The 67,216-nt window shown below is 41.5% G+C and overlaps 7 protein-coding genes and 1 non-coding gene across 11 annotated transcripts; 4 read left to right on the top strand and 4 right to left on the bottom strand.

The window, feature by feature from the left end:
- Positions 1 to 3,318: 3,318 nt before the first annotated feature.
- Positions 3,319 to 13,383, top strand: LOC103711976 (uncharacterized WD repeat-containing protein C2A9.03-like). Of its 2 annotated transcripts, XM_008798326.4 has the most exons (10): positions 3,319 to 3,534; positions 4,883 to 5,045; positions 5,257 to 5,424; positions 5,504 to 5,590; positions 8,848 to 8,982; positions 9,118 to 9,228; positions 11,611 to 11,702; positions 11,782 to 11,887; positions 12,322 to 12,408; positions 12,532 to 13,383. In XM_008798326.4, exons 2-10 carry the CDS (start codon positions 4,905 to 4,907, stop codon positions 12,943 to 12,945), a joined length of 1,341 nt encoding a protein of 446 aa, XP_008796548.1. In that variant the 5' UTR covers positions 3,319 to 3,534; positions 4,883 to 4,904; the 3' UTR covers positions 12,946 to 13,383. The 2 variants fall into 2 exon arrangements, with proteins under 2 accessions (XP_008796548.1, XP_038972798.1); XM_039116870.1 differs by lacking the exon at positions 3,319 to 3,534 and having other exon boundaries at positions 4,883 to 5,143.
- Positions 13,384 to 15,978: 2,595 nt separating this feature from the next.
- TRNAW-CCA lies at positions 15,979 to 16,050 on the bottom strand. The gene has a single exon. It is a non-coding gene; the product is annotated as a tRNA-Trp (tRNA).
- Positions 16,051 to 16,252: 202 nt separating this feature from the next.
- LOC103711977 (photosystem I reaction center subunit V, chloroplastic-like) lies at positions 16,253 to 17,025 on the top strand. The gene has a single exon (XM_008798327.4). It carries the CDS (start codon positions 16,386 to 16,388, stop codon positions 16,836 to 16,838), a length of 453 nt encoding a protein of 150 aa, XP_008796549.2. The 5' UTR covers positions 16,253 to 16,385; the 3' UTR covers positions 16,839 to 17,025.
- A 2,509-nt stretch (positions 17,026 to 19,534) lies between these two features.
- LOC120103872 (ubiquitin-conjugating enzyme E2-17 kDa-like) lies at positions 19,535 to 27,838 on the top strand. 2 transcript variants are annotated; one of them, XM_039116868.1, is made up of 3 exons: positions 19,535 to 19,723; positions 25,745 to 25,968; positions 27,245 to 27,838. In XM_039116868.1, exons 1-3 carry the CDS (start codon positions 19,573 to 19,575, stop codon positions 27,473 to 27,475), a joined length of 606 nt encoding a protein of 201 aa, XP_038972796.1. In that variant the 5' UTR covers positions 19,535 to 19,572; the 3' UTR covers positions 27,476 to 27,838. The 2 variants fall into 2 exon arrangements, with proteins under 2 accessions (XP_038972796.1, XP_038972797.1); XM_039116869.1 differs by having other exon boundaries at positions 19,593 to 19,740.
- Positions 27,839 to 36,780: 8,942 nt separating this feature from the next.
- On the bottom strand, positions 36,781 to 38,204 carry LOC113462080 (AUGMIN subunit 6-like). The gene is made up of 3 exons (XM_039116867.1): positions 37,823 to 38,204; positions 37,190 to 37,645; positions 36,781 to 37,062 (listed from the first exon to the last, which is right to left on the bottom strand). The coding sequence occupies exons 1-3, from the start codon at positions 38,040 to 38,042 to the stop codon at positions 37,058 to 37,060; spliced, it is 681 nt and encodes a 226-aa protein (XP_038972795.1). The 5' UTR covers positions 38,043 to 38,204; the 3' UTR covers positions 36,781 to 37,057.
- A 61-nt stretch (positions 38,205 to 38,265) lies between these two features.
- On the bottom strand, positions 38,266 to 38,950 carry LOC120104923 (4-hydroxy-2-oxovalerate aldolase-like). The gene is made up of 2 exons (XM_039116832.1): positions 38,775 to 38,950; positions 38,266 to 38,662 (listed from the first exon to the last, which is right to left on the bottom strand). The coding sequence occupies exons 1-2, from the start codon at positions 38,948 to 38,950 to the stop codon at positions 38,266 to 38,268; spliced, it is 573 nt and encodes a 190-aa protein (XP_038972760.1).
- Positions 38,951 to 43,896: 4,946 nt separating this feature from the next.
- Positions 43,897 to 46,358, top strand: LOC103712007 (zinc finger protein ZAT9-like). 2 transcript variants are annotated; one of them, XM_026806548.2, is made up of 3 exons: positions 43,897 to 44,360; positions 44,679 to 44,738; positions 44,851 to 46,358. In XM_026806548.2, exon 3 carries the CDS (start codon positions 44,853 to 44,855, stop codon positions 46,155 to 46,157), a length of 1,305 nt encoding a protein of 434 aa, XP_026662349.1. In that variant the 5' UTR covers positions 43,897 to 44,360; positions 44,679 to 44,738; positions 44,851 to 44,852; the 3' UTR covers positions 46,158 to 46,358. The 2 variants fall into 2 exon arrangements, with proteins under 2 accessions (XP_026662349.1, XP_017699489.1); XM_017844000.3 differs by having other exon boundaries at positions 44,667 to 44,738.
- Positions 46,359 to 51,617: 5,259 nt separating this feature from the next.
- On the bottom strand, positions 51,618 to 59,751 carry LOC103711979 (WPP domain-interacting protein 2-like). Its single transcript, XM_008798328.4, has 2 exons — positions 58,342 to 59,751; positions 51,618 to 52,410 (listed from the first exon to the last, which is right to left on the bottom strand). The coding sequence occupies exons 1-2, from the start codon at positions 59,519 to 59,521 to the stop codon at positions 51,737 to 51,739; spliced, it is 1,854 nt and encodes a 617-aa protein (XP_008796550.2). The 5' UTR covers positions 59,522 to 59,751; the 3' UTR covers positions 51,618 to 51,736.
- Positions 59,752 to 67,216: the final 7,465 nt, after the last annotated feature.

Here is a 67,216-nt window from a genome sequence, read left to right as displayed (position 1 = left end):
ATCTAAAAAATCTAGCTAAAAATATATATTTGGATTATTTAGTTCTGTATAAATATCTAAAATTTTTTTGGTAAATAATCAAAAAATAAACATTTGTCAATGAAATTTCAATCAAAATCTCTCTCTGCGTGCGTGCGTGCGTCTTGGGGTAGAGGCAAGGACAAAATGACCACCGGTTCACAGCCAAATTCAGCTAAGACGTAACATCCAGCAAGGCAACAGTACGGTAGGTTTGGCAAGGTTTCGGTCCAACCATATAGCCAATTCGTCACTCTATATAGCTGCAGTTGATCAAGTTTCGTCAACTTGTAGCTGTAATAAAGCACGAAAAGGAGGGGAAAAAGAATCAGGATAGAACTTCCAGAACAATTAATCCAAGATTTATAGAGTCTTTTACTTGTGTTGAACAAATAAAACCAGATTCAAGGGGAGCAGAGACAAAGCTTTGTCTGAGAAATATGAAGTGCTCTCATTAGTTGAATGGTCCCAAGATGACTTGCAATGCTTATCTATCGCCTACCACCCCTAGTATAAGTTCACACCTCATATGTCATACGATCAGCTCGAGATGATTTATAGGAAATGCCTTTGTTGCCAAGGATTTTTTTTTTTTTTTTTTTTTTTGCTTTTTTTTTGCTTAGGCGATAGGGAAGGGGGGAGGAAGGGGGGAGCCCACCCCCACGTAGTAGCCCCCACCGGGCCTCCACCCCATCAGGAGAATGTTCGATGCAGGCAGAACTGACCGTGTGTTGGGCACGCCAGCCGTTTTTACTCATATCCTCCCCACCCGTGGGCCCGGCCCGGTTACTCTTATGGGCTCCAGCATGAATCCTCCGTATGAATACGTCACATCCGGCACCACCGAGGCTATCAACAGACTAATAAGCTCTCCCATCCTACGTGTCCAAACAGGAAGCATTCGATCTCCTCATTTAATCGACGTCCGCGCATTTCGAACTCAGACTGCGAGGATGGAAGTAAAGGCCCAGTTCTATTGAGCTACCACCTCAGTGGCAAGGATATTTCTTTGGCCTTACCAAAATAGCCTTGCTACTCCATTGATTTATGATCCATATATTTCCCTCAAATTATCATTTCGCTAAACCTCCAATTGGCCATATAATAATCTATCACTGAAATATAGGTTTTGATGTGGGCCGATTTTATGCATGACTAGATCTTGCTATTTCTTTATAAAAATTATTATATATATATATATATATATATATATATATATATATATATATATATATATATATATATATATATATATATATATTGTCTTTAATTGCATGTCTGCTAAAATTTTAGAAATTAATTGATAATTGGCAACCTGTAATTGAAGGGTTTTAAGTTTTATTCATTAGAATCTCATAGTTCGAAATAAGCACAGTAAAAAAAAAGAATGGCATCATGCATCCAAATCTTGTTATATCTATGCAAAACAATAATAACAATTATGATTATTTGTTTGCTTTAAAAGGAAATGTTGGCATGGTTCCATCATTTTAGTATTAGCATGTGACTAGAAAAAAGTATAAAAGAAAGAAAAAATAGTTTTAAGATATTGCATTGCTTAATGCAAAAGTTTTAACTAAAGTGTAACAACTGAATTCAATTAATTTGGTCTTTTTCTAGACACAACTTAATTTTATCTTGTGGTTATAAAATTAAATCTATTTCTTTCACAAAATTAGAAACAATATTTTGAACTCCGTAAATCGTATATTTAACCTAAAAATTTGAATTTTTATAGTTCTTTATTATGAATTTTACTCTATTGGCATACAACTAAACTAAATAATTATAATCCATGAAAACTCAGAACACTCAATAATACAAACATATTCCCTCTCCGAACTTTGTGAGCTTAGCATCAAATCATTAGCTAAATGTTAGCTTTATTCTATTTTGATCATAAGTAGCCAATACAATATACTTGTGACCAGTGAAGATAGTACTTTGCTGCGGCCTCAAATAATGCCCTCCCCCAAACACAGTAAATTAATTAGATTCCTCCAAGATATTTTAAATTAATGACACATGATTTTATTATTTTTTAAGAAAATAATTTTATACTTTCAAATCTGGCTTGTATTTTGATCTTCGATTAGATAGGCATAAAATTTGATCTCAGATTCTTTATAAGGTAAAAAATTCATCGCAAATAATTCTAAATTTTATAATTCTTATAAAGCATACACGTTTTAAAAATTCAGGATTCCGTTTAAGAAAAATGGACATCATCAACGGGATGCACGTGGCGGCAAGATGAAATCAATTTGGTCCTTCAGGCAAAATACCTAACCCGGCCATAATTTACACAGAAGGGTGGTATTTTCGTAATTCCGCATAAAAGAGAGAGGCATTATCGCGAACAGCCCAGTATTTCTATCCATAACCTATGGGTGGTTCTATATACACCCCCCCTATTGCTCAGGACACCCCCCAAAAATTAAAAAAAAATTAAATACTCTCTACACCACCCCCCCCCCCCAATTTGCTAAGGACACCCCTAAAAAATTAAAAATTTCTAAATTACCCCCCACCCTCCCCACCCCCTCACCTAAATTGCTCTCTACACCCCCCAACCCCCCCCCCCCCCCCCCCGCGCTCTTCCCCTCCAAAACACCTCGCCAACGCCCAAAACCCCCCCGTTCCCCCTTCTCCCTCTCGTCGCCGGCATTCTCCCGATCTCCGACCACCTCGCCGGCTTCTCCCGGAACCACCTCGCTGGCTTCTCCCGAAATTTTTTTTTCACGGTTCGTGCTCCGTTCGGCACTGGATCGCCGAACAAAAGGCTTCTGTTCGGCTGAACAGTGCCGGACACAAGCCTTCTGTTCGGCACTGTGCAGCCGAACAAATCTGTTCGGTTGAGGGTCGCCGAACAGAAGGCTTCTGTTCGGCACTGTTCAGCCGAACAGAAGCCTTTTGTTCGGCGATCCAGTGCCGAACGGAGCACGAACCGTGAAAAAAAAAAATTTCGAAACAAGGTGGAACACGTACCTTTGCGGCCGATTCTTCGTCCCAAATCACTAGTTGCTTGTCCATGCTTCGAATGGGGCTTAAATCTCCTTCAAAGATCGCCTAAACGATGTAAATGGATCGAGGGGTTTAAGGGGGGTTTGAGGGGTGTTTTTTTTTTCTTTTCAAAACGAAACGGAGGAGGAGGAAGGGGGGTGTATGAGAAAATTTCAAGGGCAATATGGTAATTACACTAAAGGTTAGTTTGGGTATTTTCTTTTTGGTTTTTGGGGGGTGTCCTTAGCAATAGGGGGGGTGTATATAGAACCACCCATAACCTATCCCTTTTGAGCCGCTTCTGCGAGGGGGCAAGCCTTCGGAAAGATTTAAAAAAATAAAAGAAAAATAAAGAAAAAACCCAACCCTTAATCGGCGATTAGCGGTTCTTTTTATCTCCTAGATTTCGTCTGATTCCGGTTGGAAGGCTTTCGATTTTTCGGATTCCTGCCCCTAGATGATGCAGATCCTCGCCTCCACCGAGATCTGAAGGCTTTCCAACCCTGAAAACAGGTGCGAAACAATAAAAAAAAAAAGACTTTTGTCTGGAAATTTCTTTGACCTCTGGTTTTGATTTGGATGTCTGTTGATCTATCTTTTTGCTTCGGGTCCATGTTGGTGGTTTTTTTATTATTATTTATAACTCTTAAATTTACGGTCTTTTGTTTTCCAAGGATGTTTTTTCTTGTTCCTTTGACTTCTTGCCGACTTTGATTTTTGGTTATTTTCTGATATTTTATTTTTTAAAAGAGAAAAGGTTGGACTTGTTACTTCGGGGTTGCGGCATAATTTAGAGTTTATATCTTATTTAGATTTGGAATTATGGTAAAAAAAACCTCATTTTTGTTGGAATCTCTACGGTGTCTTTAGTTACTTATGGATTTATCAGAGCAATCCGGGATAAAGATCTGAAATTTATGCATATAAGGTGTTGTTCCTTCTAATTTCATGATACTGAATTATCGTTTCAGAGGTTGGCGATTTACTTGTGAAATAAATAGGTGAAAATTTAGTTTTTTTTTTTTCAAGTCTGTTTTTCTCCTCTGAATGGTGTATTATGCAGCTTATGTGTGCATGTGTTTGGTTTCTATCATGGGGCTAAAGATATCATTTTGTCTAGATCGTTTCTCTCTGTGGCCTAGGTTTGGTTAGTAAAACATAAATGTATTGCTCTTGGTTTTGTCTATTTGGACTTTATGTTGATGTTATATTATTAGTCTGATGCTTGGGCGATTTGCTGTTTGTCAATCCATTTGTGACAAGGGAAGGTGTTAAGATAGTTGAACTAATGATCTGTCCAAGATCAAGCATTGGGGAAAAGTATTTGTTAGGTGCCAGTTGTGCAACTTTCCAATTTTTCAAAGTGAGAAAATTCTATGATAAATGTTAATTAGCATTTCATGCATAAAGCATGTGCATGATCTTTCTGTTAAGTGTATGAATGATGTAGAATGCATGCCATTCTCTTTTGATTCTAATGTAAATGTACACCAATTTTGGCGATTCCCTCACCGTAGGCAGAATAACTGAGAAACAATTGTAGTACATGCCAAAAGGGCTTCCTTTGTCAGTTTTCATTATCATTTCACATCGAAGAAAGAAAGATGAGTGTTGTTGATCATGATGTCACATGAAACCTTTCATTTTTAAACATGGTAGATAAGAACCTATTAGGTAGAACATAATATTTTTTTTGTGCTTGGTAGAGAATTCTTTTTGGTATGTCTGGTATTTCCTATTGGATTTTGTTTCTTATATTGCTGCTGTTTCACTTTTAACTTTATGCATATCGGAGAGCACATCTGAACTGCCCTTGCAACTGTTTGCCCCTAGCTGACCTTAACTTGTTTTGGATGCACAGGCATAAATTTTTTAAGTCAAATATGTCTCGGTACCAAGGTGATGATGTTGATGAAATGGCAGAGGATTATGAAATGGGGGATGCAGAGGATGACATGGATGAAGAATTTCAAGGAAGAGGGTTGTGGGATTCAGATTCTGATGATGAAGAATATGGTCAATCTGTACGCATTTCCTTATACTAACATGTTTTTCATCAAACTACCGGAATTACTGTCTTTTTTTTAATGTTTTAGGTGACATGCCGCTATGCTTTTCATTGGTACAGGATTTATAATTCTCGAACAACTTTCTCATTTCTCGTTTCTGTTATCTGTACTTGTTAATGTATCATGCTCTCAATACACTAAAAGAAAGATATCTTATTTTATCCAGCATAGTAAGGTAACTGACATTTCATCAGCACAAGCAAGGAAAGGAGTGGATATCCAAGGAATACCTTGGAATAGGTCAAGCATTACAAGGGAGAAGTACAGACAAACCACATTAGAACAATACAAGAATTATGAAAACATTCCAAATTCCGGTGAAGCATCAGAAAATGTACAATAGCTACACAAGTCTGGGTTAGTTACATCACTCGCTCGTTACATTTTTTTGAACATCCTTTTTGTGTACCCAGGTTTGCAAACCAACTGAGAAAGGAGGAATGTATTATGATTTCCAACATAATACAAGATCAGTGAAATCAACTATCCATCATTTTCAGGTAAGCAAATAAAGTTCCTAAATAGGTTTATACCTTAAGTCTTATTCTTTAATGACCTACAATTTGTTTGTTCATTCCTTGCTGCAATATCTTATTTTATGTACTGCGGTGCTATTTTGTATTGTTTTAAGATGTTTTCATATCTTTTAATCATGGTTTCTATTTTGTATGAAGGCTTGAATTAGTCAATGTCAACGATTTGTTGAGATAATGATAACTTAGCTCAAAGTAGAATTTGGACAGCCATCTGATCCTTGGTTTGAGAAACAAAATTTACTAAAATTCCAAAGGTAGAAATGTAGGGTGAGATGAGTCTTAGACAGGTAGAGGAGGTGAAGTTTTCTGGTTATTGAAATTTATGTCTGGAGAATATGATTGTGAAAGATGCTTGAAATGGAAATCAAGACTCTGAAGACTTTTGGTGAACTCTTCGAATTTGTTTTTAAAACTTGTTGATTGTGAGAACCTTTTGGTTTTGGTTTGCTTCAAGTTAATGATTTTTTTTTGATCATCTTCAATTTTTTGCTGATCCTCTTTGGACAAAACTGCTTAGGACTCTCAGTAGGTTTTGCTGATCATCAGACATTAAAATTTCGTGCATAAAACTTAGAAGTTCATCCCAAAAGCATAGGGATCCTATTCTTTAATTAGGTCGAAGGTTTTTTCACCTTCTGAGCTTGTCAGCAGCAAACCTACTAGCCTTCAGCTAGTTGCTAGTGTTTCAATTAAATGAGCAAATCAGTCCGCCTTATTCGAGTGTGGATGTTTTAATTTAGAGCATCCCCATATATTATACGGCAAAATCCTTGTGGAGGCTTGCGGATGTGTTGATTCCCATCATCCCATGGTTGTCGAGCTTTACACCTTGTTGTTGGGCCCGATTTATGTAGCTAATAAAATTAGTAGTTTAAAAATAAAATGAGTTTTTCATGTGCAACATATGTTATGTTTATACTTTAACAATTAGGAGAGTGGCTAATTAATTCTTTTAACTATTGATGCTTGTTCAACTTAATTAAAATAAGAAGCTCAAGGCCACCTTCCCCCCAAAATAACCTACCCTAGCAAAGCAAAAGAAAAAGAGGCTGGGGTCAAAGGAGAACTGCTTTTTGTTGGAGTCAGAAGGGGGGAGCGGCCAAGGTAGATGGGCAAGGAGGCAATTGAAGGCGGTAGAGGCATGGGCACAGGTACGGGGGTGGCGATGAATGGGGAAGGGATGTGAGATGGAGGGCATAGGTTGGGTGATAAGGATGAGGTGGCTCGAAACTCACCTCCACATCTAAGATCTCGTTGAGTGGCTATGAGGAACGAGGGAGTGGAAGTTGGTGGTATACATGATTGAAGACCTGTGGCCAGAGGCTGTGGATAATTGTGTTTAGGACATCTTGTGGAGGGTATGGGAGGGTGTGGATGCTTTGTGAGCAGAAGTCCGGCATTTATGGGAGTTATCCTGAAGTTTTAGCCGTTCTGACAGGCTTTTATCTGATAAAGAAGAAATCCTATGTTCTGTATTATTCAAACAGGCCCTTTTTCCGCACTCACTTAAGTGTCAAAGATTTGTCTTCATAGTGTGTTTGCCTGTTATTAAGGAGAAATAAGGAAGATTAGATCTCCCTCTAATAAGTCAAAATACCTTCCACAGTGCAAGCAAGGAAATATAAACATTTTCATCATCCGGATTTAGATCTCAAGTTTCTTACTGGTCAAAGTTTGGACACTAGTGGTTATATTGCTCATTTTTATCTTTACAGCAGATGGACTGAACTGCTGCAGGTATTAACATTTTGCATATGATATTATTTGCATTCCACATCTATTAATCTTTGGCAGTTGAGAACAATAAAGGGAACCTTGAGTAAATTTCTGCACACATGAACCTCAGTAGCTAGACTTCTAATTAGGATGGCATCTTTGTTTCAGACCTGCTTCCACATACCTGCATCTGCTCCCGCTACCAGCAACTAAGACATGAATCCTGAAGAGCTGACTTGAGTATTTTCAGTGTGTGCTGTGCTATCATCAGTATTTTGGAAACATTTTGAGGAAAGAGAGGGAAGCCATATTTTTTTGTAATTGAAAACATTTAAAAGAAATTGCTCAACTACATTTTCGTACATAACCCTACACATGCTGACATAAGCAATCGCACTGTCTGTTGTATCACCACTTCTAGTCAGGGGACATATTGAGAATAGAGGGAAAAATGTTTGCAGCTTTATGTTTGAATCGAAATTTTATTTTTGTACCTTTGGTGGTGGGAATCTGCAGATATAGTGAACGTTCAATTATGTTAAAGGGTGAGGTGGCCCATATGCAAATTCTAAACATTTGGGAAATGTTTGTGGTAACTGAACATTTGAAGTCACTTGGAAATGGCTTGTAGGCTCAATTAAGCTTGAATGAGATGTGAACAAGCCAAGCTTGATCTAAGCTTTTAAGCTTGGAATAAATTTCAGCCAAGCTTGATCTCCACTTGATTAGGCATCGCTTGATAAGGCTATAAAATTTATATTTAAGTGTTATTTTACAGTATATGTGTAACAATATGTATTTTATATATAGAAATTTCAATGCATATTATTAGTCAGCAACTGAAATCAATGCTGAAATTAGTATCTATCTTATTTAAACAATTTGATGGCTTCATTATATTATTAATTTTTATTCATGGCCTGATGGGTTCAATAGTTATAGGGTTTGATAGCTTTCTGGTTTGCTGGATCGTGTGTTTTATTTGTCTAAACAAGACTTTGAATTCGAAGCTCAAACAGAGCTTGAATTGAGCTCAGTTCAAACTTGATCTGACTCTGGTTTGATTTAAGGCTATTAATTGATTCAAAATAGGTTTATTTTCAGTTTGCCTTGACATCAGGCTTTACCAAATTGGAAGCAAGCACGTTTGGTCCTGAGTTTCATGCTTGAAATAAATTTCAAGCCAAGCTCGATCAGGACCAGAATTGTTCTTGCTCATCTTGACTACAACCATGATCAAGGATAAGTACATCGAATGCCTATTGTCTACCTTCTGTTGGTGACTGTTCTTTGATTTCTGGACCTTAACGATGTCAAGTTCTATCTAGGTATTTTATAAATTTAAGTGCCATATGATTGTCCTGTTATTTGTTTCTAGGTAGCTAAAATATAGCGCAAAGGAATATTCTGTGGACTTATTATGTTTATATGAGTACATTTATTTGATATTGAGTTTCTTTGAAAAAAGTGTGATATTAATCTTCATTTTTTTTTAACTTTTGCAGCTGAGAAATCTGGTCTGGGCTACATCAAAGCATGATGTCTATCTAATGTCACACTATTCTGTGCTCCATTGGTCAGCATTAACTTGTGACAAATTTGAGGTTATGGATGTTTCGGGACATGTGGCACCATGTGAGGTGCATATTCTTCCTTTATAGATTTGCCATCTTCTTCTCTTTTTGATTTAAAATTGTGTGTTCTGTAATAATCATTTTATTAGGTGGATAGTTATAATTTTAAGCTTGCATGATGCCTTTTTGATTTCATTACAGAAACACCCTGGAAGTTTATTGGAAGGATTTTCTCGGACTCAAGTTAGTACATTGGCAGTAAAGGATAAGTTACTTGTAGTGGGTGGATTTCAAGGAGAACTTATTTGTAAAGTAATTCTCTTTACTTTGTCTGCCATTGTCTTTTACAATAATTCGTAGAAACAAAGGAGACTTGTATAATATCCATGGCTATTTTCATTTTTTGTCTATTTTTTTGTTGATTTGTCAAGGTGGTTACTGTTTTTAGTAAAAGACACTTCGTTATTTCCAGAAAGTATGTCCATGACTCCATGAGAAACTTGCCAATGATAAAAACAATGTATCATCGGTTTACCTTTTTCATCAATTATTTTCATAGGCATATCTGTGAGAAATTTGCCGTGTATTTCTTATAGCTGTAGCAGAGTAGGTTATGAAATGTATAGTTGTATTCTTAGGCATATAGTAGTTAGCTTGACGGTGATAATGTATGCTGCAACGAGAAAGAAGCCAAGAAGAATGGCAAAATGTAGTATGATAGAAAGCTATCTCAAGGAGAAAGCATTTATCCATGCTGTAGTGATATCGAGAAATGCCGATTCTTATTAGGGTGTGGAGGTTAGGGAGTGCAGTGAGGTTTGTGGACCATGTATCCAGGCTTTCACGATCCATGCTCTGTAAGAGGAGAAGCCTTGATAAGTAGAGAGGTGACTGTATGCACTAGAAAAATGCTTGAACTTCTGTTTTGAAGGATTACAAAAGAGAAAGAAAAAGTCATAAACTATTGTGGATGAAAACTATGAGAAGGGTTTTGGAAGAGTCTGTAGTGTTTCTAGAGCTAGCCTAATAAAAATACTTGGTAAGGATTCAGAAAGTCAACTCCAAATAGGTGAGATCATACAATGATATTTGAAGTTATGATTTTGGATGTCAAGAGCCATGGCGGTAGACTGTCTGATTGCCCCAAAAGTGGGTAGTTACAATGCTTATAATAGAGTAAGCTGAGAATCACCATTATTCTCGTGGTACTTATTTGGATTATCAGGTTTTCTGGTATTATAATGGCTTATTCTTTGCATAAAAATGGATCTTCCTTGGGCTCTCCATATTAAAAGTGCTGAGGTAAGGAGAATCTTTACGTTTATTTGCATTTGCTGGTTTCAAGTGTTTGTTTCAGCATTATTAAATGCATAAACAAAAGAAAAGAAAATCCATGGAGTTCATATTGGGGAAAACTACCTCTGTCCTTTTTTCTTGCATTATGATTTTGATCAATAAAGATAATATGTAGAATTGACTAATGTTAAGAATTTTTTATAACACAACCAAAAAATTTTGTAATTGCATTAAGGCTGAAAAGGACTTAGTTCACACAGGGTTGGTGGAGCATTATGGGGCTTTCACTATCGGGAGCAGGTACTGTTGTCTGCAGCCTTTGAACTCATTTTGGAGAATGATGAAAGGGAACTTGAAGGTAGGAGAAGCAAGCATTATTGTTGACTAGTGCAGACTATTTAAAGCAGTTATTAGGTGATATGTGCGTTTTATTTATGTGCTCTTATGTAACTCATAGTTAGCTACATTGAGAGGTGGTAAATTCTTGTGGATGAAAGGATGGAATGACAAGACTGTACGTGGTACGTTGGGAGCAGCTTAACAAGCCTGATAATCAATCAGCTGATTTGCTCAGCAAATACTTCAAGCGCATAAAATGGATGAACATCTGGGCAGACAGAACGATGAATAAGATCTAGAATTTATGGGAACAGAACAATTGATAAGGCAAGAAGTATGACTTAAAAGAGGCCATTGCCTCTAGCTGTATGTGAGCAATATAGATTTTCACAACCACTATGCTATCCTGGTGCTTGTATTCACCTTTCTGAAAGGATGAAAGTTACATTTGTTTGCTATAAACTAAAACATTCTTTTGTTTGTTCTTTTTTGGCATCTATTATTTTCTATATATGTTTTGTGTTAGGAAAATTAATTCTTCCTTTAAATCTTATCTTTTAGTTATAGGGCATTATTATCTATTGCAAATGTGCTTCACAACATCATAGGCCAATCAATTAAAAGTTTTAGACAATAATGAAATATCATTGTTTTATGCACATACGATTTGTCAAAGGATTTTATATCATTACCTTTTCTGGCTCCTTGCCAAAAAGTCATAATTCCTTAATTTCTGGTATTGCCTGTCATTTAAAAAGCTACAAATTTATTTCCAATTGTATGTGATGGATCAAGTCTTTTTTAGGATTTAATTAGTCATCTCAATCAGGTGAAACATTTGTATTTTAGACATGAAACTTATGGTGTTAGTAGTTATAGATGCATTAAATGCTATTGCAGTGGAATGTATATATAAGTAACCTGGCTGTACAGTTCTTGTGACATTGAATGTATATTTATTCCAGCATTTTCAATGGTACATTTTATCTGATTTATCCCAATATTTTAGAAGGTAAATATTATCTGATTTTTTTTTTCTTACTTTGATGGGAAATGTAGTATTTAGATCGAGAAGGAATAAGCTTTTGTTGCCGGACAACTTACGATGACAATGCAATCACTAATGCTGTGGAGATTTACGACAGTCCCAGGTACTTGATTTTGCCTGGCATTTTCTTTTTTTTTGATCATTTCAGTGGCTGGTCTGGCTTGAAAATGAAATTTATTCAGTGGTGCTGTTCACTTCATGGCTTCAAATAATGACTGTGGAGTTCGTGACTTCAACATGGAGAACTTTCAGCTTTGCAAGCATTTCCGATTCCAATGGCCGGTTAATGTAAGCCATCAGTATTTGATTACGTGTATTGGATTGTTGGTTGGTTAGATGTTATTTCTTTTTCTAGTGGGATGTGAATGTAAGGCATCTGTAATTGATTCATTGTAGTGTCTAGTTGGTTAAATTATCAATGCTGGTGAGAGAGCCATATAATGTTTTGGTTTCTTGGAAATTTGTCTGCCAATATTTGTTGTAAACAAATTCAATCTGTCGAGCTTTCTTGGGGTTAGTAGAATCAGATTATAAAACTCTAGGTAACCGCTGAGAAGTGAAAACACTGTTCTAGCTATGATGCTGCTATGGCTACAACATTCATGAGATCTAGTCGGGTCTTGCTCTCTATGGGTACTTGGAGTTTTTTGTAATTTAATAATATTTATATCAGGCACTATATTCTTGCATCATTGTTTCTTTACCTGTTATTCTGTTTGCAGCATGCATCACTTAGCCCTGATGGAAAGCTTCTTGTTATTGTGGGAGACAACCCTAAGGGACTACTTGTTGATGCTTGTACGGGAAAGGTGGGTAACATATTTGGTTGTTCTGATCAAGTGATGAACCACAATGGAGTAACCTGCTTTCATCATTTCCAATTTGAAAAGTTGAGCAATAAAAATTAAGTTTTTGTAGTTTGGTTCTTGCAGACTATCCATGCACTGCATGGCCACCTGGACTACTCATTTGCATCGGCATGGAATCCTGACGGTTGTACATTCGCCACTGGTAACCAGGATAAGACCTGTCGGGTTTGGGATGTAAGGAACCTCTCCAAATCCATGGCTGTACTGAGAGGCAACCTTGGAGCCATAAGGTCAATCCGCTTCACATCCGATGGTCAGTTCATGGCGATGGCAGAACCAGCGGACTTTGTTCACATATTTGATGTCAGAAGTGGGTACAACAGGCAACAGGAGCTGGACTTCTTTGGTGAAATCTCAGGCATGTCGTTCAGTCCTGACACCGAGGCTCTTTTTGTTGGTGTATGGGATCGCAACTATGGCAGTCTCCTTCAGTACAGCCGCCTCCGGGGCTACTCATACCTTGATTCACTACTTTGAATTAGAACTAGTTTCCATGCTGTACCTCTTGAGTCTGTTGGTATCTGTGCTCGGTGCAGGATGTTGTACATGGACGTGGCAGGGGGATGGAGATTAAGATTAAAGGGGAACCTGGAAGTCTCTCATGTTTAATTGTAATGAACACTTTCGATCAAAAAAAAAAAAAAATCTAATGAAAACCGGACTCTTTTGAAGTGTACAAAGAAGAAAGAAATATACAGTTGCCCAGTGACTGCACTTGTGAAGAAAATTTTGAGTTTAGCTCAATGTGCCAGACTCTCAGCTGTCTTTCAGAAGATTTTAGAGTGATTCTGATGTAATCTTCATTCAATGTTCATTATTTTGTCCCTCTATTTAGACTTGGGTGAAATTTCACACTGCATGTGTTGGCTCATGCATTGCAAAACAATATGATATTTCTGGTAGTCGGTTCTTAAACGTGTTCTGTTTGGATTGTCACCACTAGCTGCTATGATCTGGATCTAGCTCGTAACTCTACTTTAGAGCATTTGAAAAGTTATTTTTGGGCTTTCTGGGTAAAAATTTCTTTCATGAAGCAAGATTCTTGAATATTTGTAATTCTTGTTACTCAATGCAAAATTTTGTAAAGAAGATAACTGATCTTTGTGAATAATTTTGGGTATATTTGTTCTGTTACTCCTATGAGATCTATAATGTTATTATTTCATTTCTTGTCAATGTTCTCATTCTATATATTTGTGGTAATTTGCTGATTTTGATCTGATGTTAATATTTATTGTCACATGTAAACTATTAAATGTCACCATCAATTTTCGCAATGTTTCTGCTTTAACAATATTTTATTTTGTTTTGTATTTGGAAGCTATTTAAAAAGAATCATACTATTCCAAAGATTTTCAGAGGGATTTCAAGTCAGCAAGGGGATTCTATTGGGTTATCATGCTTCTCTTCAAGGTGTCCTATATCTCTTTGAAGAAATTAATAAATTCTATCGAGGAAAATTGAAGTGTTCTATATCAAGTTTACAGCTCACTAATCGAAGTTTTCTATTGATTTCATTTAATTGTAACTTATGAGACTGCCGGTTTGTGATGTTTACCACCTAAAGCCATATATGAAGTTATGCTCAAGACATCATTCTCTATGAAACTTTACAAGCCAGGAATTACTCCACTTGGACTATAGGAATGAAATCAGGGGAGCAAGGTTTTGTGTACGAGATCTATAATGGAAAATTGTTCATTTCGAAGGCAGGATGCTTTTATGCAGGGGGTGTGAAGCACAAACTCTCCTCTTGGAATCAAATATAGATGCCACTAGCCACCAAGTGGCTTGATGATTTCTAGGGAACATGGAGGTGCACAGCTCATCTAAGAACACTAATTTGATCCAATATAGAAGCGAGTTAATAAAAGCATATATATATATATATATTTCACTATATCATGATATGGTATTTTGAATTTTGAATTAAGTCTTTACTTGCCAAATTTTGTACCTAATCTGTCATCAGCTTTTTGTTTTTCTTTTCTTTTCTTTTCATTTTGATGAAAGGAGCTGTTGCTGTGTGAAATTTGACAAAAGCACTGTTCCATAGGAGATTAGAAAGCTGAATCTGTTTTCCTCTTCAACTCGCACCTCTTCTTCCTCCCATCTCCATCCTACCATTTTCCAAATCTCATGCTCCGGCATATCATTCGCAGGGCTAAAGTCGTGAACATGATTTAGAATACGCGTCTAAGAAGCTTTTTTCTTCATAAATAACCGATATCTAAATAGCACTTGTTATTTTGCGAGAACTACCAAAATCATTATTATTTGTCATTTGACGATCGCACGGTTAATTAACTTAAAAAAATAAATTTAAAACTCAGATATCTATAACAGCTCGATACATATATCTACACTTATATGGCTGTTAACATGATGAATCACAACTGTTATTTTGCTAACTATTATCCTAGGTTTCCCATTGTGACTATTAATAATTCTTATCAAGGTTTGCAAAACCGACCCGAATCTCCTGTTTTGGGGTATATGGAACTGAGTTGGTGCGAAACCGGATTGTTTATTGGTTGGGTTCAGGCCTCAGCTCAAACTGATTCAAACTATGTGGAACCATCTAGTTTCGTCGATATAACTTAATTCAAGATGGCTCTAGACGCTTATGTAAGTAAAAATGGAGGAGAAGACATCCTGATGTTAGATGTTTTCTCCTCTCTTTTCTACTGAGCATGTGAAGAGAAGGGTGGAAGTTAAGAAAAATCAGGGGAGTAAGGACTTTTATGATTTTGAGTCAATCGAAGATAACATCAAGTATAATCTTCTTCCTCGGTTTCATTGTTCTTTTCTTGTTTTTATGCTTAAAATAAACCAAAAATGTTAAAATAAGAAGAAATCAAATAAAAAGTCCATATTTTAGCACCATTTCATGATATACTATATTTTGACCTCGATTATAAACAATATCTTGATATTTTTGAGTGGCATAGACACTCCATAAGGGTCTAGATTTTGCTATAGTACCATACCAATGCACTTCTGCGTACTGAGTAGTGGTATAGCATGGTATGGGACCATATTGTACCAACATAGCTTTTGAACATACAATACCCAGTCCTGAGATTAGGAACCTTAGTTGTTATAACAATTAGTTAATTCTTGTTCTTGAAAAAAAAAAAATCAAAGACTTACCAAGCAACAACTGCCACTTCCATTGAAGTGAAGATGGCGAAATGTTGAAGGAAATCAAAGCTTAGAGATCAAAACATGGTTATCTAACCTTATTTGAAAGATCAAAGCTCAGCCGGTGCATGCTATGTATCTATTGCATTCCATGCTCAAAAATATATTGCATGGAGTATTTCATTCTGGATGTTGATCAAATGCTATCATAATCAAAAGCTTAGATACTACAGATCCACTCATCAAACAACTCATTCACGGTTAGAACGACCAATCAGTTCACAAAAGTGGGTAAGGAAAAGAAATTAAAGAAATTAAAAAAGAGAGGAAAAAATAAAAATTAATACCCGTTAAAGATCGGGGTATTGAACCCGACGTGAATCGAACACGCAACCTTCTGATCTGGAGTCAGACGCGCTACCATTGCGCCACGGATCCAGTGTTCTTACATTTGAAAAACATTCTTATATAACATAATAAACGACTACGTCAGTTTCACTAGTGAACGTGTCCGGTGCGCTTTGCTTCTATGGCCACCAAACATCTTATCTGTCTCCCCCCCAATCGCCTGCCCCCAACTCAACTCCCCAAATCCTCCCCTCCGCTCCCCTCCCATAAACTCTCCTCACCACAAAATCTCCTTCTACTCCCATCACTACTAGTAATCCTGAAACCTTTCATAGCGTCCGCAACCTCTCCATCTTATCCCCTCCATCCCAATTTTCAACCTCTCTCACACCCCAACCCCCAGACAACAGTCTCGAGTCTCAGCCATGGCCTCCACTCTCTTCTCCACACCCACCTTCAACGGCCTCCGCCCTCTCAAGCCCACCGACTCCTCCCTCTCCTTCCCCAAAAAAGCCAGCCTCGCCCTCTCCGCCCGGCCGGTCCGGCCCAGCGCCAAACCGGGTCTGGTAGTCAAGGCCGAGCTGAACCCGTCCCTGGTGATCAGCCTCAGCACCGGCCTGTCCCTGTTTCTCGGCCGGTTCGTCTTCTTCAACTTCCAGAGGGAGAACGTGGCCAAACAGGGGCTCCCGGAGCAGAACGGGAAGACCCACTTCGAGGCCGGAGACACCCGGGCCAAGGAGTTCGAGGCTCTTCTCAAGTCCAACGACCCGGTCGGTTTCAACATCGTCGACGTCCTTGCATGGGGTTCCATCGGCCACATAGTGGCTTACTACATCCTCGCCACCTCCAGCAACGGCTACGATCCCAAGTTCTTCTGAGTTGGAATTCGCTGGGGGTTTTGGACACGGTTATCGTTGTACATTAATTTTGACGGTTTGATGGTTTTTATCATGGAATGTTTGGGCTGGGTGTTGTGGGGTTGTGATGATGGGTGGGGGATCAATTGTATTATTTGTACGCCGAAGGTGGCTTCTTATCAATCAAATATGCTTTGCTCTCAAAACTTAAATTTGCTTGGTTTTTTTTTCTTTGTTTTCTTACGTAGTTTTCATTTTGAGCTCGCCATATGTTTCCTTTTGATGTGCGACACTAGCTCTTATCCATGTAAACAAATAAAAAGCAATGATTATAAAATATAAATGCATACATATGTATATGTATTGTTATAAATATATTTTTTATGAAATATATCTGAGGTAGTTTTGGTCTTACATGAAGTGTTCTTTGGATATCCTTGAAATACGAAATAGGTTACTCGTGGATATTTAAAAATTTTTAATAACCAAAAATTAGTATACCACAAACAGTGAGGATCAAATTATCTCGAGATAAAGATCATCGGTGACCTAAGATCATCATTTTATAGTGGTTCTATTTGGATCACCAAAAGCCACCTTCAATGTCATCTACCGACTAGCATCAATCAGGCATGCTTGTGTGAATAATTTTTTTTTTTCTTTTTCCCTTCTCTCTTTGGGAATGTTAGGGTAAAAGGAATGAGACTAACTCCAGAATTTCGTCCATTTTTATTACAACTAAGCTTCTATTACCTGTCTTTTCCTTTCCCCATTTTTTTTTCCGCCTAAGACATGGACACTAGAGCAGGAGGTAGAGACGAAGTTGGCATGGAGGATACGCTTGAAAAGTGAGTGACAGATGCTGGGTTTGAATACAGAACTTGTTTGAATAGAACCAATCGAACACAGGATACCAGACAAGAGGGTTCTTATCTGTATTCCATTCTCAACAAATAGGTGCTTCTCATTGATGGAGCTCAAGGTCAGTGTAAGTACAGGAAGTCGGCAAGTTATCCCTGCACGGCCACATTCTAGATGTCCGTAGTGTGAATCCAGCATCCTGTCAGATAAGCTGAGTAGAATAATAGTTGGATAGTAGCAGGTCAGCTGGAGAAGAATATATGACCTCCTCGTAGGTGCTGTCAAAGGAGTCTTCCGATTAGATGTCTGAACACACGTGTGTCAGTATAAAATAACTATGTTCCATCACCATGAATCATGAGTACTTTACTTCCTTTCAACTTTTTTTTTTTCTTCTTTAAAGCTACAGTAGTTAGGACCGGTGGTCAATTACAAATGCTCGTTTCCACGAGCCAATCATCAAGATGAGCACTCGATAAATAATGCCTACAAAAATAGGTGTTTGTAATTGGCATGGTGCACCACATACACATCATGTAGAATATAATTTTTTCTGGGTGCCAGGTGTTGTATTACTTTTCGCGTTGCAACTTTTCTTCTATAGAATTAAACCAAGGATAAGCATCAAGTAACTGTTGTCTTGATTGAAAAAGCAATTATCGGCTAACAAACCTAACCCACCTCAGTTGACTAGACAAGCCACAAAATTAGATGCATAATTAGGTATCCAATATATGGCAAAATATGGTACAGGATATGAGGTGCATGTTTCAATTATCATGAACCAGATAAAATTTTATAAATGAGACAGAATTCAATGAACAAATACACATCACCAATACAAGTGCATATGTGTTTGTTTAACAAAAGAGTGTAATACGCCTAAATAGTTATCTGTATACAAATGCATATATATTCTTATTAAAGTTATATGCACATATCTATGCGCATACATAATAACTTGTATATATAGGTGAATGTATACATCATGTATATATGTATTATATGTCTGTTGATGTATATAAATATCCATCACCGAAATAAAGTATATTAAGTATCTAAATATATACATGAATGTATAAATATGTTTAAAAATAATGCTATTTTTTCTGCAGTTGAAATCTTAATTTATTAAAATATGTTTGAACAACAAAAAAAGTCTTAGATGATCTAAAACTGCTATAGAATGTACATTTATTATATAAAACATATAGATACGTTGATAGCAATTCTTTTTTTTTCTTTTTTTTTTTTTTTTGCTTAGAAGAAGAAAGAGGGGGTGAGGAGAACCTCACCCGTATAGCAATCCTCACTGGCCCCTTCCTCGCTGGAGAGTATTTGATGCGGATAAAACATTTTTTACTCATACTTTTTTCATCCGTGGCAGAGCCCCACTAGCATGGCAGCTCTATCCAGTATGATAGCAATTCTTTTCAATTTTTTTTTTGATTAATTGATTTATAGCTCAAATTTCGGATAAGCTGTTCAGTGCAAAAGGTTTCACAAACCAAAACCTTGTACGTGGGCCCACTGAAATTTTCGTGCCTAACCGGATGTGAAAGCTCCGAGCTCCCACCGCCCCTCTCTTATCTCGGACGGCATGTCATTAGAGGACGCAAGGCACGAAACTACGAAGACCAGGACTCATTTCGGTCAAGGAGAGAACCCGGTCTGGGTTGTAACCAGAAGCTTCGAGAAGCGGCCGAGCGGGGGCTGGCTCAAACACAGCATACAAAGCCAGTAAAGCATCGCCACGTGGATAGTCTCCGCTATTAGATCGTTATATAATAAACGGACCATCAATCGCCGTTATGGGCTACCGGGTGAACCGGGGACGCCGCCATGGGTCCGATCACCACGCCGGGGCGGTGACCGGATCATTGGCCCCCTATAAATGCCCAACGGCCGGACCAACCCTCTTCGGACAAAGCACCTATTTTCCCCTCACCAAGTTATCGTTTCCTTCTCCTCTCTCTCTCTCTCTCTCTCTCTCTCTCTCTCTCCCCAGTCCGGGAGATCAAGGCCTCGCTCCAAGACTCTATCGGGTTCGTCTCATCTTTAAGTAATTCTCATCTTCTTTTATCTCCGATTTGAGCGGTAGTTTTCGTGATCTGGATCGGGTTTTGATTCCAGATGTCTCGCGCTTCGCGTTTTATTTACTTCAGACCTTGTTCTGCTTAAATCTATATGTTTGTTGTGGCTATGTTAGATTCGGCGATAATTTAAGTCAATCCATGCCAATAGATTTTTATTTTGGTGATATATTATTGTGAGTGTTGAATATAGGCATTTAGAATTCTATTCCCTGTTCCTTCTTTGTTAGTATTGGTCTGATGTTATTAGAAAGGTCTATTCAAGCTCGATCAAGTTTTGGTTATCAGTTGGAGTTCTTAATAGCATATTTGGATGCTGTGTGCTTTTGATTGTGCTAAGCTCTTCAGAATTTTGGATTCAGGATGGACTTTTCTTTGGACTAATTTATCTTTTGATTGGGTTTGCTTTTGATTCCTATTATTATATTTTGTTTGTTCTTCTGAAACTTCTGCCACTCTTATTCTTTCTAAACTTTAAATCCTTAAAACATTTGATCTAAGGATAGCCAGCTTTAAATTATCCTGTGAGGGATTGGTCGTTCCCTGCGTTTTTTGTTTTTCAATTAGCTATAGTATTTTGAGCCCTTAAAAATTAGTTTCCAGTTTGAACTAACTTAGGGGCTTTAGGTTCTGTAAAAGACCTGACCAAGGTGTAAGACCACTCTGGAGTCTGGAGCAAGTCTTCTTTTTTCCTCCACTTCTTCTCCTTGAATGTTCTCTTCTCTTTTCCTCTTTTTTCTGCACTTAGCCAGCATAAGTCTACTTCAAATAAGAGTCTCTAAAAGGCAACAGCTCTTTTTAGTTCTTCCTGCATACAGCCACAACTATCAGAATTCGCAGCCACGAGCTTGAATAAGGGCCTGTTTGGATATTCTTACAGAATTAAGCTGAAAATTCTGCAGGATTCGTGAATTGAGCCGCCTATTTAAGGGCCTGTTTGGGTGTCCCTACAGAATTGAATTGAAAATCCTGTAGGATTTGTGGATTGGGCCATTTACTTAAGCATTGCCCTATATCAACCAAATACCACCCAGCCCAAATCCTATGGGAAGGGGAAAAAAAGACCTCTATAGATTTATTTTTTTCTTCCTACAGCGACAAAGGTTAGGATCTAGACTGGATTTGGATAGGCACTTGGAAAATGCAAACTAGATGGGCCAACAGGCCCGATTCCAATTAAATTTTCAACCCAATTCTGTAGGAATATCCAAATAGGCTCTAAGTGTTTTAGGGCTGACTTAGCTCAAATTTTGTTTAACTGGGCTGACTTGGTCTGCTATTGAAGCAGCCACTTTAGGCCCTTCCCGATATCCAATTCAACCTCTTAATTGTCCAGAAGCATATCCATCTCAACCCTAAATGCAGCTCTTTACAGAGACCCCAGCACACTTATTGTGACCGGTCTGCTAATAGATCTATAATCAGTAGGCTAGTCTGTTGCAGATGTCAGTCTGGCTGTTATTTGACTCCCAAAACTTCCCTCAGTTGTCCTTCAAGCTCGAACCCTTGTTAACTTTTGCATAAAATACCTTCATTATAATCAATAACCCTTCAGTATCTCCTAATATAAAGTGATAGTTGAGCTCGGGAGGATCTTAGAAACTGTTTAGGCTTGAGAGGATCTTCAGATCAGGTTGCAGTCTGCTAAACCTCCTCTCATTCTTCTAATTTCTCATATTATTCTCCTCTTTCTTGTGGTGCCTTTCTGTCTCTCCCTTTCCTTAATTTAATTACCCTCTTTCTGATAGAGCACAACAGTAGTATTGCTGTTTGTCAGTTCTGAGAAAGATCTGAGGCTGTTTCAAGCTAGCAGCTGAGAGAAAGGCTCGAAGATTGGACATATAGAGATCAAACTTCATCCCTAGCATTTGTCTGGGTTATGTCACTAGGGCTACTGTTTGTTGTTGTGTAGTCTTAAGCTTGGGCTTATCATATAGTATTTCATGCTTCGATCTTTAGTTTTTAGACACCAGAATATCTCAGTATTAGAAATGCCCTAGAAGCCAATTTTGCTGACGCATTATTTTGTTCTAAGATATAAATTTATGCTTGACCTAATTATGAATTTATTAAGTTGGGCATTCTTATCATTCATGTTCTTTTGTGTCCATGAATCGTCCAAAGAATTAATAAGATGATGACACATATTCTCAAGAGTTGAGAATTTGAGGCATGTGTCATTGGTGATTAACTCCTGAATTGCTCCTGATCGATGGATCATCGCGAGGACGATCGATCCGCTGAGATTAGTGCATAGATCACTTTCTTTGATGAACGAGTCTTGAGTCCATAGTGTGGGGACACTGGAGTGATTATGCAAGTTCTTATTAGAGAACAAGAGTGCTGAGCGTAACCATAGCAAGTAGTTACTTGGATGTCTAATCCACTCGTCAGTAACTTACTTGATGCTGTAGTTGTATAACTGGTCCTTTGACCTGTGATGCCTCGGCTATTCACAGTAAGGTTGCTATAGTTTGACGAACACACAATCATGGACCCTACCATTTGGATCCTTGTGGTGCAGATTGGTTGCAGTAGGTTCATTGTAGGAGTAAGGTGCATTTAGATGGAATCTATCGATCTTGATAGATTATGAAAGATCCTATATGATTTATAAAACTGAGTTCATAAATCCTTGGCCAAAGTAGTTTTTGGAAAAGAGTTTCCAATCTCGAACTAGAGTCGAATAAATTTTACATATGACAAATGATGAGGTTTGACGAGTTATCCATGACCTCCATCTCGTCGGGATCCACGATAGAGGGACTGTATCATACACCAACTGCACCTACAGGTTCATCTATTCCATTCTGCTGGGTAGTCACTACATGCTACTAGGTGTCATTGGTAGATTGTGAGACTCAAAAGCATTCACTTGATCAGTGAACCAGAATGAGAGGAGTTAGAATTGTTCCAACCTATTGAAAGAAGTTTTAATGATATTGTGATAGTGATCACAATATATCGCACTACCAGACAGAATAAAATTTATGGGGTCACACATAATAGAGGATCTGATCGATCTGATGGTTGGATTATGATTTGGAATCACAATAGTTGGTAATTATCAATTTGATTGGTAATTGGCTTAACCCACTAAGAATTAGTGAGTTGAAGAAGGAATTAATTGTAATTGGATTGCAATTTGATTGAATCAATTAGGCTTAATTAATTGGGCTCGATCTTATTTGATAAGGTTCAAGAGTCCTACTTAGAGTAAGACTCCTAGAGTTCTAATTGGATTACGACTTTAAATTATTAGAGTCCTATCCGGAGTAGGATTCCTAAAGTCCTAATTGGATTAGGACTAAAATTATATGAGTCCAATTGGATTAGGACTCCTAGAGTTCTAATTAATTATTGGTCTAATAGATGAAGATGACTCCTAATTGGATTAGAATTGAAGAGTTCAATTGAGTCATGATCCAATTGAGTCCTAATTAGATTAGGACTCCAAGAGTCATAATTGATTTAATCTTATGGATAAGGATCTTGAATCAAATAGAAAGACTAATTGGGTCCTAATTAGATTAGGATTCAATGAACCAAGGGCCACCTAAATCCTAATTTGATTAGGATTAGAAGGGAGGGGCAAGAACCCCTCCTTTCCCTGGGTACTCTTGGGATCCGCATCCCGGTTGTCCGGGACGCGCGTCCCGGGTGTCCGCGAGACCCGGTTGGGGCGTGGCTCCTTCTAATTTTAAGAAGGACGCCACGCCTAGGGCATTTAGATGAAAAGAAATAAAAAAGGGGCCAGCCACCCTTGGGTCTGGGGCTTTCCTTTTCATCATGGCGGCCATCTCTCCCTCTCTTCCTTCTTCCATCCGCAAGGGCCAAAGAAAAGGGGCAGCAAGCAAGATTGGAGTCATCTTCTTCCTCCTCTTCTTCAGCTGCATGGAAGAAAACATAGAGAGGAAGGTGTTCCTCTCTTCCTCCTTCCAAGAAAAAGAGAAAGCGTTTCTCTCTCCTTCTTCCTCCTCTTGAGAGCAATCAAGAGTTGATTGCTTAAAGAAGTTCCAACTATCAAAAGAAATCTCTGCACGGGAGCTAGCACCCCAGTGAGATCGTAACCTCGATCAATCCAGATCTTCGTGTGGATACCCGTATAGGTCGGACACTTGTACGGTTTCAAGCGAATCCAATTTCCACGATCATCAGATAGCGGTGAAGATCTACCCGCTCAAAGGTAAAAATTTGATCTTTATATTTTTTAATTATAGATATGAAATTAATCAAATAATTTAATTTTAATATTTCCTTAGATTTCATAATCTTCTGAGTTAGAAAATTTAGAATTTTTTTGAAATCTACGTTCCCTAAGACGTTAATGTGATGAACGACCCCGCGCGTATATTTCTGCTGCAATCATCGCAACGCATATGGGGGTAACCCAACACTCAGCAGCAGTTTATCTGCATGTGCAATTAGTTTGGTTTATTTCCTTTGTATTAAATTGCTTGATCAGCCATAGTGTATTATATATACATATATATGATCGTCATCAAATTGGAGATTAAATTGGACAGATAAGGGCAAACAGAATTGAATAATTAGAGGAATTTGCCGATTGCCAGTTCAAATGGGGTTTTCATGAATCTTCATGCTTTTAGGAGTTGTTAACATATCCTAAAATCATTGACTTATGCAAGATTGAAAGGTTTTCTATTTCAGTGGACATTAATAACTAATTTCACGTTAGGTTACTCTCACATGTGAGGTCTCTCATCTTTCTAAGAAGTTCTGATTACTGCAGGTTATTGGTGAGGCACTGAGGCTCTACCTCACTCGAATTAAAAAGAGAATATATGATAATTCTGGACACGACAAATGAATATAGGCATCTAGGATGTATTGAATTGGGTCTATGAAATAGCTACTGCTATATTAGGACATTCTGTATGGTTAGCCGATGTGTCCACCATTTGTGGCTGACCACCCTTAAGGTAAGTCTGGTGAAGTTTCCTTGTTTCCAAATTGCTAAGATTTTAGCAACCTATATTCTAATTTTGTTCAATCTTTTTTTCTTTTCTACCTTCCTATGTTTTTATTTAGTTATGTTGATTCTTCTTATCTAGATTTATCAGGTAAAGGGAAATTGTTAACCAGTCCATGATCTGTAGAGACTGGTTGATCGCTTGTATTTACGAAAAGGTTGCTTGGATTTATCCATGGTTTATTCTTTATCTTTAAAATTTGATTTCTTTATTCATTTCAGATCTGACCGAAATAGGCTGCTCGAACATCATTGACTAACTCCTTATCAATCTCGATTCATTTCAATATGAACAACAATTCAACCGATTCGATTGATTAGAATAGAACGATTACAGAATAAAAGAAGGTATTGGCAATAGATAGGTTTAATTAAAAACCTTATAAAAACCTTAAACCTTTCCATTTATTTTATTTATTTAGAATTTATAAATCTTAGAATTTATGAGTCCCTTGCCCTGTATATCTTGTGAATTTTCCCAAGTTTTGGTAGAACATTTGTTTTCCAGAGCCACTGTTTAATATCTCCTCTTTTTATTTATGCTTATCACTTATGAATTGATTATAAATTCCATTTAGACACAGCCTAATCGAATTCATTGTTCCTTGGTTTCAATCATGTTTTTGGATATAGTTTATTTCTAATGTGCAACATGCCTGTTTGCTCACTGTTTGTCATCATGGGAGATGCTTCATCGAGATAGAAACCTCGCACAGAAAACTTGCACACTTGATGCACAACTTTTCATTTGGTTCTCTTACTGGCAAGCAGTACCTGAAATCATGCAGCCTGCCACGAGGAGGGACATGGAATCACAACTCGGTTGTGTATCTTTTGTATGAGAGTAGTGTCGTGCTAGCACTGTTTGTGTAGTCATATACTGGATCTTGGAATTGTTTGCATATATGCAGTCTTGTATCTTTGTAGTCATCGCCTAATTAGTTATTTTTTATTCTTGTTATTCCCCATATTTGAATTAGGAGGCATTATGGCTAGCAAACGCATTCAGAAGGAGCTTCAGGATCTGCAAAGGGATCCTCCAACGACAAGTAGTGCTGGGCCTGTTGGGGAGGATCTGTTCCACTGGCAAGCAACAATTATGGGTCCTGTTGACAGCCCCTATGCTGGGGGAGTGTTCTTTGTCATGATTCATTTCCCTCCCGACTATCCATTTAAGCCTCCAAAAGTCAACTTTCAGACCAAGGTAAGAAAGCCTTACTATTATTATTATTATTTTACTTAACTCCTTTTTGCCTTTTAATGTTGATAATTCCAAATAGTATTTGTATCTGTGCCTTCCCATGGGATACCAGTAAACTATGGTAGTGCAGACTATTTTGCCTGTTTTTTGATTCAACAGGACGTAACTGGCATGAGATAGAGGTGGCATGAATGCCAATTTACAGTATATCAAACAGTGAAATCTAAAATTGTATGAGACATAGTAAGTGGCAAGATGGTAGGAGGTGCTTTTCTTAATAAGGTAATTTAGTTGTAAAACTTGTTGGTGGTGAACTTGATCATTGAAGGATAGTTGTTATGGAATTACAATAACGTATACTCTGCATGCAAGTGGTTGCCAAATAAAATGATAAAGGTAGATAATTTGCTAGAGATCTTACCTTCCTCATGCTTTAGACAGCCATGCTTCCTTTCTCATATTTCTCATTTTAGGTGGTTACTTCTGCTAGCATATTATATAGAACCACACACCTTGTTTCTTGGGTCTGATTTTGGAGATCAAACGAGAGAATCTAGTGAGTTTCATATTATAAGTACTTTTTTGAGCTCTCCTGTCATCAGAGGACAACAGTTATGGGCATCACTTGTTTGGGCTGTATAAAATTCTTTTTTCCTACTAGGTTAAAATAGATTCATAAAATAGAATTTTATGAAGATCACCCTAAAGTGTTGAATATATTATTATATCATTGAGGTGATCTTCCGAGGGAGCATGGAACTGATCAAATATTGGTGGTTTCAAATATTGTTTGTTTTTCAGCTACTCGAGTTTAAAGACATTTGATCTTGATTTGCCTTGCCACTAGGTTTTAGCCAAAGATTTTCTTGCTTGCTCTATAATCATTACATTGTTCAGTTCTCGAAGCATGGAATATATTTTAGGATGCTATACTTTTAAGCAAGATGCATAGATGGTGGCTTCATTATAATTTAGAGCATTAAAATTGCTGCCCTGGCTTGTATTTTAGTGGTGTGGATGATTTTGTTCCCTAGTTTCACATCACCAGACCACGAAAAACTTGCAATTTGGTAGCTGCAGCAGCTTTTATTTCCATTTAAACAGCATACTTATATTGGGCTAATGAATTTGTATTGGCTTCGAAGAATTCTTTTGTTTATTTTATATGGATCATTAGATTCAATCTACACTGATTGATCACTGAATCTGCGTGCTTCTATCTGAAGAAATATGAACTGCTTTCGCGACATGGATGATGACCCTTCATCCATCTGAGCAGGTTTACCATCCAAATATCAACTCCAATGGCAGCATATGCCTCGACATCCTCAAGGAACAGTGGAGCCCTGCGCTGACCATTTCAAAGGTTCTCCTTTCCATTTGCTCTCTTCTGACCGACCCGAACCCAGATGACCCTCTTGTCCCTGAGATTGCCTATGTTTACAAGAACCAGAGATCCCGTTTTGAGGAGACAGCCAGAGCATGGACCCAGAAGTATGCCACGGGCTAGCTGATGGGCTTGCAAACGCAACTGGGAGAGCTTTCGTTTCCAAGGACTAAAACCAGACTATGTGCTAGTTTAAATGGTACAACATATGGTTTTGTTTATCGACGTTGAAGCTATTCAACTTTGTGCGCGGGTGTGTCCTCTGTACTTAATTTAAAACTCTCAACAAGTTATGCAGCTCTCTCTGCATCCAAACCGCGAATTTATAACGTTAAAAGCTGTTTCCAAGCATGGAATGTTTGATGGTGCTGCCAAGTTGTGGATTAATTTTCTAGAGATGGTGTCGTGTCTGATTGTTGGGTTGGTAAAACCTTATGATGCCTCGGTACATGTTCAGTCATTGCATACAAATGGTCTTACGGATTATTCATGCGTCGATAGTTTAATCTCATGAATAATATTCAGCTTATATCAGTGTCATGCTACGACAATTCCACGGGTGACTCACTATCTTAGCGGTGAATGAAAGTTACAAATACTACAAACAAACTTTCTTGGTTAACTGAAAGGATGCTTAATGGTAAATCCTTAATTAGCTTTATACGTAATTTTTAAGTGCCTTTATTACTGCCGGCCTTAATGCTGTAACCCTTCATGTAGAGGAAGAAATTATAAGCGAGCATGTTTGTGCATAACCTTTTTTTTTTCTAAGGAAAAATGCACGTTGTTAATTGCAATGAAGGTGGAAAGATGGGTATTGAAACATGGGTACCTGCTCCAAGGTTGTACTTGTGTTTGGGAGTACCCATGAACTGGTGGCTGGAAAGTGTGAAAGCTTTGGTTAAAGTTAGAGAAGTCATGCTCTAGTCCGACTTCTTTTTTTTCCCTTAATTTTTTTTTTTTTTTGTTTTTTTTTTTTTGGGGGGGGGGGGATGGAGGCTTGGAGTTGGGTCACAACTCACAAGGTTGGCATTTATTTTGGAAATGGTCAAAGAGATCTCTTCTTTTATGGCTGAGCAAAGGGTTTGATAAAAAAAGTTCAACATTGATTTCTTCAGACGTGTCAATTGGACAATACATCCATAGTGGCTAGGATGGATATCTCATATTCGAAAACAGCAGTTTGCCCGTCAATCCTCTAGGACCCAAATAACTCAATTTTCGCCCATGAATGATTTGTGTCAATGGATTAGTTCGATCTAAAACCAGGCAAAAAAAATGATTCATAAGTAGTTCTTAATGAAGTTTAAGTTACCATATTTTGATGAGTCAGTTAATTTATGCCTGATTGCGACACGTTGATGGAGGTAGCGCAATAACTGTTGCTTTTCGGGTTGGAGGGATGGGGGTGGTTCCCAAAGTCCAGTGAATGGCTATTACTTTAATAGTCATATGGCTGAAACTGAGAAAGCCAACTTAAATCAAATTCTTAACTGCATCCCGACATCCACGCACAGGATCCCCTTAATCGGTATTTCAGAAATTGAATGCTGGACTACAACTTTGGGAAGTAGCATGATGCCAAACAACTCACACCAAATTATCCACGATAACAACTTGTTGCCCAAGGTGACAAGCCAAGAGAGGAGGGGGGGGGGGGGGTGAATTGGTTTTCTAAATAGTTAATCGATGAATGAGTGAAGTTAAAACAATATACAATGCAAACACACAAGAAGTATAGTGGTTCGGTGCTCTCCTAAGCACCTACGTCCACTCCCCAAGCGACCCCTTGGGAATTCACTATAATCCTGTGGATTACAGTTGGATTATTTTCCGGGCTCACAATCCAAAAACCTTTACACTTTAGTTTTCTGGGATCATCAAAAACCTATATTGGTTTTACGGGCTCACCAACGAACCTTCATAACTGGTTTTACGGGTTCACCAATAAACCTACACCGTTGGTTTTACGGGCTCACCAACAAACCTTTACAAGATGATTAAAAGAGAAGAAGAAAGGTAAAACTCCTAGATGAGCAAATATAACAATTATAAGCTACAAAGAAGAGTTTAGAACATAGTTATCGCTTGATGAGACTTCTCTCTTCTTTGTCAAGATTGCTTCACTCTTCAAGGGTTGATGGAGCTCTTAATGTTGCTTAGAATCTGCTTTACCACCTCCTTTTGACTCTTGAGTGAAGTACTTGGATGAAGAAGATTAGGGTATTTGTCTTTCTTGTGTAAGCTTTGATATTTTGCAAAAGGATCCTTTCTCTAATGAATAGTGTCACTTTAAATAGTTTTCCTCACCCATTGGACACCCCCCCATTGGTTAGATTTCAAAAACTAGCCGTTACTTACTATTGGGAGGATAAAAAGTACTTCTGCAGAACTAGCCGTTATGCTTCTGCCCGTGCTGGGGTCGACCCAAACTTTCCTGGGATCGACTCAAACCACTGTTCATCAGACTTGGGGTCGACTCAACTTTTACTGGGGTCGACCCAACTTTTACTGGGGTCGACTCATGCTACATTGGGGTCGGCCCTCTCAGGAAACACAGAATCTTATATTTCAGCCGTTTTTCACTGGGGTCGACTCAACTCTTTTTGGGTCGACTCAAGATACAGTGGGGTCAACTCAAGTTCCATTGGGGTCGACCCTCTCAAGGATTCCAGAGATCCAGTTTTGAATGACATAGCCTTGGGGTTGACTCATGTTCAGTTGGGGTCGACTCAAGTTACATTGAGGTCGACCCTCTCAGGGATTCCATAGACTTATTTTCTTGAGGCTTGAAGATGGGGTCGACTCAACTTTCACTTGGGTCGACCCAAGTACTGTTCATCCGTGCCATTTTTGCAAGAATGTGCCCGATGGTTCCTTGATGTGCCGGGGTCGACTCCACCAATCTTGGGGTCGACTCATTCTACACTTTGCTGCAACTTAAGGTTAGATTCATCCATATAATTAATGAAATATACTTCAAGCAATTTTGAATATATGTCATGGTGGTGCTACATACTCTAAACAATGAAAATTACTATTGTCCCCTTAGGAGTACGTTTCACTTGAAACTTTGCCGAATTGGAATTTAGAATTCACTATCCCTTTTCTATCGCAAATTTTATCTCATTGGTAATCATTGAAGTACATCTTGATCTCATTCTTCTAATGTACCGTGGGTGACGAACTTAGTAATAATGTATCATATTTTCTTGTAATTTTTAATTAGATATTCCCTTAATGGTTGTGTTAATCATCAAAATACCACTATCATCCTCGCAACTTACATGTGATGTCTTGTATGGGCGACAAGTGACAAGCTATGATACCTCCACATAGTAATATATAAAAAAAATAAGTTAAATCTTGATGGATATAATATTATTGACTATCTTATTATAACTGATCGATAATTAATTAATTTTGTTTAGCGTAAATAAGTTTATTGGGAGAGGGCGGTGGGGTGGGGAAGCTACGTTTGCAACCAAAGAGGTCCTTATCCTTAAATATAAGAAAAAAGAGAAAAATTGAAAACTATCTTATAATAGGATTTGGGAATGCGGTTTCTCAACGTCCGATTGTCGATATCCCGGGAGATATTGATTCTTTAAAGCATGTCTCCCTTTCATCTCTCCTTCAAGCTTGCTTTTGTGAGGCTCGCTCCATTGGTAATATCCCGAACAAACTACTCTCAAACCCTAGCTAGATATGTGCTTTGCTCATGCTAGGCTAACAACAAACTCCTGATAGGAGTTCTATTTTGATGCTTACTCCCAATAGAAGTCGAAATCCTAGGACTATCCAACTTGGACCGAAACCTTAGGGCTCATTTATAAATAGAACCCTCTCCTCTCCAGGATGATTACCACTAATTGCCGTCGCCTATTTCTTCCTCTCTTTCGCTTAGTGTTGTCGCTGTAGGTTCACTGTGCTAGCTTCAGTATCTTGCCACAGCCGAGGGATTAGACCCCCATCCTTTAGCTAATCCTCTTCCCAATTTTCCTCAGCTTTAGGGTCATCGTTGCTGGCTGAATTAGTGCCAGATAGCCACTGAAACCCATCGAATCAAGCCTCTCCAGTTTTGGTTCTTTTTCTTTTCTATTTCGCCTACTCCATTGTGATTTGATGCTATGGACTTGCTGGAAATCTAGTGGAGCTATCGGCAACCCTCATGACTGTAGAATAGCTTCGGCTACCAACAAATAAGCCAAGCAACTCCAGTCCCTTTTATGTTGACCCCTTGATGGAGGACCACTGCAGGGTAAAGAGAGGAGGAAGAAGAAGAGAAAGAGAAGAGGAAGAAAAAGAAGAAAGGAGGCTAGGATTTTTTTTTTTTTTTTTTTTTGCTTTGACGGGTTCTTCAGACAACACGTGTCTGAATACATCCAAGAAAGTCAAAATACACAATCTCACGAAGTGCCAATAGCAGCTCCCTCTCTCCTGCCCACAGGGCGTATCCTGAGTGGTGGGCCGCGTATGCAGCCACCCAGTCGGCCGCCCCGTTGGCCTCTCTGAATACATGCGTGGCCTGAAAGGCCGCGCCATCCCTCACCATCATTCCGATGTCCCGGATCAGAGGGTGGTCTGTGCTCTCACCACTCGGTCCCTGCCGGATCCACCCAATAACTGTAGCCGAATCGCCCTCCAAGATGATCGAGCTAGCCCGCAGCACCTGCCGCGCGTGGCGAAGACCTGCCCAGGCAGCTCGCAACTCCGCCCCTGGAACTGATATGTCGAACAACTGGCAACCGCCTACTGCCACTACCCTGGAATGAGGGTCCCGTATAACGAAGCCTGCCCCGCCTCGCGTACCTCCATCTAACACCGACCCGTCAAAGTTGACCTTGAGGAAACTCGGGGGTGGGGGCTCCCAGGTGAAAAACACCGTCCGAGGAGCTGCCTGAGCAGAGAAGGAACCCCAGGTGTCCCGAGCTGTCAAGGGTATATCTGAAGGGATGGTGAGTCTGGACTCCATCGCCAGTGCACGAGCAGACTCCGCAACAAACCTCGGCGATATCCTGCGCTCGCCGAAAGTACGAGCGTTCCTTGCCAGCCAGATCTGATGGGCTGTGCAAGTCGCTCTGATGGCCTCCTGATGTGTCCCGAGACTGGCCAACCACTGTCGTATCATCTGAAGGAAGAATCTCCTCTCCCGCCACGTCTCCTCCGGGATACCTGTCCACTGCCATGTCGCCCTCGCCCAAGTGCACCGAAATAGTACATGGTCCACAGACTCGTTTACGCCGCAAGCCCCGCACTCCGTAGGGATCCCCAAGCCACGCCTACTCAGCACTGCTCTCGTCGGAAGGCGATCCCACATCACCTTCCACAAAAAGAGAGCTGCCCTCGGGTGGAGCCCGGACCTCCATATCCAGGTGTAGTCCGGTCCCCGCTCATGCTCCCGCTCGATAACTCGTGACAGATCACCCAACCTGACACTGGCCCTGCATGAGGTGCCCCATACCCGGACGTCTGGCCCCTCGCATCCTGGTACTGGGAGGGAGCGAATCCTCTCAGCAAGATGTGCCCTGAACAACTGATGTAGTCTGATCTCATCCCACTCTGTCCTCCCTGGTGCTAGGAGGTCGCATACCCGGTGCCCCTCTGCTGCCTCAGTATCCACCATCGTCGGCCAGTATCTCAAAGGAAGGGTATCCACCCACGGATCACAAATCACATCGATGACCAAGTCATTCAATACCTAATACATGAGAGGGCTGGTCTTTAAATCATTCAATACCCGGCCGGCCAGTATTTTTTTTGTTCAATCATTCAATACCTAATACATGAGAGGGCTGGTCTTTAAATAGGCCTTACATCATGACCAAGTCAAGTTAATCAATTGACCAAGTCAATCAATTAACACTGACCAAATTTGGACCCTTACATCAATTAATCCCTTACCAAAATTGGTTCACTCAATTGACCCAATTACGTGAACCCAATTGACTTGTCTACTAACAAAACAACTGACCAAATTAACTTTGACTAAAACTAAAGCAAAATGCAGAAAATAAAAAAATAAAATAGACTCCAATGTACCCAATCTGGGCCCGACTCAAATCGGCAGCTCAAGATCATCTCCGAGCTATAACGATGTCAATCCTTGGTGCGAACACAAATGAGTAGCTCTGATGTCCCCATCAACTCCTCCCAGGTAGAAAAAACTCGACCTCGTCCAATGTAGGTCTGGCCGGCTATCGTACTGCTGATGAAAGCGTTGATGGGGACCACTTCAGGGGAAAAAGAGAAGAAGAAAGAAGAAGAGAAAGAGAGGAGGAAAAAAAAGAAGAAGAAGAAAGGAGGCCAGAATTTTTTATTCAATCATTCAATGCCTAATATATGAGAGGGATGGCCTTTAAATAGGCCTTACATCATAACCAAGTCAAGTTAATCAATTGGCCAAGTCAATCAATTAACACTGACTAAATTTGGACCCTTATATCAAATAATCTTTTACCAAAATTGATCCACTTAATTGACCCAATTACACGAACCCAATTGACTTGTCTACTAACAAAACAACTGACCAAATTGACTTGAAGCAAAATATAGAAAATAAAAAAATAAAACAGACTCCAATGGACCCGATCTGAGCCTGCCTCAAATCGGCAGCTCAAGATCATCTCCAAGCCATGACGATGCCAATCCCTGGTCCAAACGAGAACAGGTGGCTCTGATGTCCCCATCACCCCTATCATCAGTTTTTCTTTTCGTTTTCTCTCATCCTGTAGTCTTGACCGGAGGCCTAACTTCTAGCCAATATTGTCGTTGCCATCACCAGCTTTCGCCGCTATGGTTTGAGCATTCTATCGCCTCTTCTTCTTTATTCTGTTTCTTTTTTTTCTCTTCCAACAACCATCCTTCGCCGGTCTTTTGATGCTGCCTCTTATCACCATGAGTCCCCGCCCTCCAGGCCCCACTTTTCCCTCCTCTTCTCTACTCTAAGAGAACATTGAAGGGGGTTTCCTTCCTTCCCTCTCTCTCTTCTATCTCTTCCTCCCTCTTCTTTTCTCTTTTTCTCTCTCTTCATGGCTTAGTGGACCCTAGTAGGAGAGCCTGAAATTCCTTTTTCATGGATCCTGAGTTGACACCAGTAGAAGGTCTTGGATCATGTCGATCTCTGCCAGGCATCATTGGATCCCATTATTAAGAACCCCTTTCATACCACATTTGATATAAATTTTGCTTTGTGATCCACTGGTTGAGTCAACCAAATCTAACCCACCCGGATTAATAGAGACCGTCACCTATCCAGCTATGTTCTTTCTCTCTCTCTTCTCACTCACACATATTTTCCACCATAGATTATAATTACTTTATGATTTTTTCTGATTATGGGTTTCGGTTCCGTAGGGGTGCAATATCCAGACAAGAAGATAATGAGCAAGAGGTCTTAATTACACTCTAAGTCTCTAATTCTTAAATTAAGGTAGAACCCTAAAACTTTATTATTTTCATTTTGAGTGAGGATAGGATAGAAAAACTTAGGGTAAAGGGTAATTCATATATTAAAATTTTAAAATTTAAAAAATAATATTGTTGGTGGTTGATCAAGGATAAATTGGTTATATATTAGTTGCCCATAGAGATCATGATCCCTTTACATAATCACCTTTATATATAATATTTCTTTATATATCATGCATCGATGATTTTGGTTTTGTACAGGATAATTATTGTTCATCATGTGATTGATGATATGAATATATAAGTATATATTTCTTTATCATATATATATCGATGATTTTGGTTATGTGGTCACTTTGAAATTTGGCTAGGAATATAGAGTAAAATTATATTTTATTGAGCAAGAATAAAATCGATTAACTAGATGGATGAGTAATAGATATTTGAACTAACCTCGTCCTATAGATAGTCACCACAAATTTACGTGTGGATGGCTATTACAGATATACGTGTAAAATAGCTACTATGAGCTTACATATAGAATAGCCTCCACGAGTTTATGTGTAGGATAGTTGCCATGAATTTATATATGGGATAGCTGTAATCAGAGACTTATATGTGGGACAGTCGCTATAGGCTTATGCGTGAGATAGTTGCCATGGGCTTACACATGAGTATTATGTCTTTTTTTTTTCCTTGTCATGGATCAGGATATGATTGTGGTTTATCCAAAATCGAAAAATAATTGTTGCCGAATCCAGATCGTAATAATGAGAAATAGAAAATAAGACAGATGAAACCACCGTTGAATAAAAAGATTTTACTTGATGATATTGTGATATATCTTCTTCAAATAAGATGGATATTTGATGATTGATGATGTATATTTATATGCGTATACCGATTTATTTGAGTAGTGCTGGATAGTTGGCATGTGATTTCATGATATTTGTATTTATTTTGGCATTGATTATTTATTATTTTCATCTTTAAATTGTTTATGTTGGAATGCATGTGCAGGTATTCTTATTGAGTTGTAAAGTACTTCTTCATGTTTGCTTTCGGAATTGTAGGCTGCTTGGTGTTTAGCTATAGTTTGAGACCCTGATGCTAGGATGAATAGTTAGAATGTCTCTAATACTAATCGAGTAAAGCAAATTTATAATTGGGTAGTTTCTAATACTTGTTAAAGATGGAAGTGATTTGTTTTGAAATGATAATTTATCATTATCCAGTGACATCGAGGTTGCGTTCAATTTATAGCCCTTGCGTGCTCTTGAGAGGCATGCGGCCGTGTCATATAACCGATATGAGTGGTGACGTAACAAACCATTACTTTAAAATCATTTCAACCACCTCTCCTTTTGCAATGAATCTTTTTATTTATGGATATTTCTTTTGCGAGTCTCCAACCCGGTCAATTTTATATTCTCTTCATTTCAAGTTGGATGCGAGCTTTGCTCCCCTCTCTTTTTCAGCTCTTTTTTTTTTCCTTAAAAAAAAGCTATGGTCCTCCCATGCCTGTACAAGGCTATGAGCATCATGCCCTCGTTTGTGAGGCCCAACCATTAGCCACTACAAAAGAAGGAATAACTCCCGACGCTTTTTTTGGTCTCTACCGACACTTATAAGCGTCGGCGAATTCCCAGCCCACGCGACCCAAAGCGTGGGTCAGACGTCGGGCAGGTGGGCGTGGGTCCGGTTTTTGCCGACGCTAAGAGGAAGCGTCGGCAAAAACAGGGATTTGCCGACGCTAATGGAAGCGTCGGCAAAAACGGCTTTTCCGACGCTTTAAAGCGTCGATAAAGGCGTAGTTTTTCGTTTTCGCCGACGCTTTAAAGCGTCGGGGATTGCTATTTTTTTTAAAAAAAATAAAAATACGAATGTAAATTATAAAGATCAAAAAATATGTGCTGCCTAATCATAATAAAAATAATAATTATAATAAAAGATAAGACATTCTATGGATACATAAAATTAAGAAAGGGAAGCTATAAGATGACTGCTTTCCAAATCACTGCCAACTAATTTCAGATACCAATTTATATGAACAAGTTATAAGCTTGCAAGAGTGCAAGCTAAAACTTACCATCTCTAATGGCTGTTGGACCATCCGCAAATAGCGCAACAACAGCAAGGGTCATGGCAACATCGGGCATTTTATTCATGTTTACATCAACGGCACGCAAGTTTTTTCTCTTGGAAGGATCTCGTGGTGGACCAGTAACAGTGACACTGTTCTCAGTCCATGTAACCTTGGCTCCCATTTTCTCAAGAACTTCTGCGAATTTCACATCACCCTACATCATAAGGGCAAAACAGAGACACAGCAGGAACACTCCTGCATGAGTCTAGGTGCCACACAACTAATTAAAAAAATGATACTTAAATCATTGCAGAAAACAGTAAGGGCATTGTTATATCTACCGAGCAAGTCCTCGTATGTATCCTGGAAGCATGATTCCAGTAGCAATGGAGGTGAGAACACTTGATCCAGAATATCATCAATGTCGGTAAATGTGCTCCATGCATTACCAAGGGCTGGCTGAAGTAGCTCTGCCTGTTTTTTATAATCGTCAAGTCCATTCAATTTATATGACTTAACTTGCACTGAATTTAACTGGCTCCTGGTGTTAGAAGGGAGATCTTTTGTATTCCTGGAGACATGGATTTCTGGTGGAGAGAAAACCAGTTGCTGTTTTCTTCGATTTGGAACGGCATCTACCTCTTTTCGGGAAAGACCTGTTGAGAGAGGCATGAAGAAGTGCTCAGGACCATCATCACTGCTCTTCTCTTGGGACCATTCTGTATTGTTTGATAGCCTTGGCAATGCAGCTTCACGAACAGAACACCTAAGTTTCTGAGCATGATAACCATCACTATCTGTGAAAACAGGAAAAGAAAGGAATTAACTGAGTAGAAAAACATTAATATACAGAAGATTGGTCATGCCCTTATCACCAGAAAACTAGAGAAGTACGAAAACAAGCAAAGAAGCTTAAAATTCAGCAGATATTTATGGGAAAATACTCAAGTAGGCAGACAACCAGAGGTGCCAACCTTGTGTTGCACTATCAGTTTGAGCTTTTGTAAAGGGTGGTGTGGTTGGTTTCCCTACTGGCAGACTTTGTTGGTTTGATTGGGTAGCTGACGCATGTCGCTTTGGTGTGTGCATGCCTTTCCCTAATGAATTTGGAGCTAAACTAAATAACTGGGGAAGTTTCAAAGCAGGACTAGTTGAAACCTTTTCAAGCTGGACAGAGGAGAGTTTAGCAGTCATCCCCGAAACTTCATCACTGGTATTTTCCTGTTTCAAATTGAAAAATGATCAGTTGGAGGATAAATAAACATATAAACGAACAAAATATAAGTCTTGCAAAACCTAAAACAACTCCATTGGACTACTATCATTCAAAGCCGGAGTGTTATGACACATCCAGTAAGAGAATTGATAAGTTCTTACGAGTTGGAAGTTGACATTTTTCCTTGATATCCTCTCATCTTCATATTCTGCTGTTTCCCGCGGACGCCGCGCGGCGGGAGACGGCGAGCTCGGCGGCGCCGGGGGACTCGATCACGGGGAACATGAGTCCCTGGGGGCCGAGATCGAGGGCCTTCTTGGCGCAGGCGGCAGAGAGCTCCGGAAGGCGGAGGATGGCCGGGGTGCGGGCGGCGGCGAGGGCGTGGAGGCAAGGGAGGGCCTCGACGATGCTGCCAGAGCCATGCTCCATGTTGACGACCATGTAGTCGTAGCCGGCGAGGCCGGCGATCTCGGCGAGGGTCGGGGAGGAGCGCAGGAGGAAGAGGCCGTAGAGGGTCTCGCCGGCGACGAGGCGGGACTTGAGGATCCGCGGTTCGGGGGAGAGGGGGGCGGAGTCGGGATCCAGAATAGAGCTTCTTCTGGAGCTTGGGAGGGCGGTAGTCGGCCGAGGGCTTGAACACTAGGTTCCGGCGGATGAGCTGGGAGATGAATTCCTGCCGCTCCTTCGTCAGCCGCTCCCTTGCTCGATACCCCCGAGTATTGATCCTGATACCGATGGTGTCGTAGATTGGCTCCGGAGAGGGGGAGCGGGCGCCCTCTGGCCGGTCGTCGAGGGGCATGCCGGATTGAAGAAGCCGGTTGATTTCAAGAAGCCTTAAGTTGAGCGCCTGGACTTCGGGGTCGAGGTCGGCGACGAACTCCTTCATGAAGTCAGGGAGCTGGACGACCGGCTTGGGCTCCTCATCGGCCCATCGGGTCTTTCACTTTCGGCCACCAGAAGACCCATCGCCAGCGCTGTCGCCGGACACCGGAGGGTCCCAGCGACTGCGGCGGCGGCTATTGATCTCCTCCTCCCCGCCGGACACATCCTTGTCGGTGCCACTGTGGGTCACGGCAACCAGGCCGTTCTCGGAGACCGGCGTCCTCTCGCCCGCAGCGGCGAGAGTCTGGCCGTCGGCTTGGTCGGGCGGGGGGTAAGGAGGTGGGTTTTCAGGGGTAGGGGGAGGGGGGAAGTGGTCGCAGTAGTCGAGGGTTTCGGAAGGAGGAGGAGGGTTTGAGGCGACGGATTGGAGGGTTAAATAGATGCTTGCATTCCGTTCTCTTCGATCTCTGGGTTGAGGGAGGAGGGATGAGAGAGAGAGCGCGGTGGCTTCTGACACAAGCTCGTTGGCTTCCGAAGCCTTTGGAGTTTGGAGAGGTCGTGGGCTTTCGACGACGCTTTTTAGCGTCGTCTTAGGCCCGCAACTACCCCGACCCTTATAAGCGTCGTCTGTTGCCGACGCTTCTTAAAAGCGTCGGCAAATGTTGACGCTAGGCTAAAAATTGCCGACGCTTTAAAAAAGCGTCGGCAAAAAAGCGTCGTTAAAATCCACTTTTTCTGTAGTGAGTCCACGTCAAAGAGTCACATTTGGAGTCATAAAGCATGCGGTCCAGCAAGGGATCAAGCGTTCATTAGCCTCAAGTTGAGTCTCCCTTTCAGCCACTTCAGTTTCCTTCGGCTTTCCTTCGTATGCCTTGTGAGTGATAACGCCCTCATTAACGTACATGACGGTTTACACTTGACATGGGCCATGACGAATTTATGGCCAGATGGAATTTTCTCCGGGCATATTGACAGTTCCAGCCATTTTCATGCATATTGCCACTATCAGTGATTTTGGGAAGCATGTTGACTTGTAGACTTCCATTCAATCCGAATACAGAAATTCGTGGGAGCATTTGGGACAAGTAGGAACGGTCAAAGACTGAGAAAAGTATTAGCATCACGACTGAGGCAAAGATAGCAGAACTCGAGCATATAAAATGATGAAAATGTTGAGTTCAGTGGTAGAAAGGTAGCTTGGAGGCTAAGTTAGGTCTGCTAGACTGAGGCCAAAGTAGTGAAAAGGGTCAAGAGAAAGAGAGAAGAAAAAGATGGGAAAGTTCCAGCCTCGTGCCTTGGTAACTATAGTAGAAAGCTCAGGGTAGTAATAGCAATATTTAAGGATCATTTCAAGGGGTTTACTTTTTGGAAGTATGTACCGTAAAAGTCATATGGAGAGGTTTTATATTCCCTTCCTAAACAATCCGTTGTATGATGAAGCAATCTTACCTTAGACACTTGCCAAGCCTACCATTCATTTCTAATTGTATAGTGGTAATTATGTCTTCTTAAAAAATATTAAAATATTTGTAAAAAAATAGGAGAAAATGAGAGAGAAAAATGATTTTATTGCTTTGTTCCGTCATATTCGGTACATCTCGAGATTATATATACTTCATATTAACAAAATAATATATGAAGATACAGAATCAAGCTAATAATGAAAAATATTACTGACTGATATAAAAGGATTACGTTAATAAAAGAATATATTATGGATGATGTAGATTGTTATATAATTCCTAAAATTATGCTAAAAGAAAATTACAAATAAAAAAACTTTTCCAACACTTTCTTTTCTCAAAAACCTAAAAAAAAGAAAAATCCACTCCAATACACATACAGAAATGGCACTAGTGGGGTTAAGTTTGCTATTTGAACATCAATTTAGAGGGGATCTTGATTAATTCGGTGCATTGGCATGCTTGCTGGCCATGTCTTTGCATCATTACCCTTCAAGGTTTTTTATATGATAAAAATTGATCTCCGGTGTGAGGTTCACTTACCATTACAACATAAATTCGTGAAAGGAAATTTTTAATGAGAAGGTTTATAAAATTCAGTAGAATTAACGTACAGCTGTTCTCATAAAGTTTAGGCATTTACTGAGATTCTGCAGTTCACACAACTTGAAGCGGGTATTGTTGGGAGTTGATTCACGAAGGGTGGAGTAATCCAAAAGTAAGTTGAAAAGCAAGATTTGGGAAATAGGTAGCATTAGTAAGTCGGAAGAACAAAAAAATCTTTCACAGGAAGAGAGGCGACCCTGGGTTTCATTGTCCTTACCACGTACAAACCTTGATGTGGAGTAATATTAATTTTAACCCTCATCACCTAGATATGATCATATAACTCTTCATGGCTACTTTAAAAAATGAAACCTAGGATAATAGTTTCTATACTCATTTTCCGGCCCCTTTGCAGTTATTATCCTCAAATGGAGGCTGTTCAAATCTTGTTTAATGTAGTTTAATAAATCTGTGCAGGTCTACCTTTTAAAATACCGAACTTACTATTGATATGGAATCCTGAATCCTCCAGGATTCTACTAACAAGAAATTAGTGAACTTGGGGTACTCGGCAGTTTTTTATTTTCGCAAGATTGATTTTAAATTAAAAGAAAATCTTATTTGGATTCTTTTTCAACCGATCAAGTTCGTACAGAGTTAGCTAATAGTCAACCCAACTTAAAATAGGATGGATTGAGCTAAGGCAGTTAAAAAAAAAAACCAAATAAAGTTTAAATTTTTTTTGACCACATGTTTCCACTATGCCTTGCCCTAGTCCTCCGCCCTCCATGTCACGCTCGCCACTGTCATCTCCACTAACCTCTTCACCTTCTATTCCTTCACCTGCTTCCATCCCTTCTGGATAGCGGCTACAAGAACCTCTTCACCATCTCCGAGCGCATCTCTCTTGTTTTTCATGAAATTGAGACCTCTACATGCTGGCTCCACCAGATCGAGCGTGAGCTCGTTGGCTACGATACCCTCAACCATTGCCGAGCTCGGCCTCTCACTAGAGCTCAAGCACTTCCTTGCCCGCCATCCCTCACCCCTGGCTACCACTTCTACTCCACCATCATCGCCATGGTCTCCTTCATTAGCCACTCCGCCCTGCTTGACCCCCCTCGGACCCCTCCTCTTGACACTAGCGGGGTCGCCTCCTTGGAGGTGCTGATGACCTCTCCTTCATCTTGGTATATATACTTCTTTGTATCCACCCTGAGGCTGTCCATCATGAGCTCTGGATCGGCATCTTTGGTGGATGCCGAGTCAGGAATCTTTGGTCGCCAAACTTCTTGGATACCTCGGCATTGACCCCCTTGTGGATGAGGAGCATGGTGATGCTATCATTGCCGACGATGAGGTCAGGACCACTAGTGGGGTCCCAGTCAAGGCAATGCTCGGTGCACCACCGGTATTCCTGGAGGGTCTCATTCTTCCAAGCAAACACCACGGTGGAGTCATGGGCGACAGTGATGGTGGTGTTGTCCTGGGTGGAGAAGATGTTGCACGAGCGCCAGTGCAACTTGGTGCCTAGTGTGGTAATCGTTTTCATGAAGATGATGGTCTTATGGAGGGAACCGGAGGTAAAAGTGCCCTTGAAGGGCTAGGAGGAGCCAAATTTGAAGCGGTAGGCCATGAGCCCAAGCATCTCAAGCTCGATGAGCTCAATCTCAAGGCAGCTAATTAAAGTCAGCCTTACGAGAGGTGGACCTTCACGTTGCATTTGCACTCGGAGGAGATCTTTTCTGCGAGGAGAGACAATATGGCGATGGTGATGCTGAGAGCTTCGAGAAGGTGAGACTTTTACGGAGAGGAAAAGGGAGTGGGGAGTGGAAGAGTATATACAAAGGAGCTTGGAGTGATGGATCGATGAGCATCAAGTCGACACTGATACGCTGGAGAGAGGTAGAGGAAGAGGAGAAGAACTGGGAAGCGAGAAGAAGAAGAAAAATGGGGGAAGAGAGAACAAGGAAGAAGGGGGCAATGAAGAGAGAAGTGGAAATGACAATGATAATGGGAAGGTCTCAAAAGTAGATAAAGCGACGGAGGAGACTCGAACACAAGAAGGATGATGGCGGTGAAGGCTCCTGCTACGGTGGTTATAGCCAGGGGGGATATTGACGGTGAAAGAGAAGATGACAGTAAGGCAGCGAATAGAGTTGAAGAGTCAAAGGAGGTTGAGAGATTTTTTTTTGGCGATCTTTAATTAGATATATGGAAGGATAATATTAGAGAATCTAACAGATTATAAGATAATCTTTATTGAAATTCAATTAAATGAAAGGGATGATGTGGTTAGATTCAGTTGATTTGCTAATTTAAAAAATTCGATTAAATTTTTTTAAACCCGGGATGGTTGGAGTGTAACTAAAATAAGGTTAAAAAAAGTGAAAGTTTGATATATTGAAAAGTATTATCCAGCATAGTGTGATCTTAAAATCTATCATGTAGGTTGACTTTAAGTGAAAACTCATCTTACTTTGCCACAAACCTAAAGGCTATCTCCTCTTAAATATTAATTTAAAAAATAGGACAAAAACTAGAATAGTGCCCCTACCAAGAATGGAAGCACAATTTCGAACATTCTTGACGTGCACAAAAAAAAAAAATTACATGCTTTGCTTTCATAAATATATATTATAATTATTATTTTCATTGAGAAATATAGATAGAAAGGATAAATTTGCACATATTAATTTTTTTGATTCAATGGTTGTGATGTAATGAGCTTGCCCGATATTAAAAAAAAAAAAAAATCCTACAAAGTCAAAGTAATTCAATATTAGGGTCTCCAAAGAAAAGAAAAAAAAAATCCTTACAAGGTCAGAGCAATTCAATATTAGAGTCTCCCGGAAAAAAAAAGAAAGAGGGAAAGAGATAAACATCATAATAACTGATTGTAATATTCTTCAAATAGGAATTGAAGGCTTTCAAATCTCTAAATCTTCAGTGGTTTTAAACCTTGGAGGACCTGTTTCTCGCCCATAATAAGACCTCCCACGCGTTGGGTAACGGATGGAAAGAAATCGAGCGATTGGCGGGAGCTTAGCATGATCCAGCAAGGGATTCGTGGGGTCGTAGCCTCGACCACGACCCGTTGTGATCCCGAAATCATCTCCTCTCCCTTCTCTCTCTCTCTCTCTCTCTCTCTCTCTCTCTCTCTCTCTTATGGGAGACTGCTTCTCCTCCGCTTTCTCTTGCCACTGTTTCGCCTTCTCCTCTGTTCTCTCTTCGGAGCGCTCTGTCACTGGTAGTAGAGAAAAGACCAGAAGGTTACGAGATTTTGATCCCTCTCTTTTCTTCGCAATCTGGGCGACGGTTTTTGCTCTCTTTCGATATCTTTCCAGTCTCTTCGATCCGGGCCACTCCTTTCTGGATCTAATCCGGTGGAAAGCTAGCTCCTTGGAGCTGATGGCTTGGTGAAATCTGCTGGGTCTCACTCGTTTCGTCTCTTGTGCTCATCTGGTAATCTCCGCCATCGTTTTCTTTCTTCTTTTTTTTATTTCTCTTTGGTTTAGTTGATGGGTTTCTTTCTATGTTGATTTAGATTGATAGATTACACTAAAAGCTAGCTCTTTTTTCTCTGTTTCGCTTGGAATCCGAACCTCCTCCAGCTCTGTTTGTGCTGTTTTGGATTCTTTGTTTAAGTCTCAGTGGAATAGATCTTTGGAACGAGCTCTGGGAATCTTTAAGAAGCTCGATTTCAGTTTTTTTGACCACCGAAGATGGCGATTTTATTGTATTTATTGTCTATATATCTTCTCTAAACAGCCCTGTTCTCAGATTCGTCGTGGCTTTTCGGAAACTGAAAAGGAGAGAGGAGGCAGTTATCTGCCATCAAGAGTGAGTTATCCTTTTCTTTTCTCTTTTTTTTTTCTTCTCTTCTCTGATTTGTTTCGGTTCACATACCTTCACTTCTTTGGGTGATTAGATTAGCTGCTTTTCTGTTATCTAGAAATGGGAGCCCATCCCGTGGACGGAAGAAGCTATTACCAGAGCGAGGCTCCGGCTTTGGGGCCGGAAGACGGATCGGTCGCCGCAAATGGGAAGCTGGCGAAGACCAGGTTTCGGATTCGATTAAACAAGTGTGAGAAGGCCGGCGAGCAGAACGAAGAGGCAGCTCGTGAAGAAGCGGTCTCTTCTGACCGGAGCTTACGAAGAGCCTCCGATGGTGACATGAGAGCTCGCCATGTCTCCAATGGAGAGCTCGCAGATGATCGAGACGAACACACCGAATCTCAGAACGTCGCAGATGGCACAGTCGTCGAGGATCCCGGGAGCTCCGAAAGCAAGAACGGAGGTGATAACGTGGCTGAGGGGCCTCCTACTTGTGCCGTGTGTGGGAAGACCTTTCCTTCGTTGAAAGCATTATACGGTCACCTGAGATGCCATCGTCAAAGAGACTACAGGGGGGCGCATCGGCCACCCGAAGCAAAGAAGAAGAGGAAGAAGAAGAAGAAGATCCAAATAGGCGCCGGTTCTTCATCCAACAAAGCGCTGACCGCAAAGAGAGGTCACAAAGGGATTCTCGACTTGAAAGACCCTGAAGCCAATGCAGCTGAAATTCTGTTGCAGATGTCAAGGAGCAACAATCTGCGACCTACGCCATGCAATATAGGAAGAGGAAAGAGGAAAGAGATGGATGAGGATGCCATGCATTCCGAGAATGCAGATGGGATCGAAGGCGAGTGCACTGGTGTGGAAGCATCAAGCAGCCAGTCTGTGTTCGAAGGAGAAGTCAAGAAGGAGAAGAAGAAGAAGATCAAAGATCTGGAATCAGTGCATGAATCCAGTCCACCAACTCGAGATAGAAGATACCGCTGCAGAATCTGCGGCAAGTCTTTCTCTACCCACCAGGCACTGGGGGGTCATATGGCGAGTCACAACAAGAGCAAGAACAATTCGGAAGAAGGGGATGGGACAGAAGACAGCAACCTGGCCCATGCTGATGAGGAATTGGCCGATTCAAACACTTTGGTGCCCGGAACAGCAACCACGGAACACCGATGCAAGACTTGCCAAGCGGCGTTCCCCACAGGGCAGGCCCTCGGCGGGCACAAGAGGAAGCACTGGAACGGTCCGGCGATGGCGTCGGCGACGGTGGCGCCCCCACCACCAGCACCATCATCTGAGAGTGTTAAGGAGGCAAACAATGTACCTTCACCTTCTGCACCATCATCTGAGAGTGTTAAGGAGGCAAACAATGTGCTGCTTGGCATTGACCTCAATGAAATGCCAATGTTGGAAGATGAAGAACCGTAGTCTAGAAATTCTTATCATGCTCTATCGTAGGACTAGAGCAGATGACATTTGAACCTTCAATCTGGTTTTCAGTTAGTAGGGTATATGACTTGGTGATCAAATATTAAAGCTCCAAATTTTGTATTTAACCAGTTGTTATTGGGTCGCAGCTGGTGGAGCTGGTGGAGCTGGTAGAACTTGGTTGTGAAAAAGGAACCTTTGCTTTCTTCTCTCTCTCTCTCTCTCTCTCTCTCTCTCTCTCTCTCTCTCCATTCCCTCCTTATTTACCTATCCTTTGTAATGCTATCTGATGCAGCTGTTGGGTGATTGAGGAACAATCCAAAAGGAGAAGTTCTTCTCTCTTTCTGACCAAGTGAGGGGGACCTCATTTACATTTGGTAGCTATTATGTTCTTAAGGAGAAACCAATTGGATAACCAAAAGCTATATTGGTTATTATATCATCATCATTGTCCCTGCTGTTTTCTCTCTCTTTGTTGACATGCAATCTTCTTGTCTTCGAACATATATCTACTAGTACAGGACGCTAAAGCACACATGTGGGAAGTAGTCTGTGTATGAAGAAAGTAATATTATTCTAGGAGTTGCATCCCTTTCCCATTGAATGATTGTTTTGTCCCTGTGCAGGAGCTATCCATCCTAGAGAACAGCTCATATAGTGGAACTCACGAGCATATAACATCATACCCACCAAGAGGATGGAAGATAAAGGAAATTATATTGAAAGTTTTCATGAGGGCATTCTAAGTGAGAATTATCCATATGCTATTCAATTCAGGTCATGCATTATTCTGTTAAATCTATAATATGATTTGAAGAATAGTGACTACAGACTACATTGTTTTTGATTATTGGTAGAAGGGTATATAATACCTACTTGCTTTTGAAATAACAGAGTTATTTAATGCACATATGTCTTGACCTATGCACATAATCCCATTGCTCAACCCTATATACAAGAATTTCACCTTTTGTTGGTTTAGGTGGGAAAAGTTATGGGGCCACACCCCTCAGCTTTGGACCCAAGTATGTGGTGCGAGAAAGGGGAGCTTAACTGCTTGTTGACATATTCTCGTGACCCTCTGAAAGCAACCCTTACACGAATCATTTGACTCTGAGGCCATCTCCACCTCCCTCACGCTCTCTCCTTTACTCCCAAGAGTCCCCACTCCAACCCTCCTCTTCCACTGATCCAAGCAAAAGAAAATTCCTTCATTTGATATTATGTATGTATGTATGCTTGGATGGATGTGTATGTGAGCATGTAGCTTTCAGGAATAGGAACCCAGATGGTTATCTGATGTTTCTGGTGAATGTTATCGGCTGTCCCACACTTTTAAGGGGCGGCTGTAGATGGCCATACGTCAAAGATACATAAGAGAAGCTTTAAAGACTAAAAGCAGAAAAGTTGCATGGTTTATATGAGAGGTAGCTGGTATTTTACAAAGACAAGTTTTATTAATATAATGTAAGGAGTACAATACATAGACAAATAAATTCTCTTCGGTATTTTCTACTTTAAGATCAAATAGAATTCAACATCTGAGGCAAGTCAACTGACTATTTATTTATACTACTTTTTCTTAAAGAAAAAGATTGCTTCAAGGTTACTGTCTTGCATGGTCGACTCATCCGTCTCTCCTAGCATCTGGAATGTCTTCGGATGCCAACACTTATCTTTGAGGTAAATGAGATTTTTATCTCAAGTGGTATATTGAAGTGAGGAGAACTTTGTCTATGATTATCAATGTGGTCGATCGCCACGGAGCATTCCATGACTGAAGCTAGCAAATATGAAGCTCCATTACACTGCTTGGAGGAATTTTTCATTAGTTTTACAGTATGATCGAACCAGATCATCCAAAAAGCTACCAATAGGAACGAATTGGATTGGTGTGTCACCAACAAACTTAAGGAGTTTGGACAAACAATCCATCTATTTTGGCAATTCAAGTGTCGTTCATGCATAAGGAGTCATTGCATATTTACGATTGTACATGCTAGTAAAATTAAAGTTTACACATTACAACTCTACATAAATAAGGGGTCATTGTGAACTTCTAATACTGTTCCTCAATAAGTGTATGTAGCCAATGTTGTGTTAAACGGGAGAACTAACTACTATTCCACTTTACATAATGTCTACTTAACAGTTCAAACTTTATCAAATGGGTGATGGTTTAAATGATGTTACTATAGGCTTTTATTTTGCTTCATTTAGCCATAATAACTTCACCATCCTAACGTAGATATATATGCATCTCTCTCTCTCTCTGTGTGCGTGTGTGTTTCTCTGTCTATGTGTGTAGAGAGAGAGCTTTTCTCTCTGTGTGTATATGTCTATGTAGAGAGACAGAGAGATGTATTTGTCTGTGCAGAGAGGGAGTGCAGCAACATCCCAAAATTTCGAAGTAGGGCTCACTGTAGATAGCTTTCTTCTAGTGAGTCCAAGAAGTGAATCCATTTTGTAGCTATTATTTAGTTTTATGGCCAATTTAAACTTCAGCGAGATTCTTAAGTTTAAATCCTTTTAAATATGTTTCTGCAGTCAAGTTTACTCATGTATGCCTGAGTTGTAATGGTTCATGAAAAGCATTAACCAATTTCGAGTGCAATCCTGGTGTGAAAACTTGCATCAACTCCAATATGACATTCAGTTGATGAGTCTTTCTTCTGTAATAATAAATTGGAGGTATGGTTCATAAGTTTTTACTATATAAAATCCTCAGAATCATTTTATTTCACAATTACTTAAAGCTGGCATTCGTTTCAAGGACATCTGCTGTCTAATCACATGTAAATACAACTCATAGGATATATACTTTTTTTTTTCAGAGAAAAACTAGTTGTATATTGGGCATGCAATGTGGTATAGGTCAAGGACCAACAAGGGCCAACTAACAATGAACACTTAATGGGCCCAACCCAAACAGACCTGGCATTCTAGCAATGAATTTGACTAGCTAAATCTGAACTGGACACTCAAATACCAAAATTTTCAATGCAATTGTTTGCTTGTTTGTTTATTTTGGATAAATAAAAGGCCTAATCGGCGATAGGGCATGACTGATTATGCCCTCGTCTGCCTTGGTCTTACATATGATTGGTATGAAATTACATCATAAAGTCGTACAGATGATTGGGCACTATTCAACTTGATTAGTAAATGTATTCGTATCACAAATGTTCAATTTGATGAAGCATCATTGTGAGCGATTCTCTATGTTTATTCATAATTACCAATTTATTAGCCTACAGGCTGAAATAACTATTATTTCTCCTGTTATGGTGTTTACTAGTTTAACACATTGCATTCGGTCGACCGTCAAAATGGAAATTTTTCTACCTAGGAACATTCCAAGCACACCATGATGCCCTTCCACCACACAAGTCCCATATTAAAACTTGGAGCTTCTCTTAGATCACAAGAATTTGACCACATTACCGGATGGCATGTTAAAATGAACCATGGATTTCAATTAACGCTATAGAAATTTGACCAGATTTGATCGACCATCGTGCAGTCTCATGAACTGGAGAGGCATGTATGGATTGCTACTTGTCACTTAAAATGCCCATTGATTTGCATACCGACCGAAGAACCGTAGCGAAAAAATTGGGGTAGCTTCTTTTCTTTTTCAATGAAATTCATGTAGAAGTTTACCGGGTATCATTCTAAATTAGCATAAAGGCTTTGAGCAATGCCTATATAACTTTGATATTTCTATGAGTTGCAGATTCACTTTTATTAACTCTTTAATGCAGTAAACATAACTTATTTGATTACTTCAGAAGCTCATATCTTTTTTTTATTTTTATCTTTTGTGGAGGTGCTAAATGCTAATATGGAAAGGGACCAGAGAAGGGATGGTCCTCTCCTCTGAGATGGAGACGCTAATGAAACACCATTGAATGGTGTCAGCACTGTAACACAAACATAAAAGCGAAGGACGGGTTAGCTGTTGAGGTACCAGCTTACAGAGCTGGTAAAGTATTTTCCTGTCTCTATTAGAACTTGGGGAATTTAGGATATCTGGCGAAGGTCTTGCCCATTGCCAAAAGGCCCCCATGTAAGATAGATATATATAGAGAGAGTGTGTAAGAGAGAGAGGATGGGATGGCATGCGTTGCAAGCTGCAAGCATTAGTGGCTTGCCACAGCTAGAGTGGACTAACTTTATTTGCAAGAAGACCTACAAAACAACATCGAATACACCCTCTAAGATATATCACATATGCTCAAATCATGCATAGTGAGTGGTTTGCTATAAAATTATACCTGCACCACATGCACGACATGACCGAGCACCACATCAATCACTTTATCTCATTTCTGTGGGCTCCTTTCATCATATACTCGTCTTGATGATTGGCCTACAGGAATGAGACGAGGTGATTGGCGTGGTGCATGGCCACGTTGGTACACACGGTGCAAGATATAATTTCTCATTCATAAGGTATAATCATGCCTTGGGCTAAATCTCTAAAATGAAATAATGGCTAGAAACCGATCAAACACCACCAAAGACCCATCAATCAGACCAACCAATTGGGCAAAGCTTGGTAAATAATAGGGTTTGACGTGCTTCCATTGTTCGGTTAATTATATAATCGTTGCTTACATGATCTTGGATGTTGTTTTGAATTTTAAAGGCCTGCCATCTGCTGTCTACCATGAAACCACCCGGTCGTCATGTGCCCGCTATCTGCTTTCTAATACATTGATCATGGAATGCAGATTAAAAGAGAGAACTTGGAGGAGGTTAAAATTTCATCACCACCTGCCTATTAGGGTTCTAAGCATCATGCAGATTAAACTCAAGATAAAAGCCGAGAAGAATAGCAGCCTGCTGATTCTATTCCCACCTTTCGATCAAGATGCAAGCACAAGCCCGAATATTATCAGAAGATCACCGCAAAAGAAGATTGCTCTAGAAATTGTAGCAGCACAGGATCGCAACTGCAGTTGTACTCTGGAAGTTCTGAAAGCCATCACAGAATGGTTATACAACATTACCATCTTAGGCTGGTAGCCTTACAGAATCCATATAACAGTTAAAAACTTACCATCACCAGAGGCAGCTTAACTGGTTACTGTAAATTCTCAAACTTACTAATTCCCACTTCATAATAAATGAAAATAAATAGCATAAAAAAATTCCTTTTTCTACAGCACAAAGGAAAGACTGCCAGAGTGGAGTATATGAAGGAAAATAGAAATCAATGACATCAGTTGCATCTGTAGCAATGCAAGGCAAATCTCAATCACTTGGACCAGAGGAAAAAAAATCAAGAACTAATGCCTCAATCTTCCTCTACACAGAATGATCTATTACAATATCCATATTTAACTCCACATCACATAATGTCAAACCAGCTAAATTTTTTTGTGTAATAAATTTTTTTTGGAGTTGCGCACAAATACCGAACAGAATTAATTGCTTATTTGAGCTAAAAAAGTGTGATGCAATTAGCAAATTTATTGACTCAAGAGTGCTAAAGAATATTAAGAAGGCAGCATATACATTCATATTTGCCTAATAACGTCTTACACAAACTACTTTGGGTTGTTTTCCAGAATTTAGGTGGGTACAACCCCATCAGACGGGGGCAGCAGCTGCATGAGAAACAACCCAAAGGCGATGGACAACATTACCAGCTGAATCAAACAACAGAGAGAAGACTTAAAGAGTTTATTCTGCACCCTCAAGACCTCTCCAGTCCCTACCAGCTCTTTGCAGTAAGCCTCTAATTCCTCCATTTTTTCCTTCAACGTGATAGCCTTATTCTCGGTATCTCTCAAATTAAGCATAATATGTGTTTGATCCCCAGCGAGAGACTTCTGGTCCTCAAGGAGAGCAATGTGATCTTCTGCCTGGAGTATCCAATTCTGGGTAGTTCTTGTCATGATCAGATACTCGATTTCTGCCTCCATCTTCTTCCGAAGCAGGTTCTCAAGATCAAACTGCATCTCCTTGCACTTCTCTTGAAGTAATGGTAGATCAGCGTTCCCTATTTCCTTGCTTGGCAACTCAGTTCCGTTGAGAATCGCTTCAAGTTCAAGCACCTTCAGTTCGCTAACCTTGACAGTTGCCACTGCTTCTTCCAGTTTATATTGAAGATGTTCCATCTTTTGATTCAATTGGACTGAATCAGCTTCAGGAGACGGGGAGCAACTCCCTTCTTCTGCTTCATTGTTGTCATCAAAGTCATCAACACCTGGCTCCTTCCCAATTTCCCCAATTTTCTCAATTTCTGAACAGGGAGAACATAACAGAAAACCAATCAGTTTGTGATGATGCAACTTTGTGCAAACAGATATGCAAGTGATAAACATTTTTCAGGCAATTAAAGTTCTGCTCATTGCTGGCAGTCTCAGACTAAGAGGTAACTATCTTAAGCATTATCAACTACAAGTATCTGGTCGACTTAAACAATCACAGAATCAACTAAAAAGTTTGATATATAGCATCATATATCCATAAAGGTGTAAGTTCATAAGTATGGCTTTAACCAACAAAGTTTCTCATATTGCTATTTAATGCGACATAAGGATCTCGCAGAATCAGTTTGCTTCAGTGGAACCTGAAGTCATCCAAAAATTCAATACCCCATGCTCTAGCTGATGCAGTTTTAGAGTCTGACTTTAGTAGAAAAGAGTAAGATGTTGACAAAATTTTACAAAATAAGACATAAGACTCTATGAAATAAATATCTTAAGATATTTATCATGTAAAAGCACATCAGATAATGATAGTAGAGAAGAACAGATGGACATGTAGTAAAACAACTAGGAACTAGGGGAAAAAATCAACAACAAATACATGAGTGAAAGCTTGACACTCATAACAAACAAGGAAATGACTAATGAGCATGATATCAAGAAAATAGTGTCATAAGCAGCAGAGAAGTGATGAGTCTTAACGGCTTAGTGAAGATTGATCCTTTACGTCTAGACCTACCAACTATGTAAATGTGGTTTTCTAAAAGTAATGATACATGTAGGTTACAGTGACGGATGAATATTGATAAATAACTACATGTTCCCTTCTTAGATTGTCATAATTAAATGCTGATAACGTGGCTTTCTATAACAGGGATTGATGAATAATTACATGCTCCATTTTTGGATTGCCATAAAAAAATCACAGGGATTAATGAATAATTACATGCTCTATTCTTGGATTGCCATAATGGAATGCTGTAACCAATTCAAAATCTGCAGGAGATCGGACAAGGAAACCATGGAGATGGTCAAACATAACTGTTGATCATGCTGGCCAATGTTCAAAGGACAACATAGGAATTCTTCAAATCATCAAAATTCATAATTGTTCCAGCACTAGGATACCATCATGATCCTAGGGAAATGTGGATTGACACTTCAAATATGATGACAGTTATTGAATCAGATCTTTATACTCTTTGATGACTGATGAATTGATCTCATAATCTGCATAATTATAAATCAAAATGCTTGTTGTTATACCAGCAAAAGGCTCTTCTTATGAACTTCCATCTGCTACTATCAACCTGTCATTTGTTAGATCTTCAACAGCTTGCTTCTTTGATGCTGGTGTGGATGATCCTTCTTCATTAACTAAATCTTCAGTTCCTTGAACTAATTTCTTTGATCATGCAACCATTACCTCTTCAGCTTTAGTTCTCATCAATTATCTTTCACATCTAGGTCATAATGCGATACAACTAATCAAACTTCTTATCACATTTTTGGATCTCTCATTGTTAGATTTTTATGGTTTTGCCTTAATGATCTCACAGCTATGATACCAATTTAATGTATATTGATCCTTGATTAACAGATCTGCAAGTACTATCCATCTGAATTCCGAGATTAATATACATCTAATTTCAAGGAGAATAGGAAAATAAAATGAAATAATAATTTTTTGTAACTACATTAAGTTTGGACTCTACAACACAAAAAATCAGAAAATAAACTGAAATCTTCATCAGCATTATTCACTATCCTTGGGGATGACCTTATATAAGCCATAATTATTTAAGCACATAAGAAGCCTATTTTAAACCTATATTAAGCAATCATAAATCTTAAATTCAACTTGTTCTAGAAGAAAACAAGACATATACCTATATCCTGCCATAGCAACTTCAGTTCATGATAGCCTGGGTAAAAATAAACCTGTTTGTGCATCATAGTTGTGCAAGAGATGTGGTTTGCCTAGGAAACCCAAATGCATATCTCCAAGCTCGAAACAACACTCAGAACTACAAGGTTCACGGCTGTTATTTTCTCCTCAAAAAGGAAAACGAGTCCTAATCTAAAGCCTAATCTAATTGCATCACAAAGTAGATGGGATAACAACAAAACAAGAAGGCATAATCTAAAAAGCCTACATGGAGGTTTGAGAAAGCATTTGAAGATAGCCTTTGATTGGAATTGCATGACAAAGAAGGGTTAACAAATTATGACCAAAAACACATGCCACACAGTTCATTATTTACCCTTTTGACTACAATCAAAATGACAATACAGATAATGGATCAAAGAGCAAAATATGCAAATGCATGGTGATAAGAATGAAGTGATTTAAGCTTAGCAAATAGTAACAGCTAGCATACTTCATGAGTTCTCTGATTCCCAAGTGTAACTTTGCACCTTGCAACAACTTGCTATGCACTTTGCACCATCACCTATTTGATAGCTTAGAGAACATACAATACAAACTAGTACCATTATTCATACATGGACTGCTAATAAGCATGTATTATGCAGTTGTGAAATATTAAAGAGGAGGTGTTAATTAAGAAGGAGCTATGTTAAGTTTCAATCTTCCTAATTGTCAATCACTTTGATCTCCAACAATCCTTTAAAAGAAAATAATAAGTTTGCATATATGAATCATATATTTAATATGTAAACAGCATACTCAGTTGACTAGTCAGTGCTAAGTAGCATAAAATTTTATTATGTTATAATATATTCAAAAGGAGAATTATTGTCATACTTCACTAGAAGTTTCATTCCTAGCACTTTTGTGTCCTTTAATATCCTTTAGCATACATGATAACATGATAAAGTGCCAATAATTCAAGCTAACATAATTATGACACTCCACTTTGAATACGAAGGAGTAATGTCATGTCATAGCATCCAAAAGTTTTAACACTCCTAAATTCTTAGAGAGTGGAGTTTCCAAGTAACAAAGGATATTTTGGAAGGTTGTTGAAAGGTTGGAATCTCCATCTCATGAGGAATTTGATGCATTAGACCATATACTAGTGGTTAGGCATTATAATCTAATTAATTTGGGAAGGACTTATCATATATGCAAGTAAAAAGAGGATTATTGATGGTTGTGATCAAGAGAAAATTTGTGTTCTTTCAGAGTTCTTTTTCTCAGTACTGATCAAAACACTCCTTTTTCTAATAGAATCACATGTTTTAGTTTTTATTCTGTGTTACTTTTTTCCATTTGCATGCAAGGTTTCATGGCAGAACTTAGAAGAAGAAACAAAAAGCTTGTGCATGACCTTGGTAACAACTTTTTTAAATATATGCATGAGTCCACCAAAGAATACATGAACATACACACACAGCTATTTAAACATTCAGCAGTGGCACACATACACTGTGAGCATGTCCCTCATATACACCCCCAAAAGGTGGTCCTCATAGAAGATCCTCATTAATGTTCAACCTACAATTCTAGCATGACAACGTGACATCGCTTGGATAAAAATCAAGATAACTTTATCTGATTTTATTTGCAAAAGAATGCAAAAATGAATGCTCCATCCATAAAAGATAATTTGTCTGCCATGCCACTCCAATCTGGAGAGCAAGCAGAACTAAAAATTGTGGCTAGATAGCTCTTAAGAAGATATTCTCATGGAAATGATGGAATCAACGAAAGATGATATTGTACCTTGTTATGTGAAAAATTGAGGCTAGATAGCGCCAGATAAGGTTATGACTCACTCAGTAAAGTCAGAAATTGCAATATTTCACGTAGCAAAGAAAAGGCAATTGGCCCAGCAAAATTTATGTCAAAGTGGATAAAAAAGTAATTACAGGTACAAAGCGTTCCAAACCCTCAGCAGACGTCAGCAAAAATATTTATTATGACAAATGAGTTGCTCTGTTTTGTTAACGGGAAAATTTTCTGTAAGGCATAACAGCAAAGAACAAAAGAATCTGGAGAATAAACAACTTGTCTCTCCCCCCCCCCTCTCTCTCTCTCTCTCTTTATACACATACACATATTCACATGCATACATCTATATACATATATGTAAACATATACATACACATGCATATATTAAATACATACATACATACATATGTGCATACATCATACCGATATATGTATGTACGTACATAAATATATATAGTTGGACTTGGCTATACAGTATAGCTTATACTCGAGTGGAACTCCACTCCGATCCGGTTAGGTCTACAATGAATAAGAAAGGTTCCACATCAATAATCCAAGCAGTTAGATATGATCTACTACTTCTAGACTGCATACACATAAAAAATTATGATTTGGAGACCCCTAGCCGATGCATTAAGCAATAATACATATATATATATATATATAATTTAGCATTATTTAGGCTGCTCGATTTTTTTGACCATTTGATGCATAGGCTAGGGATATATAGGGATCTCCAAATCATGCGATTTTTGGAATGTAGGCAATTTTCAAGTAGTAAATCACATCCAACGGGTCAGATCATCAATGTGCGACCCTTTCATCCCATTTAGACCTAACTAGATCTAAGTAGAGATTCACTTGAGTGTAGCTCGCATGCATATATATGTATATATACGTATATATATGTGTGTGTGTGCGCGCGCGCGCGCGCCTGTGTGTGTATGTGTGTATATGTGTATGTATGTGTGCATTTATATATATACACACAAGTACGTACATACGACATATGAATGTATTTATTTATACGTATATATGTATTTATGTGTTCATACATACATATATACAAACATAGATACATATGCATATATAGAAATATAAATATGCAGACATATATTTATGTGTATATATATATATGTGCATGTTTTTGTATATGTAGGCATGTATATATACATATCACATATAAAGCTAAACTTGGCTCCACTCGAGTGAAACTTCACCCAGATCTGGTCGGGTCTACATTGGATGATGGGAGTCCAACATCAACGATTTGAGCCGTTGGATATGATCTACCATCTCTAAACCATTCATTATACACTAAAAATTACGTAATCTACAGACTCCTAGCCTATACATCAAATAATCAAAAAATTGGACAGTCTAAATCACATGAAACAATTCATTTTTTTTATCACTTCATGCATATGTTAGAGGACTCCTGATTATATAAATTTTGGTGTGTAAGCAATTTATAGGTAGTAGATCACATCCGATGGCTCGAAGATTATATATATATATATATATATATATATATATATATATATAACCATATGGATGAGAAATACTAAATGACTAGGTTATGAAGAAAACGATCCAAGAAAAGGATACTGCTAGGGAGCAAAGGACTGTACCAAGGAATACAATAGCATATATGAAATGCAATAACTATATCCTTCTGAACAATTTAGCCGTGATATCAATTCAAGTGTCGTAATAAATCATGTGCCTGGCAAAAATAACCTACTTTTCCACTAACAACTGCAACAACATTCAGTCTTCCTGACATGCAACATATTAGCAAATATGAGTGATAGCAAAGCTAGAAGCAATTATCAAATTAGTGATGATAATATTGTGACTGACAAATACTACTAAACTTTTGACAGACAAGTTAGAAAACTTAAAACCACTAAAGAGAACCATTGTTATTTCTGATAACCTGTACACTGACAATGTTCAATACTTCAGTCTGTATCTTCACCCTCTATATCACCATAAAGAGAGCAGATGAATGATGAACAAAACAAATGTTACATTTTTTATTCTAGTTTATCTGCAGCCCAATCTTGTTATTTTCTACAACATGATCTAACAAGACTATTCACAGCAGAATAAAGTATATAATCTAAAAAAGCAACAATAGTATGAAACTGACAGTGCATATAAGAGGAGAGGCAAATCATTGTACAAAAAAACAGAAAATAAGTACACTACCTTATCTTCACTCCCAAAAAAAAAAAAAGCAATATGGAGATACAGGCTGTACCACTTTCTAGAGCTTGCTGAGCTGCTTCAAGCAAAATAAGTGACTCCGAAAAAGGATCAAGATTTGGATGTGGCCAGTGACTCTCACTTTTTTCAACATTCTCTTCTGCCAATAAGTCAGCATCTAAATCTGCCTTTGAAAAATCTTCAATCCCCCCATCCTCTTTGTGGCAAGGTGATCGGACTTCATCACTTGGCTGAGCTTCATCGCTGTGATCTCGATCATATTTTATGGACTCGTCACTCTGCTTTCCATTTCTAACCACGCTGCCCCTCCGCATAAAAGCTGCATTAGAGCTTCTCAAGTCAGACTCTACACTAGAATGTGAATTTTCCTTCTCAATTCTAACCTGATCTCCTCTAAACTTCTTACTGATATCTAAGTCACCTACTCTCCCCTGTTGACCCCTTTGTTGTAAAACATTCCCTGATCCTCCCCCACCAAAATTTTTCACCCTGCCCCTCTCCCTCCCGAATCCAACTGCTTCATGCATCAGCCTTGGAGCACTTGCAGCCGTCGAAGACTTGCTACTTCGGTCCTCACTGTTCTCGGAATCCATGCCGATAGAGAAGCCAGCAGAAGCCTCCAACAGTCCAAGCTCTGGATCCAAGGTGCCACCAGCAACTGCAAGGGGAGCCCCTCGGGCATTCCTCGACTCCACAGAAGCCATTGAACCCTCACCGCACTTCTGCTTGTTCTCATCACGAGCCTTTTGAGGCTCCATGAGCGAAAGCCTGCGTTTCAGAACCTGAGCAGAATCAGCACCAGTAGTTCCATCCTTATTCAAATCTCTCCTTATCCTCCTCCATTTCTTTAATCCATACCCCTTCGTAGGTGTTGGCTTTGACGCCACCACCTCAGAAGCTGCAGTTGGAGATACAATTGACCTCAGTGGCGAACCAGCCATATTCTCCATTCGAACTCCAGCTCCGTTCACTTTTGCATCCATGGGAGCCGATACAATTGCTTCAGCAGGAGATACACTTCCTATCTCCTCCCTAACATCATCAGCACGCCCGGTCTCGACCGGGGAATGGTTCTTAATATGTTCCAAGGGACCCATGTCGCCACTGACCTCCACCTTAATTCCACCTAAAGGCGCCATCTTTTCTAGGGTTTCACTCTCCTTCTCCTCTCCCATCTCCTCAAACCTAGATTTCGAGAACTCCTCTAAATCCATACCTCAGCGTACCCCAACAACCTAGACCTAGCACAATTTACAATGATCAACAACAGAATTCCCCAGATCTCCAGACAAACTACAACAACAAAATTCACCAGATCTCCAAAGAAACTCAAATTCCTCCACTATAAGGGAATCAAGAACGCGGGCGGTTCCACCGAAATCCCACCGAAATTTCCCCGGGAAAAAGCTCAAACATAAATATTATAGCACGAATTGCGAGAAAAAGCGTACCTTTCTATGGTCCCGTTTCGGGCTTAGGGTTCTTGGAATTGGAGACCGGAAAGGATCAGAAGGGGCGAACTGCAAACCCTAGAAATTCGCGAAGACGAAGACGAAGAGGCGAGGAGAAAAATTATAGATATAATAAAAAATGGGCATAAATTGTCGTAATAATAATATGATTAATTATTCGTTTTCTTATTGTTATTACGTGGAAGGAAAGGCAGCGGACAGATGTAAAGTGGGAACCCCACACATGGGGTATACACCCCCAAAAATTAAAAAAAAATTAAATACTCTCTACACCCCCCATTTGCTAAGGACACCCCTAAAAAATTGAAAATTCCTAAATTACCCCCCACTCTTCCCACCCCCTCACCTAAATTGCTCTCTACACCCCCCAAACCCCCCCCACCCCGCTCTTCCCCTCCAAAACACCCGCCGGCTTCTCCCTTCCGCCCAAAAAACCTCGCCTCAAGCACCTCCCCGGCCATCTCCCGAGCAACGAGCACCTCGCCGGCGGAGGAGGAGGGGGGAGGCGGAGGAGGAGGACGGGGAGGCGGGGGGAGGCGGAGGGGGAGGTGGGGGATGGGGAGGAGGAGGAAGGAGGACGGGGAGGTGGGGGAAGAGGAGTGAGAGGAGGTGGCAGAGGAGGAGGGGGGAGGCGGAGGAGGAGGATGGGGAGGTGGAGGGGGAGGTGGAGGGGGAGGACGGGGAGGTGGAGGGGAGGAGGGGGGAGGTGGGGGATGGGGAGGAGGAGGAAGGAGGACGGGGAGGTGGGGGATGGGGAGGAGGAGGAAGCGGGCGCAGGGGGGAGGGGGGAGGAAGACGAGGCGGAGGGGTGATGGGGGAGGCGGAGGAGGAGGAGGAGGAGGCGGAGGAGGAGGACGGGGAGGTGGGGGATGGGGAGGAGGAGGAGGAGGGGGAGGGGTGATGGGGGAGGCGGAGGAGGGGGAGGGGTGATGGGGGAGGCGGAGGAGGAGGAGGAGGAGGCGGCAGTGAGGAGGAGGGGGAGGGGAGGAGGCGGCAGTGAGGCGGAGGAGGAGGAGGAGGAGGCGGCAGTGAGGAGGAAGGGGGGGTGTACTGAGAAAATTTCAAGGGCAATATGGTAATTACACTAAAGGTTAGTTTGGGTATTTTTTTTTTTGGTTTTTGGGGGGTGTCCTTAGCAATAGGGGGGTGTATATAGAACCACCCCATGTGAGGGGGTGGGGAGGGTGGGGGGTAATTTAGGAATTTTTAATTTTTTAGAGGTGTCCTTAGCAAATGGGGGGGTGTAGAGAGTATTTAATTTTTTTTTTAATTTTTGGGGGGTGTCCTGAGCAATAGGGGGGGTGTATATAGAACCACCCCCACATGAAGGGGTAGTTCTATATACACCCCCCCTATTGCTCAGGACACCCCCCAAAAACCAAAAAGAAAAAACCCAAACTAACCTTTAGTGTAATTACCATATTGCCCTTGAAATTTTCTCATACACCCCCCCTTCCTCCTCCTCCGTTTCGTTTTGAAAAGAAAAAAAAAAAAAAACACCCCTCAAACCCTCCTTAAACCCCTCCTCCCCCGTTCCCCCTTCTCCCTCTCGTCGTCGGCATTCTCCCAATCTCCGACCACCTCGCCGGCTTCTCCCGGAACCACCTCGCCGGCTTCTCCCGAAATTTTTTTTTTTCACGGTTTCGTGCTCCGTTCGGCACTGGATCGCCGAACAAAAGGCTTCTGTTCGGCCTGAACAGTGCCGAACAGAAGCCTTCTGTTCGGCAACCCTCAACCGAACAGATCTGTTCGGCTGCACAGTGCCGAACAGAAGGCTTCTGTCCGGCACTGTTCAGCCGAACAGAAGCCTTTTGTTCGGCGATCCAGTGCCGAACGGAGTACGAACCGTGAAAAAAAAAAATTTCGGGAGAAGCCGGCGAGGTGGTTCCGGGAGAAGCCGGCGAGGTGGTCGGAGATCGGGAGAATGCCGGCGACGAGAGGGAGAAGGGGGAACGGGGGGTTTTGGGCGTTGGCGAGGTGTTTTGGAGGGGAAGAGCGGGGTGGGGGGGGTTGGGGGGTGTAGAGAGCAATTTAGGTGAGGGGTGGGGAGGGTGGGGGGTAATTTAGGAATTTTTAATTTTTTAGGGGTGTCCTTAGCAAATGGGGGGGTGTAGAGAGTATTTAATTTTTTTTTAATTTTTGGGGGGTGTCCTGAGCAATAGGGGGGGTGTATATAGAACCACCCCACATGAAGGTGTTTGCCGCAGTCACGTAGGGAAATGCGACCAGATATGAGATATAATTACAGAAATGCCTCAATCTCGGCTCCGCTTAGACGCATCATGCAAAAACATGGAAACTACCGCTCAGGAGTTGACACGTCATCAATTGCTCTTCGTGATTGACATGGGTTACTCCTCTGTTTGTTTGTTTTTTTGTGATAAAATTAACATCATCACCCCCCCCCCCCCCCCCCCCCCCCCCCCCCCCCCCCCTAGAGATTACGTAATCCTTGGATCTTTATTTTACGACATGGGAAAACTATCTGCCTGTCGTTCATAACAAAATTCATTAAAAGTTTTAGATTTGGTATTTCTCCATCTATCTCTATCAAAATTGCCTCTCAATCTTAGGGTTTTTTTTTTTTTTTGATGAATTAGATGTATTATACATAGAAGGTACGAATATGTTGCTGGTGGTCCAAACCGAGAACGATTGACACGACGGTGTGAACGGGGTTCCGCCTGAGTTGTCTTGGTTGGTGCTGGTTGCGCTCCACCTTCCGCCAAGGAACCTGCAAACAAGCCTTGCACCACCACCAGGGTGGTGATGGCCCTCCGACGGTCAAGTCAGAGGAGATTGGAGGAGGAGAGATGATAATCACAAGTGGGAGAGAGTGCTCTGGGAGGTATTGCTTACCCCCCCCTTCTCCCCCCAGCCGCATATATACCTGGCTGGGAGGTCTCTCCGGGGGGTTTGTCGTCGTGGGGCACGATAGAATGGCCACTGACATGGCCGTTACGGGGCGTCGTGGAGCAGCGCCGGGTACGGTCATGGCAGGGCGTAGTGGAGCTCCGCTTTGTACGGTCGATACAGGAGATCGTGGGCAGCATCGGGTACAGCCGTTGCAGGAGTAGTGGAGCAGGAGGCCGCGGCGTGCCTCTGGAGAATAGCCTGTCGTTATCAAAAGATCTCCGATTCGGGGTCGGAATGCTGGATCATAGGGCAGCCGACCCGGGGTCGGGCTGCGGAGCCGAGGAGGTCCGACTCGGGGTCGGAGTGCTGGATCATAGGGCAGCCGACCCGGGGTCGGGCTGCGGAGCCGAGGAGGTCCGACTCGGGGTCGGAGTGCTGGATCATAGGGCAGCCGACCCGGGGTCGGGCTGCGGAGCCGAGGAGGTCCGACTCGGGGTCGGAGTGCTGGATCATAGGGCAGCTGTAGCTTTCCTGGATACGTGTGCCGATCACGTGGGGCATGGCGGCTCAATTCCCCCATAACAGTAGCCCCCCACTTCCGAGCCTGGAACCAGAAGGGGAACAGGTGAAGGGAGTGATGTTTCGAGATTGCCGCCATCCTTCGGAGAGGCGCGCGCGCTTCAAGCTTCCCGCCTTCTTTATGGCGTATGGCGGTTGCTGCTGACCTGGCAACCTGAGGATTTCGGCGGACATCCTTCCTTAATGGTGTCGATTCGCCTTTGGGGTGCGAGCGACCCTTCGGCGGCCAGGCGTCTTCTGGCGTCATCGAGGTGTCACTTGCCCTTTCGCCTATTTAATCGGGGGCCCTCCCCCGTCCGTCTTCTTCTTTACGGACATTTTCGAGTTTCTCCTTTGCGCTACCATTGTTGCCGCCGAAACGTTCGCTTGCTTTTCCTTTGACGCTCTCGGAGCCGTTCTTCCTCCTCTTCAAGTGAGTTTCCCACTCTTCTACTTTGAGCTCTTCATACTTTTTCTTTTTGTACTAGTGCACCCCAGTCGTTCCGGCCTTTCCCTCCTTCTTGACCCCGTCCTGACCGTAGATTGGCCATTAGGGATGGGCGAAGTGGAGCAGATAGCATCAAGTCAAAACTGGTCGCCGAGGACTTAGACGGATTTGTGGCTCGGTACCACCTTCCCGAGGCCTGCAATGTCACGCTCCCAGGGCCTGAGGAGAGGATGTCTCATCCTCCCCGAGGGAAGATCGCCATCAATGAGGGCATCCTCCAAGCCGGGTTCCGCTTTCCCCCTTCAGACCTAGTCTTACAGGTGCTCCGGGGTTTAGGAATGGCACCGACGCAACTGGTGCCGAACTCGTGGCGTGCTCTGACGGTCTTCCAGGTTCTTTGTCGCTTGCATGCGATTCCCGCCACCTTGAACGTTTTCTGGGAGCTCTACGGCCTGAGCGGCCACCCCCAGGACAAAGGGTGGTGGTGCTTCGCAGCGCGGCGAGGGTGCGGCCTTGTCAAGGAGGGTCCTACCTCCATTCACCACTGGAAGGAGCGCTTCTTTTTCGTTGATGCAGACCCCTCCTGGGAAATCAGGGCCATCTGGGGGACGCCGGTGAAGTCCCCAATTGGCCTGTCGAAGTTGTCGAGGGAGGAATCCGAGGGCGTCGCCGCCTTGAAGGGGTTGGTCGCCGAGGGCCAGCTTCCCCCGGTGGGCCGCCTCATTTCTGAGGATACCTTGGTGAACGTCGGTTTGAGCTCGGTCCCCACCGACCGTGAGTCCGCCATCGTTTCTTTAGCTCTTTTCTTCTCTTTCGTTCCTTCTTCCTTTCGGTTTCTCAGTCCCTGACCATCCCGTCCTTCTTGCAGAGGTCGACGACGTCATGCGGTCGGTGAAGTCGAAGGCTGTTGGTAGGGCGTCCCTGCTGGAAGCAGTCCGGAGGAGGAAACGAGCTCTTCCGAGCGGGGCCCCACCGGCGAAGAAGTCCCGTAAGGAGATACCTCCGATGCCGACCGACGAGTCCGGGCCCACCGGTCAGGGAGATGTCGTGGGCACCGACCGGCAGCTGACGCTGTATCAGCCCTCCGGTGGTAAGGTTGCCGCTACTCCGGAGGTGCCACCTGAGCCTGCTCAAGACGGACGGGTCGGACGTGATCGGTCCCCAACCGGCCTTCGACTCGGTCGGCTCCTGATGACTCGAGGAGGGACGCGCCGAGGCCCCGGCCGAGCGGGACCCTATCAATTCCTGGGGCGACCCCCGCCGCGAGCGTGATCAGCCGGACTCTTCCCCAGGCGATGGATAAGGGTAAGGCTGCAGAACCACCATCCGGCTCCGGGGAGAAATCGGGGTCTGCCTTCACTACCGATGGCGCCCGAAATCTCATCGAAACAGTGTTGCTGGAGAAGGACCGTCGGCGGGTCCGGGAGTTGGATGTCTCTGACGTCGGGGCCGCCAGCTGCGTCTGTCTCATGTCGGTGAGTGTTCTTCTGGCCGTCTTTCACCATTTATTGGCTCTGTTGTTCTCCGCCTGACTCCCTTATTTTTCCTATTTCTTAGCTCGCCCAGTACATGATCCGTCTGGAGGAGTGCTACAGGGAACAGGCGGGGCTTTTGGCGAAGGCCGAGGACCGGCTGAAAGCAATGGAAAAGGGAGGCCGGGCTGCGGCAGGCAGGACGACCGGGGACCTCGAGGCGAGGCTCCGGGAGGCCGAAGAGCGGGCACTCGGCTTCGCCGCCCTGGAGGAGCAACTGTCAGAGGCTCGGGAGCAACTCAAAGCCGCCTCGGGCCTCGAAAGCAGGGTCAAGAAGGCGGAGGAACGGGCTGAAAAGCAGTCCCGGAAGATCGCGGACTATCGAGAGCGGTGGGAGAAGGCCCAGCGGTCTGCCGACAACGCCTGCGACCGAATCCGCTCTTTTGAAGCCAAACTAGGCGAACTGGAGTCGGCCCTGGAGAAGTCATGCACGGACGTCCAAGAGCTCCGTTCGCGCCTGAAGGAAGCCGAGGCCGCTCGGGTTGCTACCGAGGCGAAGCATAAAGAGGCTCAGGCTGCTCTGCTGAGGGTCTCCTCTGAGGCCGAAGGCCGGATTGTGGCGAAGGTCTTGGAGGCCAAGGCTCAGATTATGGAGCGAGCTGAGGCGGAGCTGGCCGAGAAGAGGGCGGAAATCGGGCGTCAGGCGGTAGAGGCTTATCGCCAGTCCGCCGAGTTCGCCCATGATATGTCGGAGGCAGTGCGGACCTATCGCCAGTCTGACGAGTTTGTCCATGACGCGTCGGACGCGGGGGCCGAAGCCTTCACCTTGGGCTTCGAGGAGGGCCTGGCAAGGGTGTCGGCTAAGTATCCCGAAGTTGACCTGAGCGAGATCTCCCTCCTGGACTCCTCTCCGGCGCCATCGCCTGCTGGTTCTCCTGCTGCTTCCCTACCTCCCGCGGACGAGCCCGGCGTTCCCGACTCGGGAGTTCCTCCAAGCTGACCTCTTGTACCTTCCATTGTCTTTTTTATTTTTGTATGTCGGCGTTTTGCCCAATTGTATGGGCCTCGGCCCCTGAAAATTAATGCACGTTGAATATTTCTTCATCTCGCCCTCGTCCTCTTTTTTTTTTTTTTTTAGCTCTTGGTTGCTTCTTGCTGACTTTTGATTCCCGAAGTTCTTCCGGCGCTAGGCCAGTCATCCGAGGGTTAAACCTCAGAAAACTCTTCCGGCGCTAAGCCAGGCATCCGAGGGTTAGGCCTCAGGAAATTCTTCCGGCGCTAAGCCAGGCATCCGAGGGTTAGGCCTCAGGAAATTCTTCCGGCGCTAAGCCAGGCATCCGAGGGTTAGGCCTCAGGAAACTCTTCCGGCGCTGAGCCAGGCATCCGAGGGTTAGGCCTCAGGAAACTCTTCCGGCGCTAGGCCAGGCATCCGAGGGTTAGGCCTCAGGAAACTCTTCCGGCGCTAAGCCAGGCATCCGAGGGTTAGGCCTCAGGAAATTCTTCCGGCGCTAAGCCAGGCATCCGAGGGTTAGGCCTCAGGAAACTCTTCCGGCGCTAGGCCAGGCATCCGAGGGTTAGGCCTCAGGAAACTCTTCCGGCGCTAAGCCAGGCATCCGAGGGTTAGGCCTCAGGAAATTCTTCCGGCGCTGAGCCAGGCATCCGAGGGTTAGGCCTCAGGCAACTCTTCCGGCGCTAGGCCAGGCATCCGAGGGTTAGTCCTCAGGGAATTCTTCCGGCGCTAGGCCAGGCATCCGAGGGTTAGTCCTCAGGAAACTCTTCCGGCGCTGAGCCAGGCATCCGAGGGTTAGGCCTCAGGAAACTCTTCCGGCGCTGAGCCAGGCATCCGAGGGTTAGGCCTCAGGAAACTCTTCCGGCGCTGAGCCAGGCATCCGAGGGTTAGGCCTCAGGCAACTCTTCCGGCGCTGAGCCAGGCATCCGAGGGTTAGTCCTCAGGCAACTCTTCCGGCGCTAGGCCAGGCATCCGAGGGTTAGTCCTCAGGGAATTCTTCCGGCGCTAGGCCAGGCATCCGAGGGTTAGTCCTCAGGGAATTCTTCCGGCGCTAAGCCAGGCATCCGAGGGTTAGTCCTCAGGGAATTCTTCCG

The sequence above is a fragment of the Phoenix dactylifera genome, unplaced genomic scaffold (assembly GCF_009389715.1).
Source record: "Phoenix dactylifera cultivar Barhee BC4 unplaced genomic scaffold, palm_55x_up_171113_PBpolish2nd_filt_p 000143F, whole genome shotgun sequence".
NCBI classification, from domain to species: Eukaryota; Viridiplantae; Streptophyta; class Magnoliopsida; order Arecales; family Arecaceae; genus Phoenix; species Phoenix dactylifera.
The sequence above is the reverse complement of the archived record's forward strand: the minus strand, read 5'-3'. Positions and strand labels throughout refer to the sequence as shown.

Excerpts from the sequence above, each read along its gene's own strand:
- LOC120103872 (XM_039116868.1), top strand. The coding sequence starts at position 19,573 with ATGCCCAACGGCCGGACCAACCCTCTTCGGACAAAGCACCTATTTTCC. Across the intron at positions 19,724-25,744 it reads TCGCTCCAAGACTCTATCGG|GAGGCATTATGGCTAGCAAA; the intron begins GTTCGTCTCATC and ends TATTTGAATTAG. Across the intron at positions 25,969-27,244 it reads AAGTCAACTTTCAGACCAAG|GTTTACCATCCAAATATCAA; the intron begins GTAAGAAAGCCT and ends CCATCTGAGCAG.
- LOC103711976 (XM_008798326.4), top strand. The coding sequence starts at position 4,905 with ATGTCTCGGTACCAAGGTGATGATGTTGATGAAATGGCAGAGGATTAT. Across the intron at positions 5,046-5,256 it reads ATGAAGAATATGGTCAATCT|CATAGTAAGGTAACTGACAT; the intron begins GTACGCATTTCC and ends TATTTTATCCAG. Across the intron at positions 11,888-12,321 it reads GATTCCAATGGCCGGTTAAT|CATGCATCACTTAGCCCTGA; the intron begins GTAAGCCATCAG and ends TTCTGTTTGCAG.
- LOC103711979 (XM_008798328.4), bottom strand. The coding sequence starts at position 59,521 with ATGGATTTAGAGGAGTTCTCGAAATCTAGGTTTGAGGAGATGGGAGAG. Across the intron at positions 52,411-58,341 it reads TCAGCAAGCTCTAGAAAGTG|AAATTGAGAAAATTGGGGAA; the intron begins GTACAGCCTGTA and ends CTCCCTGTTCAG.
- LOC103712007 (XM_026806548.2), top strand. The coding sequence starts at position 44,853 with ATGGGAGCCCATCCCGTGGACGGAAGAAGCTATTACCAGAGCGAGGCT.
- LOC103711977 (XM_008798327.4), top strand. The coding sequence starts at position 16,386 with ATGGCCTCCACTCTCTTCTCCACACCCACCTTCAACGGCCTCCGCCCT.
- LOC113462080 (XM_039116867.1), bottom strand. The coding sequence starts at position 38,042 with ATGACTGCTAAACTCTCCTCTGTCCAGCTTGAAAAGGTTTCAACTAGT. Across the intron at positions 37,646-37,822 it reads AACTGATAGTGCAACACAAG|ATAGTGATGGTTATCATGCT; the intron begins GTTGGCACCTCT and ends CTGTTTTCACAG.
- LOC120104923 (XM_039116832.1), bottom strand. The coding sequence starts at position 38,950 with ATGAAGGAGTTCGTCGCCGACCTCGACCCCGAAGTCCAGGCGCTCAAC. Across the intron at positions 38,663-38,774 it reads ATCAGGATCAATACTCGGGG|AAGAAGCTCTATTCTGGATC; the intron begins GTATCGAGCAAG and ends CCCAAGCTCCAG.